The sequence below is a fragment of the Gobio gobio genome (genome assembly GCF_949357685.1).
Source record: "Gobio gobio genome assembly, chromosome: 15".
In the NCBI taxonomy this organism is placed as follows: domain Eukaryota; kingdom Metazoa; phylum Chordata; class Actinopteri; order Cypriniformes; family Gobionidae; genus Gobio; species Gobio gobio.
Genome location: NC_137108.1, coordinates 21,872,413 through 21,944,501, shown reverse-complemented (window position 1 = coordinate 21,944,501; position 72,089 = coordinate 21,872,413). Strand labels below are relative to the sequence as shown.

The window sequence follows — 72,089 nt, the reverse complement described above, 5'->3', positions numbered from 1 at the left end:
GTTTTGTGCAAGAATAATGTATTTGTGGGATATAGTGTTTAATGATAAGCTATGCTAATTTAAAAAGTTTCTGTTATGTTGGGTTTTGGGGGGGTTACCATCACGGTAACGAGTGGAGCATGAGTTTAGTTTGAGAACAGATATGTTAAAAGTTTTATATTGCTGTAATCGTTCTGCAATTGCTATGCTATTGCTATCAAAGCATTGTGTTACCAATTAGCAAGTTAGCATTTGCTAAATTGGCTAGGTAAACTAGCCAAGTTTCCCCTACTAAAAATATTTAAATTGAGATTACATGATAATTTTAAGTTAAATGTATGAATTAGCTTACTCAAATATTTTAAGTAAAGAGCAATTAGAGCAAATGTAGGAGTACAAAATAAAAATATGCAAGTTCTGCTTAAACTAAATTTCTTAACATTCAAAAAATGTGATGTAACCGATTGCCTCAATTTTGCCAACTTATTCGGGTTTATGGTGTATGTATGTAAAAGCACATTCAAAGTTGAACTCGAGTCTTTGAGCTTGTGTTTACAGTCTCTCACATTCGCATGTGAATGAAAGTAAATGGACAGCTTATTCTTGAATGACCGTGGCATAAGTATGGCTGTCTGCCTGATATTATGCACCTGTTAGTAATGGGTGCAGCTGAAATAGCCAAACTTGTTAATTAGAAGGTGGCATTTGGCTGCAAAAGTTTAAGAAATAATTTTAAGTACCCCATTGACCGGACATTTTCATTCCAAATCCTGTCAAACTCCATCAAATCTGTCATTTCTATTCTCTCTCCTCATATGGAGTTCATGGTGTACATTACCATTCCACAGCTGCAGTTTTTGCTTTGGACCCCCATCAGTCTTCACGGTGAAAATATAATTAAACGTCTTCGACATCTCTCATTCCATCATTGTCACTTTATCTAAATGGTAAATGTGCTCAGTTTGTTGAAGCTGGAAATAATCCAATGGTTATTTTGCTGTATATTATGCATTAGGTTTCTTCTGTTGTATTGTATACAGATGTTCCTCCATAAGGAAAAAACACAAAAAGTGGCTTCTGGGAATTAATTGGAATCAAAGTCCATATGTATATTTTCATACTAATGTAAGATGTATCATATTACCTTTTCATTTGGACAATCACAACATGTAAAAGTATTAAGGGATTGGGTCACACATGTAGCAGTTTAAGCATGTTAAAGGTTGAATGGCTAATGTTACATTTCATTAGTGCCACTAGCTGAAATATGTTTGAAACTAATAATCACTTCCCCACTTAATTTTATAGGGCCTGCCAATTTACTCAGCAGTCATAAGAAGGTGAATATTAGGGAAATTCTCTCGAGTGAAAGTCTGAGGCGCACAGCCATGCTCGGCTCGTTGAGCAAGAGTGGCCACTGGTGGCTGAGAGGTGTAAGTGCACCTCAGTCAGCCAGGTCATGAACACTGAGATTATACCACTGTGTCGATGTGGCATCTGACTCACCGTGTAATGGTGTTCTTCACGCTCTCCCTCTTTAAACCTGATGGGCTTCAGTTTTCCATTCTCACATTACGCTTTTATGAAGCGCAAAACAGATTTTTATTGACTACCTGTGCCAGGCGTGGAGATCTGAAGTGGGGTTCACATTTCTTTTGCTCTGACTGATGTAACGGCTCTAGCACTGCCCTCCACTGCATCACACAACTTTTTTTTTTTTAAAAACTAACAATAAAACCATTAATTTCAATATTACAGTTTTTCTCAATCGATGTCACTGTTCTCAAAACAGTTAACATAGTAATCTGAACACTTGTCCTACACAGGACGATTTCATGCATCTTTTTCTCAAAACACTGCACAAAATTCTCAAATTTTTTCACAGTAGTTCATACAGCCAACCAAAACTTTATTATATCAGGAAAAAACAATTGCAGCTCTTTTTATTGTTTGTACAAAAATCTCAATAATTTGTGCACCATTTTTCCAAACACAACAAACAAAACTCTCTGTTGCACTCGGAATGTCTCAATTAACCCCAAAATAAACATCTGCAGAGTTAGCAATACACACAACACAGGAAAAGCACATTTCCTAATTGTTTACACAGCTATCTCAATTACACAAACTATAAAAGGGGGAAAGAAATGGGAATAGGAAGAGGTGTAAGAGTGTTTTGGAGAGGATAGAGGAAGGGTAATATCAAGAGGGAGAGGAACAGTGGAAGAGGGAGAAAGAGATTAGGGGAAAGGAATAGATATTATAGGTAGAGGAGATGGAGCAAGAAGAGTTGAGGATTTAGGAGAAGTAAGAAGAGCTGAGATAGGAAGAGGAGTAGAGGGAAAAGAGAGGATAGAGTGGAAGGCAATGGTATTAGTGGAAACAGCAAGAGAAGAAAATATAAGAAGACATGGACAGAGGGAAAGGGGAGAGCAAGGTGTAAGAGGAGGGAGGAGAGGTAGAAGGATAAGATACAGATGGGCTCAAAATGAAATCAGAGTCACTCTAATTGACCATGTCATAAATTATGGTCTTTTCTAGAGGGAAGCTGGAAAGAGAGTTCAGCCCAATATAAACATTGTGCCACAGTCAATGTCCCTGGACCAAAAGTGCTGCAATCCATTAGCATTGTGGCACACAACACTATCCTGGCGCCGCACAACACAGAAAGGCTTGTAATTTTTTTAACTCCCTCCTTGACATCCACTTTCCGCAGGGTGATCAGGAGCATATTGAGCAAAACTGTGTAGTTGTTTGGGACAATTTCACCATTCAGCATGGTGCAAGAGTGGTTTGAGCATCACCCACATTTCTGGATGGTGTTCCTTCCAGCATATTCTCCTCTTGGAGATGGAAAGTATATGATCGCAACCCTTACAACCAAGTAAGTCTTCTTCAAGTGATAGAAGAGGCCTGTGGAGAAGTTGAGGCACAAGGATGGATCCAGCCTTCACAGCTTTTTTCCCATGATGCATAACTCGTGAAAATATATGCTGTGATGTTGATGAAATTCTTTGACCAGATGTAAATGAAAGGCAAGATCTATAAAGTTCATTGATTTAATGATTGCAGTACATTTAGGGGCAAAAATATCTATATGGTTTGCTGTTATACAGCTAAACTAACTTTGAAGAATACGATTAAAGAACACAAAAAACATTTTCATTTATGTATTTGTTTATCTACAGCTGGATCTGACTTGTTCAGCACATCCCACAGATGCTCGATTGGATTGAGATCTGGCGATTTTGGAAGTCAACACTTAAAACTCGTTGTTGTCTTCCTCAAACCATTCTTGAACCATTTTTACTTTGTGGCAGGGCGCATTATCCTGCTGAAAGAGGCCACAGCCACTAGGGAACACCATTTCCATGAAAGGGTGTACATGGTCTGCAACAATGCTTAGGTAGGTGGTGTATGTCAAAGTAACATCCACATGGATGGCAGGACCCAAGGTTTCCCAGCAGAATATTGCCTAAAGCATCACACTGTCTCCGCCGGCTTGCTTTATTCCCATTGTGCAACCTGGTGTCAAACTCGTTTAAATCCTTAAGCTTGCCCATTTTTCCTAGCCTGACAAGCCAGACTCACATCAAGATGTTGGGTCTGGGAACTCACCATTGACAGGGCTGAATCCGAGGGGTGGGACAAATGGTTGTCTTTCAAATTCCCTCTGCACGCAATTGGATAGCGCTACAACCAACCAGAGAGCAACGTGAAGTGAAGCTAGTTGATGGATTAAACGTCCGCCGTATCCGGTCGGCAAAACTCAGAACACATCTTCCTTTCTTAAGAATGACTTCAGTGCCGTTCTTTGTTCTTTTCTCAAAGAAAAGCTTAACTCAAAGTCTTCCACAGTCGCGGCCAAAGCCGATTGGAAAGACCGCCGTTCGCCAGCTTCTTTGTTTATGAGTAGCACGCGTTAGCACGTGGAACCGCAGCAACTCTGCCATGACGTGCCGTCATTATGTTAAGCCCGCCCACCGACTCTATACACTATGTGATTGGCCTGAGCAGAGTTTGTTTTTTACAGCTCGCAGGTCTACCGATAGTTGCTAGACTACACTCGCGGCAGATTAGATTTGCTGCCGCTAGGGTGCGTCTAGATTTCTTGGCTACATTTTTCCTGCTTCTAACACATCAACTTTGAGGACAAAAATGTTCACTTGCTGCCTAATATATCCCACCCACTAACAGGTGCCGTGATGAAGAGATAATCCGTGTAATTCACTTCACCTGTCAGTGATCATAATGTTATGCCTGATCGGTGTATATACACTTTATTTGGTACACCTTGCTAGTACCGATTTGGACCCCCTTTTGCCTTCAAAACTGCCTTAATCCTCTCTGGCATAAATTCAACAAGGTGCTGGAAACATTCCTCAGAGATTTTGGTCCATATTGACATGATATCATCACACCTTTACTGCAGAATTGTCGGCTGCACATCCATGATGCGAAATCTCCTGTTCCAGCCCATCCCAAAGCTGCTCTATTGGATTGAGATCTGGTGACTGTGGAGGTCATTTGAGTTTAGTGAACTCATTGTCATGTTCAAGAAACCAGTTAGAGATATTTTGAGCTTTGTGACATGGCACGTTATCCAGCTGGCCATCAAGGGATGGACATAGTCAGCAACAAGGAGAAATATGGTCCCTTTTTCCTCATTCCAGTAAGAAGAATGGCAGTAGTGTTTTGTACCATTTGAAGATGGGATAAAGAGGACTGAGCCACACCAAGATACAGTGAGTTACAGTAATCCAGCTTACATGAAACAAAAGCATGAATCACTGTCTCCGAATCCTTTACTGATAAAAATGCTTCCAATATGTACACAAGGACATGAAAATCTCCCCCACACCATTACACCACCAGCAACAGCAGCAGCCTGAACCGCAGATACAAGGCAGGACTGACCCATGCTTTCATGTTGTTTACTCCAAATTCTGACCCTACCATCTGAATGTTGCAGCAGAAATCAAGACTCATCAGACCGCGGGCAACATTTTCCCAATCTTCTATTGTCCCATTTTGCTGAGTCCTTGTGATTTTGTAGCCTCAGTTTCCTGTTCTTAGCTGACAGGAGAGACACCGGTGTGTCTTCTGCTGCTGTAGCCCATCTGCTTAACAATAGAATTTACTCTACACAAACTTTTCAATCTGCTAAATATATAATGAACTGAGTCACCGGCTAGATAAAACATTTATATTTTATACAAAAAATTTCCTTAAGTAGGCCTAGCGACGATTCAATGCATCTTCAACGGCGAGTTTGTTCAGGATGTTCTTATCCAGTATCTCTCTAGACGAGGTCACACCTGGCTGGTGTGGCTGTATTTAACAAGTTTTAATGAGGTCCACACTGATTCCTTTGGTCCGTCCATATGTCACCAGCGGAAAATTCCTCTCTATGAATGCGTTGGTTTCATGGCTTTACATGAAATTTTTTGCTCACCACACTGTAAAAAATGTCAGGCCTCTCCCATTTAAAATGTTCTAGTGACTGGTCACATCGAAATTTTTCAGTTGGCCAAATTTAATTTCTGTGGATTGATACAATTTAATTCACAGAAATTAAATTTGGCCAACTTAAAAATGTAGATGTGACCAGTCACTAGAACATTTGTAAATTGGAGACCTGAAATTTTTCACTGTGGCTAGTGCTTTTCCAAAGTTGCTAGCCACTCAGTATTTTCAGTGGCCACAATTTTGACATTGATACCATGGAAAAAAAATAGGCCATATAGATATTTTTAATATCATCTCATAATTTGGCAGCAGATATATTAGGCTGCTTTTACTTTAAGACCTGATGCACAGATCCATTATACTGTTACACATGCGTTTTCTTTCTCACTTTACGTTAATTTAAAACATAACTGACTATGTTTACATGAATAACGTGTGTATTTGACTATTTAAGGTCTTTAAGCAGTGAAAAATAACTTAATTTAGTACTAAGAGGTGCGCGCACTTTGGGTGTGAGTGCAGGAATGAGTAAAATTATGCGCAATACACGCAATCCCACGGCAAAATTCAAGCCCAACAATATGAAATGAGTGAGTGAGGGGAGATGGGTTTGTGTGTCAACTCGCTGTCTGAGAGATGAGAGACAGAGAAAGCGCAGCTGGTATCGTGTATATTTGTATATCGTGTATATTTTGTTTTAGATATTCCAGTATCGATATGTATTGAAAAATCTGACAACACTACATTGCACTTAGTTTATCATTTCAGATGCTTTTTAAAAAAATTACAATTAAAAAATTATATAGCCTATAAAATTCAACCAAAGTGGCTAGTAGGAGGGATTTCGTTACACACCACTGCTGAAATCCACCCGCATTTGGCGGGTTGGCAGGTGTTAATGTCAACCCCTGGTTGGTTGGTAATTTTCCCATTCTAGCTAGAATATGATGGCTGCTCAAATGGATTTTTAAATGGCAATCGCATTTTTAGTATTACATTTCTTATTGTGGTATTGTAATTTCAGGGAAGAAAAAAAATTATAATTGAAATGCAGGACACAGCTTACTTCTTGCGAGATACGAATCAAAGCTCCCAATTTCGGGACTGTCCCACTAATACCAACTGCCTAACAACTTAGCAATGACATACAGTAGCAAGGCATATGCAAGTGTTTCAAAACTACACAATGCTTGTATGACCTTCAAAACATCAAACCTCCCTTCAAAAAACCTCCCTGAAGTATTCAAACTGTAAAAGGCCTACATAACCTTCAGATTTCAAAACAAACTTTAAAAAAATTTAAACAGCTTTGTCAAGCCAGCATTTCAACTTTCCTTTTCTAGATTCTAGTTCTTCAGAGGATTTGGATTCATACAATCAGATAGCTAAAATAGAGTGATAAAAGATGGCAGTTGGTTCTGCAATCGTTCTGCTCTCTAGGCGTTTAGTCTGAGACCACCCAAAACCTTGTCCTGGAAATATGTCTGATGTGTCTGATGCACAGTGATTCGGAAATTAAGTCTGTAGAGTTTAACCTCCGGTTCAACCCTCTTACCAGTGTTTTCACAATACTCATTAGCCTGTCCAAACTCGAACTGTTTAAGAGTTACAGGCGTGAGAGATGTGTGGTTGTCTCCTTCTGTTTAGCAATCAGATGCATCATGAAGCATGAATCAAGTGGTAAGGTGAATTTTAAGTGTCATTATAAAGATTAATGTGATTGAGGGGGTGTAAGGCGATTACTAACATGCAAAACTCACCCATGCTTGGTCATAAAATATACCATTCCCACTCCCTGTTTCCTTTCAAATGTATTGGATTTCATCACTCCTGTCTCTGATCATCTCTCCCTGATGGAACAGAAAAAAATGAGAGAGTGCTCATCCATCCCGTATCCAGGGAAGGAGAAGATGACAGCCAAGCACCGCAGGAGAGGTCACTTCTCAACCGCTCGAGGAAGAAATAAAAATAAAACAGATGTCATAAGAAAGTTACAGATGGGCAAGCACTTTAGAAACTCTACATGAGAGCCGACTTTCGAAGAAAAGTCTTTGTCAAGGCTCCATTGTTCTGTCAGGCATAATTCAATGTCAGTTTACCATCACTCACTGGATCAGCCATTTGACTATATATGAGTAACAGTTCATAACGATTTTAAAATACATTTTAGGGCTGTTTTTATTTCAGGCATGCATTTATTAAGAAAATCCCCAAAATGTAATTCAAAGTTGAATTAATTATTAATTATTTAAGTGTTGTATTGTGTACATAAATTGTGGATCTAGCACACAAACATTTAGTCACATTTAAACGCACATTTTTAACATATTTAGTAAGCATTTTATGACTTTAACTTTACACATAAAATGTTTTGCTAATCCTTTTTAGGTCCTTATGTCCTATCCTTTTACAGAATATTAAATTAATGGAACTAATAGGTTGTTTTTAATGTATTTAAAAACATTGTTCCGACGATGCTTAATGGCACCACATTTATTGAATGCATTTATCTATTTTGACATTTATAACAGTTTCATTCAGAGCTCTCAAAACTTTTGTAGTATTTAACTCATTTTGAAGGATTCCGTCACTTTACCTAAGCCTAAACCCAGGGACGCCGCTAGCAATTTTGGACCCTATGAAATATGAGGTTTGGCACCCTACCGCACCAAACATACAAGCCAGCCCAGCTATCCAAAATCTTTGTCTGCAATAATACTGACCTATTAATTTTGCTTTTGTTTTTGACCACTAGATATCAGTGTTTAGTCAGAGACCTACCATGGCTTTAGCTAGCAGATTATTTATTATGTAAATGTAATAGAAAAATACAGTTCAAAATAACAAGTAATGACATGCTTTTATAAAGTTTACTGAAGTAAAAGTGCAGTAACAAAGCTACTGTCTACCACTGCATATGACAACTATTACTATTTTAAGTTCTTTCATTCACATTTAAGGTTTACGATTGAGATTACAGAAATTAAATATTAGATGTTTCAATTATATTGTTTAGGTTACATTGATTACAATGTATGGTTATATGGTGATTCCCATACAAACAGTGTGGTTTTGTTGAAGACATGGGAGAGCTGCATCTGACTGGTTTCATTTGTTCTCTAACCAAATGGGTTTTCAGCTCCTTTGATTACCAGGACAAAACAAAACAATAAGTATGTTTCCTGTCTGCCCTTTGTTGAACCACGGATATTCACAACCACACAGATTTACAATCCATTGTCATTAAAAGAAAAGGGCAATGGCAGTGGTTTCTGACACCATAGGGCTCTTGTTCACATTTCTATGCCAAAGGACCTACATCAGCGATTCCCAACTGGTGGCAATTCAGTACTTTTAAATTTGTTAAACCTAGAAAACAGAAATTATGACCCATAAAACCTTTATCCTGTTGTTTTTTGTGAAAGTAATATTTAAAATACAAAACCGATTATTTATTCTGTCTTTTTTTGTTCTCTTCTAAGCATCTTCTTTCTCACCTTTCAGCAGTGCGTGCCAGTCATTTACTAAGGTGTCAGTATTTCCACTTCAAACACAGCACAGAAACCTCACGTCTCCCGATGTTGCCTTTTTTAGTCTCATGAAAAGTAAAATTGTTCTCACATAGGCCATATTGAACAATCTGCTATTGGAAATTCAACTTTGTCCCATCAGACACATATATATGAAATATAATCTTTCCTCAAGTCAGCATCTGTGAACAAGCTCCTATCATCTCTATGTTCTTGCTAGGCGTCTTCTGGGTGAAAACGAAAATAAATTTCAGATTAAAAAAGAAGAAAAAGAAAGCAAAGCATCCAAAACTGTAGTTTTCTCGGCCAACGGACTGATTCAATAAAACAAGCTTAAAGAAGCCTGCAGTGAATACAAGCAATTCAGTGAAAAGATCATAAGTATGTCTGTGGATTCACTCATTAGTTAAGCCTGACAGAATTGTTTCCCCCAACAGTTCCACACACTTATTATAGCTTAAATGATGATGATTCAATACAGTACAGTGATTATTGTTGGCTCTTATGATAAATTGCTTCAAATATTCTTCACTTGAAGGTCGTTTTGGATAAAAGCATATATTCATTAATTAGACGATATTATAACACTGTTATAGCACTGTTATGACAACATTCTTATAAAAGCATGTTCTGTCCACTTTTAGTCACAAAGGACAAGACCAGCTGTCAATATGCGCCTAGAAATTGAGGTGGCTTATGTGCTAACTAAGACCGGAGAAGTTATTATTATCTCGTCATCATTCTCGGTCCATCAAATGCAAAAGCTTCCTGTGACCCATGAACCACCCATCTCAGGGCCCATGTGGAGTGTCTCTGAAAGCTGACAGCTGACCGAAGGTCGAATATACGACAGAAAAGCAAGTTCATTTATTCAGCATGTGTGTGCAAAGCTCTCTCTCTAGAGGAACTCATTGAACAGCTTAACGGAAACTGGAAGCCACTCTTGGCCTGATTGAGAGGATGACCATGACGTCAGGTGCTGCAGCTGTGTGAGTCCTAGAATTAGACCAATGACTGATGAGTCTCACTAAACACTTTACTTTCTTCAAAGACTCTCATCTAAGATTATTTTTGTTTGTGTGAATACACATTTGACTCGTATGTCTAATCTAAAGGGATCATATGTCTAATCTAATCTAAATCTATGTTCCAACAAAAACCAGCATTGCTAGCAGTGTTAATCTCATTACATGGCAAGATATTAAAGAGATGAACATTTTGTCATTACTTACTCACCCTCAAGTTGTTCCATACTTGTATGACTTTCTTTCTTCTGTTGAACAAAAAAAGATATTTTGAAGAATGTTGGTAAACAGTTGACAACACCCATTAACTTCCATAGTATTTTTTTTCCTACTATGGAAATCCATGGCTACCATCAACAGGTTACCAACATTCTTCAAAATATCTTCTTTTGTTCAACAGAAGAAAGAAACCTATACAGGTTTGGAACAACTTGAAGGTAAGAAAGAAATAAAAAATAACAAAAATCATTATCCGTTTAACAATGCACCCAAACACATCCTATCAGAGGTGTAAAGTAGCGAATTACAAATACTCTCTTTACTGTAATTGAGTAGTTTTTCTCAGGAATTGTACTTTATTAAGTAGTTAAAAACAGTGTACTTTTACTTTTACTTGAGTACATTTTAAGTGCTGTATCGGTAGTTTTACTGCACTATTTTCCCTACCTGCCGTCGCTACACATTATGTTTATTTTTTTCTTATCAACGTGATTGGCTAAGGCGAATAATCAGTCCTGTGACTCTATGCGTCACGTGTGTGACTCCCATCAATTCAACCATGATAGCGACCAGCCTATAGAGAGGCACGTGCGCTTTATGAAAGGGGGCTGTTGCTGGTTACTGTATGATGACTGAAAACGTGAAATTGCCTTAAACAATTAATAAAAATTGACTGCAGAATATAACATTTTCTAATACACGCACAAATGGTACGTATTCTGCTAGCGCTGCACGAGCTCGCGTTGCCATCTGCTGGAAACACTTCATTGAGCTTGATTTTTTGCCTGGCTTCAGTGCATTAGGCATTAACCGATCATCACAGCTAGATTTTTGTCCCTTACATCGATTTCGCTCAACATGTATACACATTAACCTGCTTTCTGTCGGCTTATTGAAGTGCATATTTCAATGTAATGTGTTCTCACATGGCGATTTAAAATTTGAGTCCATGTATATAGCAAATAACTTTCATAAAACATCAGATTTATATTTAAATCAGGTTTATTTTTTAATTGCAAGCAAAAATAATCTGTGGGGAAAATTGTGAGTAACTCGAAGTGTATTCTTTTTACAAAGAAAACATCCATTGAAATTAAATCAGTGCTGAATGCGTCTTGAAAAGAGAGAACTGTTTTTTTTACGTAAAATTGTTAATGTACAACGCTTTGCAACCTTTTTTAATTAACCGCAAGAAAACCTCTACAGAAAGGTTGTCAAACCAGATTATTGGTTGCTTTCTCAAATATTACACATATTTGTATTAAATGCTGTATTTTTAGTGCTAGCAGTCAAAAATAAAACTGAAATCCTGTTGGTGATCTCTTGTTTTTTTTGTTCTTTCTGAGAATCATCCATAAAAGAGTAAGCTACATTTTTAATTTGCAGGGTAAGATGGAATAACATTTATAGCATAATACTCACTACTCACTACACTTGAGTACTTTTAAAAGGGCTACTTTTTACTCCTACTTTGAGTAGTATTTAGGACAGGTTATTTTACTCTACTAGCTCTACATTTTTTTTTTTTAAAGTAACAGTACTTTTACTTGAGTATGCTTTTTCAGTACTCTTTCCACCACTGCATCCTATACATGTGAGATTAAACACATTTATAGAGGGTATGCACGTGGCGTCACCATCGGGCGGAGTCGCTGCGGTTACTCCCACTGAGTGGCAAAAAGACAGCAATGGTTTTCAGCGTGAATGCAGCGAAAAACACACAAAACACATCTAAAACGGGCAAGAGCTTTGAGACTGGCGGTAGAAATAGATTGGACAAGAAATGCGAGGTATATTTTTACAGACTGCCGAAAGCTAAAGAAAAGAGAAGCAAATGGATCACTGCAACTCACAGAAACAACTGGACTCCAGGCAGCAAAACGTGGATTTGCAGTTATCATTTTGTCTCGATATGTTGAATTTCGGGGTAAAATCATACACTATAAATTGTATTGTCATATATTGTATTGACAACTCATCAAATAAATATTTACCATCGTATATTCTGCCCAATTGGATATTTTTAAATAAACACAGACAAGTTTTAGGGCTGGAAGATATGATAATACATATATGTTATATATCAATGTTAGTGATCACCACATATTTATATAAAGCGTTCACAGGCAATTTGCTTTATGTATTTTTTTCAGCGTCGAAATCAGGAATATATCCTGGCTGCATGTCAATATCCACGGATCACTGTATCTTTGATAAGTTGAAACGAACACTATCAAGTCCAACCTTTAATTTAAACTTCAAATAGTTTGTTCTACTTGTGTTTTCGCAGTTTCCCCTATTAACTTAAGTCATGCAGCAGCTCTTTTGCCACTGAGTCCGGCTGAGGGGGCATATTCCGGCGGGAAAGTGACATCAATGCGTACCTTCTATACTACGAGGCTGTTGAATGCTTGTGCAATCATTTTCAGGGAAACGCACGCCTAAAGTAGTTCCCTGCAAGTCTTGACCGCGTTACAGTTCATATCACTTTGATAAAGGATTTCAGTTATTTAAGACTTTAAGAGCAAAAGAACCAAAACCCACAAAGACACTGACCAAGCAAATAAATATAGTAAACAAGAGGATAAGAAAAAAAAATTACATTTTATTAGGCTATGTACGGTTTCTACCATCCTGTCTCCCACTTAAACACACACACGTAAGTACGGACACACACTCCCACAGAAACGTGTTGTCAGCGCTGCTGACGATTTTATCACTAAAATAGCTTAACGAGTTAAGCTACATGACATTTCTCACTAGCGAGGTTATAATGGCACTGTTATTGAGTAAATAAACGTACGTTTTGCTATTAGTAGAGATGCTGCTGCTGAACACTGTTGAGAGACGCACAGACTGAGGTACATGCAAATAACTAAAGCATAAAGAATTTACTACAAGGTATATTCATAATAATGTTATTTCAGTTCAAATTTTCATATCAAGGACATATGTTTAAATTATTAATGAAAAAGTTAACATTTTGGAAAATGTATGAAAAATCACAAGATGATATTATGGAACCCATTGACATTCACACACATCTCTTTTGAACAGAAAGAAGGAAAGTCATACAGGTTTGGAATGACATGAGTGTGAGATGATGACAGAATTTTCATCTTTTGATGAACTATTTTTAAAACATGGAGCCAGAACATCAATCTGATAAATGTGTACTATACTATGTAAAGTAAGCTCAAGTAGTTCCAACAAATTTTAAACATCTGTCAATTTAGTTCCTCTGCATTAAATTATCAAGCTTTCAGTGATGGACCCCCATGATCAGATCAACAGCGCTTCTACCATGAAACTAAATTCTTAGTGAGTCACAGAAGCATGGGGCCTTGACTTAATACATGGAGATCTCCTTCATATTACTTCAAACATGTGTGTTGATTTTTCAGTCTTCTCTGCATGTGGTCGCCGTGAGATCGGGCTGGTTTTGCCCATGTATAAGTCCTGCTCTGTGGTTACTGCTCTGAGAAAGCATGGAGAAGGACTAACACTGCTTCCCTATCAAAACCACATGTGCTTGCCATTTCTCCATATGGCTGGTGTTAGAGAGCAGAAGGTATGGTCCAGGTAGTTTACATACAGGATTTAGTTTTTCCCTGCAGAGAATGATCTCCTGGTTCCTTCACAGGAGTCCAGGGGACATAAATCAGTTATAACGCACTGCCCTTTGAAAAACATTATAGTCTTTCCGCTATAGATATCAGTCATTTCAGATACCTTTACAGCTCTCAATAGATTACACATTTCTTCAAAAGATCATTGCTGTCCAAACTATTAAGACAGGCACCTCAACTGACTGTTAATTTGGCACATAATTCAATTCAAATATTGATGTATTCTCTGTTGATTCCATCAGTGGTATTTAAAGGTCCCGTTCTTCGTGTTTTTTTGAAGCTTTGATTGTGTTTACAGTGTGCAATATAACATGTGTTCATGTTTCGCGTGTAAAAAAAAACTGTATTTTTAACACAATTTACTTATCTGTACACTGCTGTTTTCACTGTCCTACAAACGACTGAAGACTTCCTTTATTCTATGAAGTCCCTCCTTCAGAAACACGTAACGAGTTCTGATTGTGTCAGCGGTTCCCGTGTTGCGATTTGACAGCAGCTTAGCGAACGTAGCACGGTCCTGTGTTGTGATTCGACAGCAGCTTAGCGCACGTGGAAAGGTCACGCCTCTTAACGGGAGAAATATACGCGCTTAATAATCTCTACAGCGTCCCTGGGAAAGCCAAACAAAGGTGATTTGACTCCGGGATGAAAATAACAGCGTCTCGACGACATGGCGACAAACACACTGAAACGCAGCACTTCCTTTTCTCCACGCGACGTCCTCTTCTTCTCCACGTGGGACAGCAACAAGACCACGCCCCCTTTTTTCGCGTTTTCTTGTGGGCGGAGGTTAGTCTGTTCTACTGCTCTACTGACGTAATTAAAGCAGGAAATACCAGGATGTAGTCCTAACCAGCCGTTCGCTGTAGGCTTTGAAAGGGAACTTCTGTTAAATAAAATATCTCGCTTGGCATTGAACTTTGAGCTTTATCATTTTACAGGTATTATTTATGCTCTAGCAGCAACATTACACACTAACTAAAGTTTGAACAATGGGATCACGAAGAACAGGACCTTTAAAGTTTTTGATGTCAAGGGCCGCCAAGTATGTTGTTTTTTGATAATGTAATGATAACGCAGCTTTGCCGTCACAGGAATAAATTACATAAATTTTACATAATAAAAAAGAAAACAGTAATTTTAAATAGTAATAATATTTTACAATATTAAAGATTGTACTGTATCTTTGCATTGGTGAGTATAAGAGACTTCAATAAGTCAATTTTAAAAAAGAATCCTAACCACAAACTTTGGAACAGTAGTGTATATATACATTTATATAATATTTTACTGTATACATATTTATGTGTGATAAAAAAAAAACATGAGGGGGTTTTCTATAAAGAACACAAAATTCACTATTTGTCAAAGTAAATCAAATTAATATTATGTAAAATATTATCTTGTAAAATTTTAACTTTTTGAATGTTTTATTGCTAAAAAGACAGTACTCTGATTATAATAAAATAATAGCAATTATTCTCATGATTTCTGACCAAACACTGTTGAAAAAGCATGTTTATCATTAAGTTTTACAATAATACTGTAAATATAATTTAGCTGGGTTCTATTTCCTCCAGTAGATGTATCCAGCCATCTTTTGTGTTTCTCAATATCATAAAGCCTGGCAGGTATTAGATATTGTGTTCCTGTAACCAGGCACATTCGTTGTGTGGTAATCGTGTTGTCACTAATCCAACATGAACCATGATTCAGGACAACGTCTTGGGCTCCATCTCCAGGGGCTTGGCATTACCTCTGGGCCTCTCAGTTCATGTCTAACTTGCTTTTTCTTCCCAACTTTGCCACTTATTTTTGGTACAGAGTGAAATTTAAGAGTCAGGTAACCAAAATGGCATTCAAATGAGTGCCCATAAATCCTTCATTCTGCTTCAGACAACTACTGGGTGTAAGTCTGACCACTTCTTTTTTATATAGCTTTGTGACTGTGATAGAAGCAGAGCAAGAATGATGTGCCTTATTAACAAATCTGTCTTTTTAAATGCATCATATAAATCATTTTATTTGTGATAACAATATGAGCCTTGTTCTTAGGACTAGGATTAATTACAATCATTTAGAGTCACTTGCCCTTGTGGCGTCTATTGTCTTTGAAGAGATGTGGCTATTAACCTAATTAATCAAAGTCCCTGGATAACAATGGACTTTTGCAAGAAAAAGGCAACATATTTTTCACAATGTTGCATGCATTTTTTTCTACAATTCCAAAGGAGCAATTGCCGAGATGTTATACCTGAGATGTAAACCACCTGTTCCCAGGCAGTTGTTGAGGCTGGTTTCACTGACATTCTGAACTCTGTCTCTGTGGATTGTTCTATCCTCCATGGAGGCTGAATTTGTCCAGAGGCTGGTAGTGGTGTATAGTGTTTCCATTTTCAAACTATATGGAAAAGACTGCCTAAAGGGACACACAACAAACCCCCACCCATTATAATTTTTTTTTTCACAAGTAATTTGCGGTTTCTAATCCATAACATCTTAAAAGGATAGCTCAACACAAGAAAAGAAAATCTCACCTTCATAATTTTTCCAACCAATATTCTGCAGGAGATATTCTGAAGAATTTGCTGGTTGCTCTTTTCCGTTCAATAACAATGAATTAGGACTAAAGCAATTAGTGGGAGGACAAAAAAAAGCACAATTAAAGGGGTCATGACATGAAAAATCTAATTTGCCTAGATATTTTGACACACAAGAGGTTTAAAAGGGTAGCTCAACCCCAGCTCAGAGCCTAACTCCTCCCACTGGCAATATTTGAAAAATGCTGGAAAAGTGGGCAGAGCCCAGCGGAGACAGAGGGTATGAACCGAGGGCGGGGCTAAGCGGAGGGCGTGCACCTGAGACCCGCAGTGACGGATTCATTGACAGCGGTCATACTCGCAAAGATGGAGAATGACTGGAGTGACGCCAGTAGCTTTGCAACAGAGCGGTCATTCGAAGTAGAGGACTTTCCTCCCCACCTTCGCCTGAAGTGGAGGAGGGTGAATTATCTGTAGACACAGGGCCAGATGCTTATCAATTCGAGCCATTGGCTCAAACTGCATTAACTCCTGATGCCGACGATGCTGGCGAAGCAGCAGCGCAAGAAAGAATGAGACACCTGACCTAATCAATGAAAAGTCAAATCCTTATACTGAATGCCACTAAAAATAGATTGGATACATGCGATGTATTTTCATTCAAATTAACTGAATCAATAAGCAGTGCAGGACCAATATGTTTACACCTAATATCTTATTATAAACAGATTTCCTCACATAAAATTTAGACTATATATGCCAGCACGTTACGGTATTGTTGTTCGCTACCACGGCAACCACTTGTGTGACAGGGTTTGAAAGCGTGTCTCGTATGAAAGTTATGACGGGCAGCAAAAATATTGCAAGAAAAGCCTGACGTGTACTGACAACTGCATTATTTAACCGTATTTTCTTCATTAGAATGTTGATAGCAAGTGTCAAGTAAGTTTCATTCATAATGTTTCTACTTCATGTAACATGAGAGTTCATTCTGGAGTGAAGCCGTTCTCATCATGTGATCAATGCGGGTAAACATTTCTTAGGGCGTGGTGAGCCCATGCCAGGGGCGTGGGTAGTGAGCCGTTGGAAGAACCAACATACGATCATCACGATGGTAAACAACGTCCAATAGGAAAATTCAACTGCAGTACCCACCGTTCAACCTTAAGAGGGCAGCACTCATACCATATATTGTAGAATTAAAACACTTTATACCCAAATGTCAAAACATTTACTCAAATCAATGAACAGCACTAATAAAGCCCCAGTCTTGCAGATCATTAACTTAAAAAAGTTGGTTTAGGGTTTAGTTACCCTTTAAACATCCTGCAAGTTTCATAGCTTAAAATGTCCTCCCTTATGAACAACGCAATTATTTGATCAAGCTCCAAAAATGGCTCGTTTGGATATTGTGGGTTTTGTGACATCACACAGACAAATACAGTATATATGACTGCCTCCAGAGCAAGGCATCAATAAATAAATAGTTATAGCCTAAAAATCATTACACCATAGGCCCCGCCCACAGGCATTCAGTCACTTAACGGCTGACATTCGCCTACACTGTGTCGTGTTAAAAGCAAATAGAACCCATTATAAATCACTGACACTGGATACAGTATAAAGATGTGCATTCAGTTATTGACATACTCCACACTATGCCTTGACAATATTGACAAATGGAAGACTGGAAGAACATTGACTCGTCCAGTTTAAACAGCTCGTTTCTGGGTCAATGACAAATAAGAAAAATACTAATTTTTTTGTAAGATAAAAAAATTCAAATTTTAAGCAAAAGAGTTTTAAAATGCATTTGTATGTCCAAAAAATGTATGGTGTTGATTCATATTGGTTTTACAGCTTTTAAGACAGCATTAATTCATTATTAAACAAGATTTCTGATTTTACCACCCAGAAAATGTCAGGTGGTGCGACCATATATTCATTTAAAATAATATACATATACAATATACATATGAATTTTAGTCCAATTCATATAAACGGACACTTTTCTATGTGTTCAGAACACAATTTTCCATAAGGAGTTACTTTTTTTAAATTATTTGTATACATTATATAATGGTTTACATTTATATTTCTTACTTCATTTTGCAATTGCAGTGGGAATTGATACTTTTAAATGTAAATTTGCTGGTCGCACCACCTGACATTTTAGGTCTTTGAAACCTAAAAAGTCAGTTGAATTTCAAAAAGATTAAATGAGTATCTTATAAAGGAAATATTGTAGATCAATTTGATATATGACATGTATTTATTAAAATGTTTTTTTTTAGGAAAATAATGAATTCGGACAAAAATACATGTCATGTCATTGGCCCGTCTATGTACAGACCAGTGGATGGTTTATTTTAATGGGGTCCCGAATTGTGTCGGAGGATTACACACCAATCAGATATAACATTATGACCACTGACAGGTGAAGTGAATAACACTGATTAATTTAATCACGGCACCTGTTAGTGGATGGCATATATTAGGCAGCAAGTTTGTCCTCAAAGTTGATGTGTTAAGCAGGAAAAATGGGCAAGCGTAAGGATTTGAGCGAGTTTGACAAGGGCCAAATTGTGATGGCTAGACAACTAGATTAGAGTACCTCCAAAACTGCAGCTCTTGTGGGGTGTTCCCGGTCTGCAGTGGTCAGTATCTATCAAAAGTGGTCCAAGGAAGGAACAGTGGATGTTTGTTGAAATCTAACTGGATCCAACATCAGCAAACGCCAATCGCAACCATAAGTAACCCATTTCATGATGCTTTGTCTGTAAATGACGGTTTTATGGATAACGTTTTCAAAACACATACTCATGTGAAATAGCGAGTGGGCGTTGATACTTCTTCCTATGCAATGATGTTAGCCAACCATTACAGTGGCCGTTTACTGACAAGTCTTTTATTAACATTATATAAACCTGAAAAAACGTATTAAAATACCGGTAATTAAAAAAAAATCCCTGTCATGACCCCTTTATGACTTTTGCTCTATATTTCAAGTCTTCTGAAGCCGCCCATAGGTTTTATATGAAGAACGGACTGAAACTGAAATTAGTATTCACTCCAAAGCAGCTCCAAACAAATGATCGAGTCAGTGAGTTGAGTTTGAGAACCAGATCAATCTGATTCAAAGAATCAGACCGGATTTCTGAAGCAAATCAACCGATTCATGGAAATGATCTGTCAAAAATATCAATGAATCATGCCTTTGATTTGGTCTGTTCCTCACATTTGTCTATCAGATGCATTCAGAAGACCTAGTATACAACACACAAGTCACATGGCACATTTTTTAGCTGTTTTTTGAGTCTTTGAGTGAAAGAGGGCATTACAAAAGTTAAAGTACAATTGAAGAATTCAGATGCAAAAGCCTCTAAGTCCGTCTGACGTTTTTCTTTGAAATAAGCATTTTTTGTCAGGCTTCTATGTATAGGTTTCTACCTAAGTACCGGTACTTCTGAATGGGCTGAGGCTGGGATTTAGTGGGTTTGAAGTGAAAGTATTTTATGAACGTATACTATATGCGGAGAGCATTCACTCAGTATCATCATCTCATTTTAGACCGAAGTGGCTTTTAGAGGCTTAGGCTTTTGCATCTGAACCCTTCAATTTTAAATAAAGAAAACAGAAGTGTGCTAGTCACAGCCTTAAAGAGTCTATGGTATCAAGTTCTACAAACAAAACAACAAATAACTATATAGTAATTATAACCAGAAACTGGCGAAATATTAGACTTAATTGGAATACTAGGATTGTACAGACTAGTCGACTTCAATGCTCTGCCATGATGCTTGACGTCAACTAGTCGCTGATAGAGGCCATGATATTGATTTCAAATTACATGACAAAAATTGTAGTAACATAATCCATTACATTACATATTTACGGTAATATAATCGGACTACTTTTGGATTACTTTTAACCTAACTTGTTTATCACATTGATTTGAGTAGAATAATCTTGTACCATATTGACAAAAATACAAAGAGAAAGAAAATATTCCATTATTTGTTATCAACAACATGAAATGCATTAAATATTACATTATGTCTGGTTTCCCAGACTGGGGTTTGTGATGGAACTGCAAGGGTTAGTGAGTTTAATGAAAAGTTATTAAGTGATCAAATCATAACAATTTTAAATTAGAATAAATAATTTTAAAATAAAACGCTACTTAAAAAGATTTTTATCATTACATTTTTGTTTACCTGCATGTCATGTGACCATTAACCGACTAAATTATATTAGTATTATTATTTTCTTTATTGACCAAACTTACAAACAAAACTTTCAGGGGGTACTTCAAGTAAATGTATTAGGTCAAAGAAATTTCAGCTGATAAAAAAAGTTGGGGAATCCCTGAATTGCATGTAAATATGAAATATTGTGTGTTTGAAATGACAAAAGCCTCCCAAAAGACCAGAAATGGAATAGATTAAACATTAATCTCAAAGGCTGTGTAATCACAGACCAGATAAGCTTTTTGGGGGTTTTTCCTCTTACTTAATTCACTCGGATAAGTACTCTTATTCACCCTTTATTCATTCATCTGGCTGATCTTCTCTGCTGCGTAATTACCAAAAGATGCTTGACGGCCAGTGTAATGTTTGGATAATCCTTCCTCCAGTGAGATGCCTTGTCAGGGCTATCCGTTTAAACTTCCTGAGGAAGTCTCGGGGACGACCGCTCAGACATATGACCATTCAGAAGGTCCATTCACTGTCTGGAAACCTTCATTCTAGATTACAGATCATGCACTTAGAAAGGGTCAAGAAGATACTTCTCAGTTCACTGCGGCTCTTTTAAGTTTAGAGATTCTCTTGTATCGTAACTGTGACTCCAAATGAAATAATACTAGAAAGTAAACAAACACATGATTCCAAATGTAAACTATTTAATTGTGGATGAATGTTGCATGAATGACAACTCGTCAGCCTAGTTAGAATCAAAGAGATTTTCATGGAAGAATTATCGTTTCTAGAACTCCATGACGGAGTGAAATCCTTTCTTTGGAATCAATTCCAGCTGAGCCAGTGAAACATCCAAACACGCCAAGGTCTTTGTGCTAGAGAACAAAACAAATGACTGTCAAACTATTTTGTAATCATACAGTACATAGTTATAAATAGCCCCATACAAACATCAGGGATGCATCTCCATAAATACAGAAATACAATAGCAGCAATTTCATATGCCTTTCAGAACTTCAAGATTTACCTTGAATTCGTTTTGACTGTGGGAATCAGATGCAGGATGTTCTGCTGACATGTTTTAACGGCCTCTTGAGGAACCTTCGAGTTCCTCCTCCTCTAAATGATGTCTTGAATTGCTTCCATGAGTCTGGGACGGAGAGTGCCAACAAAGCTTGCCAGTAACACAGACGCCCTCGTGCCAAAGTGATTCCAAGAAGACTTGAAACCTTCCCTCATTCTCTGGGAACTTACTACTCTCTACTGGACCGCTAGTGCATCACATCTATTATAGCGCTTTAAAGTTCTTTCACCTCCAGCTGCAATGTGCATCAATACTGTTTGTGTCACTGTAGACATCATCTACAAACAATGTGATTTTATAAATAATGAATATATTCCCATGTGAATTTTATAATAAAGCATCTGCTAAGCAAAAAACTGTAAAAATGTAAATGAATTAGGAAGTGAATCCTTGTTGGTCCTAAATAGGACCTTCACATCGCAAGATCACAGAGCCATAAAATGGGCCCTAATTCAACAGCAACTTCCTCCCATCTGACATTTTGCTCAGTAAAGCCACTGTGCTTGTGACCTTCTGGTATTCCCCTGACTTATGACCCCTGGGCATCTAACCAATAAATAAAACCATAATTTATGCATGGCTTTATACGACATTACCCAGCTCCTTTTTTTCTTCTTCCTGAAAACAAATCATTAAAGCAGGCATTGAAATTTATTTTGCCAGAAACCGTCATTCCGGTTTTGCCCACTAGATGGGCAAATGTTCACAAAATAACCTACAATTTATTTTAACTTGACCTACCAATAGCAAAAATCTAAAGAAATGTACAGTAACACTTAACAATAAGGTATTTTCCTTTTAATTTTTTCAGATTAATGTATTAACCAGCAATGAGCAATACATTTGTTACAGTTATTCATCTTTGTTAATGTTAGTTAATAAAAATACAGTCGTTCATTGTTAGCTCACATTGCATCAACTAATGTTAACAAATACAACTTTTGATTTTAATAATTGTATTAGTAAATGTTGAAATGAACATTAACTAAGAATGATAATTGCTGTAGAAGTATTGTTTATTCTTAGTTCATGTTACCTGAAGTAGTTAACTAAAGTTAACTAATTATTATTATTAAAAATAATTATTATACAAATTCTATAATAGAACTTAATTTTTATATATATATTATAATAATAATAATATTATTATATCACCATTATTATTACTATTTATTATTATATCTTTAAAAATTATAAAATGTAATAATTTTATTTAATTATTTAATTTGTATAATAAAATTGTCTGTCTGAACGCTCGATTCTGATTGGCTGGAAGGTCTGCAAAAAAAAAGGTTTAATGCACAGGTAGTTGCAAATCCAAGTTTAATATTAATGCACGGTTTTCATTGAAGCACACACATGCATAGGTCACTGAGATCATGCTGCACACACACACACACACACACACACACACACACAGAAACATTCAGGGGCACAGAAACGTATCAACGCTGACCCACAATATTTATTAATAAATTATCTTTGCTACTAAACCGCTACATTATATTTCTCAGCCATGAGTGACATTGTTGGTTTTGAAGTAATTAAACTTACAGCTTCATTGTTATTAGAGAGAGACGCTGAACAGACGCAGGTAGTTCACACACACACACACACACACACACACACACACACACACACACACACACACACACACACACACACACACACACACACACACACACACACACACACACACACACACACACACACACACACACACACACACACACACACACACACACACACACACACACACACACACACACACACACACACACACACACACACACACACACACACACACACACACACACACACACACACACACACACACACACACACACACGTCTCGCTCTCTCAATAGTGAATTCAGTAAATGCTTTAATTCATTCATTCAAATAAATGTAATCAAGCAGAATGCTAGATCTAATGAGCCGTAACTGATGAAAATATCCATCATTTTTACCCTTCTGGTCCAATATTGCTCTGCAAATATCAACAGCTTTAAGTTGCAAATGCTGTCAAATGAGCATGGTATAAGCGGGATACTCCACGGCTAGCTGTGCATTAAATGATTTGAATGCACTCAGCTTCATGTCAGGTGGTACTTTGCCTCCATGTCATGCATTAAAATTGCTTAATGTACAGCTAGCCATGGATTTAATTTGTACTGGATTTATATATACTATACTTTTTAAAATGTAACACTAATATTTATTATTATATGATTTAAATTAAATTATAAAAATAGAAACAAATATCATTTATATTATTATTAATTTTATTATTATTATTATTATTATTACAAAAAAGTAATCTGAAGGCAAGTCTGGGGTTACAAATAAATAATAATAATATTTTTTCTCTGCATGATGATTATGCACCTGGGCTTTCATTGTACGTTAACTTCAAAGAATACTACCACTTTTACAACTGAACTTGTCTTATCAACTTTATTGAGAGTCACACTCAAATCGGTCCAATTCATTGGCCAAACATCACACATTTGTATTTTCCATATAAATTGGGAATGTATCAAGTAAAGATTATGAAAGTGCAAATACCATTTTCAAGGATTAGCTGTTTAACAATATAAAATCTGTAATGGGTTACAAAATGTGCTTTACTCACCCCACAAAAAATAGCCACCCCCCTCCCCCAAACAATAGCCTTGACACTTCTGTCAAGAAAACATGATCTATTTTTATTAATTACTTAATGCACAGCATACTTTCACATACAGGACAACTTGTCATTCACTTTTTTTTGTGTTCAAAATCTACCATATGCTTCATTTGAACAGACATCAGCTCTACCTCCACCTTTGGCGATTACACATTAGTCCGAAGAAATACTGCGATTTAGTGAGCTTAACTGATTCCGATCACGCATACATACTGTACATACAGAAAATAAAATCATGTGTGCACTCCTCCAAAAGGAATGGAATGATTCCAAAAAAAACACAAAAAAAACACTTTGCAGACAGGTTTGCCTTCATTTTAACTTTGTAAAGTTGTATGCAATGCAATACTGCATTCGGACATAAGGTCAGATTCAACATACATATGACATCAAGCCCACAGTAAAGCATCAGGCCCCTGCTCGATCAAACCCACAGCTAAAACGCCAATATAACGGCAAACCTATGAGCTAAAATGGGTTATTCCAAGGCTGAAATGTGAGCTAATTTTGTGCAATATTTCTGAAGTGCTTAAAACTCAGTGCTGCTGTGATTTAGCTGAAATGATAGTTGGCCAAGTGTTCGCAAGTAAAATAAAAGCAAATAAAAAACATTGTAATATTTGAAGTAACAAGCAGATATTGAAAAGTGGCACTGTGTTACAGTTTGATATACACAAAAAAAAAATATATATATAAATTGGCGCTTTTTTTATTTCTTTATTTTTTCCTTGTCGTCGACTTTATCTTTATATTCATTCATTTTTAAGGACATTCAATTTTAAATAAATAGAAAATTAATTTCCATAATTTATTGTAGAGAAATACCACAGTTAAATTAATCGTAAAAAAAAAAAAATTGTAATTGTGTGTAAGCTCCACCGTGTAGAAATGTACTGTAAATCTGCAGCTAAAACAGCTTCTGGACACCACATTGAGACGTCTCTGCCTCTACCGAAAGATCCATAGACGAGGATATTCTTAGGAGAAAACATGGTTTCGAAAAATGGTGCGTCTTGAAAAAACGAAAGCAAAATACACATATTCAAATTTTTCTATCAGATATGCACCCGGACCACATCTATGGATTTTTATCTGACATTTTAAATCTGAGAATTTGATGTTTACACATTGTTTCCATGTGGATATCACATCTTAACACACAATGTATAGTATCTCATCAAATATAGATGGATATAATCCGCGAATGGGTTTATTCCTTTTTTTTTTTCTTTTCATAATTGCTTTAAAAACACCCTGGAGGAAGGGGCCAGAGGCATGCGAAAGGAACCGAACATATAAAAATGTCTTTTAAAAAAACATCGAGCTCAGTTTCATTGAAAGTACAATGTGTATTGGAACTTCCCACACTCTGGGCTCCGAGCGCAAGAGAGTGGCTATAAATAAAGAGAAGTTTCACAGAAAAGGCACTGTGATAAGTTGCAAAGAGAAAACGTTTTCCAGAGATGATGCGGCGCTCCTGAACAGAGTTTAACCACGCCGGTACTTTCCGTTCTAATTAACCAATGACGGATTACAGTGATTACGTTTGATCGAAAAACAAGTGTTGTCCGCAACTAGAATTACTGTTCTTTTTAGTTTCTGTGATTATCAGCCTAACAGCCTCGCTCTGATACTACAGGTCTATTTTAAAGGAAGGATAGTGTACTCAATAGGGCGACTAGGCCCTCAGCAGCAGGCACGATCAGCACAACGTCCACTCGGCGTGTGCAAGCCAGTATTTTTGGCACCTACAGTATCTTTTACATCCTTTTTAATCAGAAGAACAGGAACTCGCACAGAATACCGTCCTGTTCTATACAGTAGATTTTTCTGGCTACCTCACTACGTCACGTCTTCATATCTCTTTCTGGTTCAGTTGCTGACTCTTTTAAAAGGTGTTTAACACTTCAGGAGTTTTTAGCGAGCAAAGAACACCTCATAAGCACACATGAGCACTGAGCGAGTACTCAAAACGTTTCAATTTCTACATATCTGACAATACAAAGCTTCTCGTCAGGTTTAATCTTGTTCCTCGGGTTTAGAATCCGGCAGCTACTTCATCGAATAAGTGGCTTAACTAGTGGGTGAAGTCAATATTTCATACAAGGTGTACTTGACCCTCCCATTCAGAGGAGCTACTGCTTGGTTGGTCGGGGTCTGAGTCACATTTTGGGGTATCGGAGTGACACGGGTTCGAACCGCTCGGAGTTTCGCCCAACTCGATGGACGCAGGAGGTACCGGACACATATCAATACCTACTAGGTCCAGCTGTGTCGGCCTGACAGGCTCACGCTCTCCCGCGACGATACCGGAGTCAAACTCGTGCTCCGCCTCTCTATCGCCACCTGCTGTCCACTGTGGAATGGCGCACTCGGTCTGCTCTGACATCATCCTCGCCGACTGAGTGCCGAATTCCTGGTGAGTTGCACTGGCTGAAGGAACCAAACTGATATTCTGCGGATTCATGTCGTGAAACCAAGCCATGATGTTACCTAGAAGGTTGGCGTTGTCTGAACCGAAATCAGAGGTTTCCATACGTCCCGCAGGAGCTTGGAAGGGGCCCTCTGCAGACTCACGGGAAGGATTGTTGAGATTGTCGAAACGCAGAGGGACATTCTGGCCACTGATATTACCCAGCTTCTTTAGGCTGTCACCCACCTCTAGCAGCTCGGAGCTGCTCAGGGCAGCACGGGGCACGTCCATCCCGCAGAGCACCGGGTCCAGCCGCGTGGGCAGGGATGTTCCGATGGCCCCCAGAGATGCTTCGTTAGCGAGGATCTCTTGAGCCTCAATGCCAGCAGTCATCCCAGACTCCTGCAGAGACAGCTGGATGGCCAACAGGATATTTGGATCATCCTCATCCAGGGAACTATGAGGCTGTGGGGTAAAAGATCAGACGTTAATGTCAGCTGAGGAGTTTCAGATAAACGCCCGTGACATTCTACCACAGAACCTCTGTTCAAAGGGTCTCAACTCACCATGGGCAGACCCTGTCTATGACCACCACCAATTTCGTGTGTGTCTATAAGACAAGAGAAAAGATCATTTTATTGTTATCCTACAATGTTCATAATGTAATAACAATTTTTACATTATGAGACATGTATTACATTTAGGGCTGTCAAGCGATTACATTTTTTATCTAATTACCGGTAATTACATGGTGTGGGTGATTAATTAATCTAATTAATCGCACATCAAAATTACTCATTGTATAAAATCAAATAGACATTACAAAAAAAGTAGCTTCAGAAAGAAATATTTTTGGGTGAACTATACCTGTAATGTTTGTTTTTATTAATATGGATTATTTTTAATGAAATTATACTCTAAATAAGAAACTAAAACTGCCAGTAGGTGGTGGTAAATGTCTAATTGAGTAAGTCATTCATTTATTCAATTCGTTCAAACGGCTGATTCATTCAGGAGTGAAGTAAATGGTTCTCTTTATGAAAATGGTAAATGTAAATGGTTCTCTTTATGGTCCATTGAATCAGGAGACGCATTTAGCTGTATACGTTAAAATCTTGTACTGTATCAGCGTTTCGTCCACATGGATCCGGCGTTTTGGGAGCATGAAAACCGATATTTTTTTTAAACCGGGTCCCAGAGTGGAAAAATCTGAAAACGACACCCTTGCGTTTTCGTGTGTACAGGAAATCCGTATATTTTGTGAAACGGTGATGTCATCACACCACGTCCTGCATGGGAAAGACTAGAAGGGATACAACTACGGGCACTGAGCATGCGCACATCAATACTGCGTCGTTTAATTACTGTATTTGCATTCTTGTAAGGGTAGGTTTAGGGTTGGGGTAGGTGTAGGCGTTAATAAAACACATCTGGTAAGTAGCACATTTATTTATTGTTATATTTTACTTTACCTCCGACTGTTGCTGTACCCCTTCTAGCGACAATTCTTCTCCGTTTTTAGTGTATTTCTGTGGTAGAATTACAGTGCCACATACTGGCCTGGCATGTATACTACATCGTCATTAGTCGTTTTCATGCTCTCGTGTGTACGCAGATATTTCTTAAAACGAGGGGGGGAAAAAAGATCGGATAGGGAAAGCTCTGGCTTCGTGTGGACGGGGCCTCACTGGTTCACCGGATTCATTCAAAAAAAGCCGGATTCAGAAATTATGCGTCAGATGAGTCGGAGACGAACAGTTCTGCTTTATCTTTATATTTTCTTTGGCAAAACTGAGCAAAACAGACAATATTGTGTCTAAACTAACACAATATTAACTTATCTATTTGATTAAACTGTTCTATAAGATCAGTATCGCATTTGCACTAGTCTCATGCTATTCTGGACATAAAAACAGAACTTGTGTGATATTGCTTAGGCCTATATATCATGATGCAAATGTGAGGGCATATTCACACTGATGAAACGGGGCATGGTTCACATGAAACATTGATAATGTGAAAGCTGTCATGCGGACCCGGGTGAGCTGAGTTCAGGGGTCACTTACCGAATTCGAGACTGCCTGAAGGATGTGGTCTGAGTTCGGTTGCGCAACTTGCACTCGAAATGTTCTGCGATTCATTCAGCAACACAGACTCGGGTGCGCAAGAAAAGTAACGTGTGTATGCATTTGATCAAATTAACGTTATTTAGCTCAATAAAGCACATGTAAGGAATGTTAGTGTTGCTGATTTACCTTGGATACGAGTGAGACTGAGCCTGCAGTGTATTCACGCATAGCACCAGCGGGAACAATTGCGCTCTGACGCGGACCACAACAAACGTGTCTAAAACACGCTTTTTTGCCACATATCTTGAATTTTAGGGAGATTCTAACTGCATTTAATAGGCTTCATCACACAGTGAGTTGTTGCCCTGCATCATAGGCTATTCCTCATCAATCAACTGTATGAAATGTAAGATGACCTAAGTAGGATTGGGGCAAGTGCATTAAATGCATTAATAATTAGAATTTTTTTACCGTAACTAATTAATCTAATAAACGTGTTAAATCGACAGCCCTAATTACATTATAAACTTCGTTATTGTAATAGCTTTTAAAATATAAAAAATATTAGTATTATCTTACAGTAGCCTACATTTTTAAACATCTAAATTCAACTAATCATTTTGGGTGAACTAACCCTTTAAAAAAGAAAGTGTACTTGTTTTTCACAAAGGATTACAAACCCTCTACGGAGGTGGATCACATCCGAATGATCATTAATCAACACAGAATAGAATACAAACTTTGGCTATTGGATTCAGTCAGATTTACTGTTTACGTCATTATATGCAGAACATCAGGCCCGACGGATTCACTCGATGGATTTATACTGCCTAAAAAAGCCTATATTGCAAAAGAAAGTGATAAATAGATTTACAGTGCATTTTTTGCTGAGCTTGGTGTGCAAACAGCAAAAAAAAAATCATGAAACTGTACTTGCAGCTGCTTGAACTATGGAGCACCAAATGCATACATGTGGGACCAAAAATGGGCACCAAAATGAGAACACATTCAATGAAGTACCTAAAGTGCCGTGGCTTGGATCATCAGGGTCGGGTGTGTTGCTGCGGAGGCTGGCCATGTCTCCTCTCCTGCGTTGCCGGTGTCTGCGTCTGTACTGGAATTCAGCATACTCCTACAACACAAAACCCCACACAACCCCATTTCAAAGCTGCTTCAAGAGGTGTACCAGCATTCCCACTGGACCCTGCGAATAAAAGTCAGACCCTCAGAAGAACCCTACACTTTTCTACAAGAATTCGGTTGTGTGGGCATCATCAACGTTCAGGGCTTTTGGCTTTATCATGTCACTAACAGATTGCCTTTTAAAGGAATGGTTCAACCTAAAATTTAAATCCTGTCATTATTACCAACCATGTTGTGAGGAACATTTTTAATAATGTACAAAATGTACATTAATATAGATAATATAACAATGATTTAATGACTACTTTTATGCTAGTTTTATGGTGTTTTGAAGCATTACTAAAGGTTTTTCCTCTTGTATTCTATAAAAATAATGAGACAAACGAGTTTGGAATGACATGAGGGAGAGTATAGGATGCCAGAATTTAAATTTTTTGGAGAACTAATCCTTTTAAGCTCCTCATATCACATACATATCCAAACAGTCTGACACTCATGAAATGTACTATGCCATTTCAGTGTATACATGTTAGTATAATCTATTTAGGATTTAATCACAGATCATAAGTAATCTATAATGCACTTCAAAACTGTATTTTCACCATAGGTCGACAAATCTAAACCAAACTGAAGCTGAATGCAATAAGCATGCAACGGTAGCAAACTTAAAATTAATATACATACATTTAGAAAAAGAAAAAAAACATTCCCGAGAGGTAACGCTCAAGCATCAATAATAAAAAAGTTGAATAAAGTGCATCACTATTATTCCTCTTTCTACAAGCCATAAATCCAGAGCAAAATGAAACTGCGCCAATGCCTGCATACATGATTTCAAAAGAAGAGCAGCAACCAGCAATACAGACTGAAGTGGTGACCTGGTTCACCTTGAAATGTCTGCAAAAACGTATATTTCATGACCTTTCATGGCATAGTCAAAGCAAAAAGCAGGAAACTGCCTTTTGAAGTTACAAGACCAAAGGCATCTTTTAGAAGACCATGTCGGGATATATGAACAGAACAGAAAATAAAAAGATCTGGGTTTCCAGATGATGTTAAAACAGCATCGGAATTCTTATTCTGGAGTGCACAGCAATCGTCTGAAATATATAAACAGCGGCAATAGAGTATGAACAGAAAAAAAGAAATCATGCGACCAACTAAAAGTTGACAATGACATAAGTGATGGGGTGTACATGACAGGTGCCATTCCACGGTTCGTTTAGCCGTTCCAGAGATGGGGTCTAATGAGGATTCTTTAATACCTGCGGATGGCTTCCTGTATACTGACAGTGCTCTCTCGGATCAATTCCCCCGAGAAAGGCATGATTCCTCTGGATCTTTAGATTAGAACAAAATAGCGGTACACTGTTTAACTGCACATTAAAGTTCTTACACATTCACAACTGCTGCAACAGGACTTGTTCTACAGGCACTGGCAAAACATCAGACACCCTACAACAACTAAGTTGGCCACAAATATACATTTAACAAAGACTCTTTCACAAACTATGGCCAAAGTCTCAAAACAAGCTAAACAAAACAGTTACCTCGGGAGAGGCGAAACCCAAGTACTCCCAGTCCCATGTTCCACCAGCAAAACTGTAAACGCAAACAAAAAAAGAATTAAGTTCCATGTGATCCTATACATTTTTAGGCTGCAGGTGTAGCTGTGTTACAAAGGAAAAGCAGCTCTTAGGAAATACAATACTAGTGCTGAAATGCAATAATTAAATCAAAATTGACCCTATTATATATTTAAATATAACATTTCAGACATTTCGTAGAAATGTGCTTGCTTTGTCATTTAAAAAATCTAGTTAAAAAAAAATACAGTATACATTTTTAAGAACTTACTGTGTGTGATTGGTTTCAAACGGTTTTTAAAAAGTTTTATACCATTTTCAAGATTGAACGTTTTTAAAGTTTAAATTTAAAGACTACAAAAGTGGTATGACCATTTATTATACATGAATATAATATATATAAACTTGATAAATATTATATACAATCACCTAAAGGATTATTAGGAACACCTGTTCAATTTCTCATTAATGCAATTATCTATTCAACCAATCACACGGCAGTTGCTTCAATGCATTTAGGGGTGTGATCCTGGTCAAGACAATCTCCTGAACTCCAAACTGAATGTCAGAATGGGAAAGAAAGGTGATTTAAGCAATTTTGAGCGTGGCATGGTTGTTGGTGCCAGACGGGCCGGTCTGAGTATTTCACAATCCGCTCAGTTACTGGGATTTTCACGCACAACCATTTCTAGGGTTTACAAAGAATGGTGTGAAAAGGGAAAAACATCCAGTATGCGGCAGTCCTGTGGGCGAAAATGCCTTGTTGATGCCGGAGGTCAGAGGAGAATGGGCCGACTGATTCAAGCTGATAGAAGAGCAACTTTGACTGAAATAACCACTCGTTACAACCGAGGTATGCAGCAAAGCATTTGTGAAGCCACAACACGCACAACCTTGAGGCGGATGGGCTACAACAGCAGAAGACCCCACCGGGTACCACTCATCTCCACTACAAATAGGAAAAAGGGGCTACAATTTGCACAACCTCACCAAAATTGGACAGTTGAAGACTGGAAAAATGTTGCCTGGTCTGATGAGTCTCGATTTCTGTTGAGACATCCACATAGTAGAGTCAGAATTTGGCGTAAACAGAATGAGAACATGGATCCATCATGCCTTGTTACCATTGAGCAGGCTGGTGGTGGTGGTGTAATGGTGTGGGGGATGTTTTCTTGGCACACTTTAGGCCCCTTAGTGCCAATTGGGCATCGTTTAAATGCCACGGCCTACCTGAGCATTGTGTCTGACCATGTCCATCCCTTTATGACCACCATGTACCCATCCTCTGATGGCTACTTCCAGCAGGATAATGCACCATGTCACAAAGCTCGAATCATTTCAAATTGGTTTCTTGAACATGACAATGAGTTCACTGTACTAAAATGGCCCCCACAGTCACCAGATCTCAACCTAATAGAGCATCTTTAGGATGTAGAAGAACGGGAGCTTCGTGCCCTGGATGTGCATCCCACAAATCTAATATAATATATATATATATATATATATATTATATATATATATATATATATATATATATATATATATATATATATATATATATATATATATATATATATATATATATATATATATATATATATATATATATATATAATTTTAATGTAATATTTTAACAAAACTGCTTCACTACTTTTCAGCCGAAAATGATAATAAAAGACTATAAAAGATTATTATAAATATGGCAAAAGTTTTTCCTTTCAAGAATTTCATCCTTTCAAAAAGATTTTTTGTAATAATATAGAATCGAGACAGTAAATAAATAAATTAATTAATTTCTGGAAGTAAGATGCGAAGCCACACTTGTGTAATGTTAATGAATTATTTAAATTACAAAATGTATATAATGTAATATTTATATATAATATGTACATACTTAATGTAACTTATATGTATATGTATATGTATATATTAATCATTTTTATTCAGAAATTTAAAAAAAATTAAACACATGTCAATCATAGAAGAGGTGTATTTAAGTAATTGTGTGTGTTTCGAGCATTTTTCAAATACATTTATAGACCTGGACAAAAAAAATTAGCAACATGTCATTGACCATGAAGTATTAGCTTTCTTGCCTTTTTTTATCTGACATCACCTAGACCAGTGGTTCTCAAATGGGGGTACGCGTACCCCTGGGGGTACGTGAAGGCATTCCAGGGGGTACGTGAGATTTTTAATTATTGCCTACATATATTTAAAAAGAAGCATCCATGCAAAAATACTTTAAAAATAATTCTTTAATAAATATTTCAGAAAAATATAAGTATAAGTTCATAAAATTAATTTTATATTCAGTAGGCTATTCGATTTCATTATCCTAAAAACCCAGAGTCTCCCCCATACCAGGATGGTTTGACCCAACCTGTCATATGCCGCCTGGCATCACCTGTCAACAGAGGTGGGTAGAGTAGCCAAAATCTGTACTCAAGTAAAAGTACAAGTACTTACTGAAATATTTACTCAAGTAAAAGTAAAAGTAACAATCGTAATATTTACTTGAGTAAGAGTAAAAAAGTATTCGATGAGAAAACTACTCAAGTAGTTAGTTACTAGTTACTTTCGATCTGATTGATAAGCGAAAACCCTGAATTTCAGGCTACTTGGAGAGCTTTCACACACCTCTCTGTAACACTTTACAATAAGGTTGTATTAGTTAACATTAGTTAATGTATTAGTTAACATGAACTAACCATGAACAACACCTCTGTTCAGCATTAGTTAATCTTTGTCAACGTTAGTTCATAAAAATCCAGCTGTTCATGGTTTATTTATGATACAGTATCATGTTAGTTCACAGTGCATTGACTAATGTTAACAATATTTTAATAATGCATTAGTAAATGTTTAAATTAACAAAGATAAATAAGTGCTTTATAAGTGCAGTTCATTATTAGTTCATGTTAACTAATGTAAACTAATGAACCTTATATATATGTGTGTGTGTGTGTGTGTGTGTGTGTGTGTGTGTGTGTGTGTGTGTGTGTGTGTGTGTGTGTGTGTGTGTGTGTGTGTGTGTGTGTGTGTGTGTGTGTGTGTGTGTGTGTGTGTGTGTGTGTGTGTGTGTGTGTGTGTGTGTGTGATTAATGGTTAAACAGTGTAAATTAATGGTGTGCTGGGCTAACTAGAGCTCTTCTTAAAACATACTTTGTTCTTATATTTGTATAAGTATATAGGCTATTCTTTAGGTAGGAATAAAATACAATACTGTTTTTATTTGTATGTATTTTCTACACTTCAGACAGGTGTCTGTCCGGATTTGTGTATAAATGCAAGACGTCACATTAGGCTATTCAATTTGTTTCGTTTTGTGAAGAAAAGGATATGTAAATGTGAAGATGAGAACGTTTGTTCGTGGACGTGTATTGTTTGGAGGATTCAAACGATTCATTGCTTGCACAAGAGCGCATATGAGGAAAACACTCGGACAGTGTGTGAAATAGTATTATAATAAGGGAAAATTTCCCATAGTTACCAAATGACCGTTAATAGTGTTCAAATATAGGCATCATTGTGATACTTACCGCTACATGTTCTTTAGGGTGGAATTCTTGTATGCTGAGAGATGTCAGTTCGTTTTGGTGCACACAACATGCATCGCATTATGAAACTATTCTTTTTGACATCTTGGAGTGAAAACATAGACTGAACTTGAGGCCACGGGCAATCTGCCTCCCGTAGCTCACACACATCTTCCGACTAAACGCGCGCTAATTATAAGCGGGTGATGCGTAGCAACCTCTCGCGAAGCAGCCTCTCCAACGTTTCGCGAGACTTGCGAAAGTTATTCACTTATTTTAATATATATAATATAATTATTACCATTTGACAGTAACGGAGGAACGCCACCGAATGTAACTAAGTAAAAGTACAGTTTTTTCACAAGAAATTTACTTGAGTAAGAGTAAAAGTACCCATCTTTAAATCTACTCTAAAAGTACAAGTTACCCAAAAAATGTACTCAAGTAAATGTAACGAAGTAAATGTAATTCGTTACTACCCACCTCTGCCTGTCAATCACTTGGATCAACAATAGGGTGATAGGGTGAGGGTTTTTAATGTTCTGTCCCCGACTGGAGTTGTCCCCGGAAATGTCCCCGTTTTACAGCTCGTTCCAAACAACCCGCAGATATATTGGAAAAAAAGCGCCCAACCAACATACAGCTGCTACGCTGACTCTACTTGGTAGCGCACGCTCCGCCCGCTTCAACTTCATGAAGAACGTACCGAGTCGAGAGCAGACAGAGCGCCATTATCGTCAAATATCAAAAGAAACCTCGTTGTCGCTTTCAAGGTAGTAACATACTAACTATTCGTTTTTAATTTAAAGTAATATTGTATGTGCTTTATAACAGAGCCTCAACAAGGTGCGGGATTGTTTTGTCCCCAAAAGATCTGCAGTCACAACGCAGTGATTACCACACATCTGAACTATAACTTCAATATAAAAACCTTAACCCTAACCCCAAACAATTACACTTGCAACCAACATGTGCAGAATACATATACTTTCTGCTTAAAATAATCCTAAAAAGCTAAATAACAAGACCAATTAAGGACAGTAAGAATTATTTTCAAGCATAAACGTAACAAAACTTTTGAAGTAAAAAAAGTAATTTATATAGTTGCCTATAAACTTAAATAAAATTATAAAATGTTACAATATTTGTTGAATAGTTTTATTTATCATATTTATGTTTTATTTTTGTTATGTGTTTTTGTTAAGTCATGTTACAATATTGTTTTGAACTGCTTATTTACAATGGTTAGCTTACCAATAACTGTTTTCATTGTTTGTTTGTTTTTTTTGTGTTTTTTTATTGTATTAAATCCAGACCAAAAATCCTAATAATCAAACAAATGAGATTTAAGTGATATTTTGACCACTCAAATATGAAATGTCCCCGGTTTCCATTTCAGAAATATGGTCACTGTTTTCACTACATTAGTTTGAATCACTACATTTTAGTGATGATAAATATTTGCAATAAATTTAGTCATGGATTATTATCATTTAAAATGTTCGAAATAGTAATTTTTTTTCAAATGTTTGAATTTTGTATGCGTTTATCTCTTCCAAAGTTTAATAAATCAGACACTGATGGCACAGTGCTCTGTTTTAAGTCTTTTTTTTCAACCAAAAATGCTTTGCGCTGGTTAGGGGGTACTTGGCTGAAAAAATATTTCACAGGGGGTACATCACTGAAAAAAGGTTGAGAACCACTGACCTAGACCATACACATAGATATGTGCGGCACGAACAGAATGTTAACCAAATCTTAACCAATGGCCAAAAAGTATCGTTATTCTTGGTTGCAAATTCAGTTATGTTGACTTTAAACTATTTTAAGAAGCCTATCATTGGTGAAGAGGCTCTTACCTGCGTCGAGGGGCTTCAGGTGAATCGTTGGGGGCCACACCTCTTGCCACAGATGCCAGAAACTCCTGCCTCTTTTGCTGCACCAGGCAGGCAGCGCGGATTATCTTATGACGAGGTGTGCGGAGGTAAGGCCGGTTGACTTTCTGTGCAAGATCTTCAGTCACCATTTCCAAGTCAGTCTAACAAGAAAAATAAGAGTGCTGCGTTGTAACTAACTTAGAACACACACGTTAAACATGTCCCAAGACTAGCATGTGTTATTAACCTGCATAAGTTCAAATATTTCCTTCTTTGTGCTTTTGGGCTCCAGAAAGAACCCGTAAGGGTAAGAGCACTTGAGAATACGACGAGTTTTAAGTAGTTCGTGCACTGCATCTTCAATGAAAGTAGTGTCTGGAGGACCTCCTTCTCCTGAAACAACATAATGCAATAAAGGAGTTAAAATATAATTTAAAAAGTCTACAACACCAAGCATTAAACTTGAACTGCTGCTAAATGTAGAAGGAATCACTGTCAGAACTAGTTTTCCTCTACACAGTACTTCCAGTCTGTAAATTTTAACACAGGGAAAGGACACAAGGTTGACCATGCATGAACATGGCATGGAAATAATTTATTAACATTACACAAGTGTGGTTTTTTCATCTTACTTCCACTCAGAACTTTGCTCAGTTGTTCCATCTTGTCTTTGGCCGTCTTAAGCAGGCGATCTTCAAGCTGTAGGACAGGGTGATATAGATACACTGTTTTAAACTATAGACCATTCGCCTCAGGATCATCACGTCACATCTAATGTCAGTCTACGGACTGCCAAAATTCTGCTCATTGACCCTGTGATGCATATTCCACACAAAACTGGAAAGAACATTCATGATCTGGCAAGCTCTAATCTGATTGGCTGGTGTTATTTAATATCTGCAAGTAAGGACACAGTATTTTCACGTCACCAAGAAAAAGTCATGATTAACCCTTCTCTGATCTTCGGGGTCTTTTCTGACCCCAAAGGACGTTTGCTCAAATTAAAAAAAAAAAATCCCTTTGTCCAAATGGCATGAGACTTTCTACAATAGTCAACACTCTCTCGATCTACAGATAAAAATAATTGGATTGATATCTGTTTTTATGTTCGTGTGAAAAAAAGTGTCACACTTAGAAAATGGACAAAATTCATCCTCAAAAACAGAAACAACACAGAACACGCATACAGAAATGAAGTGGCACACTTCCAACAATGCATAAAACATCCACAATGCAAAATGATCATGCTCACACACACACACACACAGGAATACATTTGTTATTGCTGTTCAGTTCATTGCATTTTGATGTACATGTTGTGTATTTTTTACTCAATATGTAATATAACTGTAACAGAACAAAAATTAACTGAAATGAACAGTTAGTAACTGAAGTGTAGATTAAATTTGTAGAATTATAAGAAAATCAGATGTTTGAAATAAATGATAAACTCTAAAGACTCCAACTTTTCTCCTGTTCAGGTTTGATTGTAATCATAATGTAACATTGAAAAAAATATTTTTTCAGTACAAAAAAATGCCAAACTTTGACCAAATTAATTAATTTTAATTGTGACTTCATAACATTTAGATATGAATCCAACTGAAAAATAATAGTCAGTCAAATAGCACATAGCAAATAGTGGCGCTCTGCAGCCTTTTACTGGTACTGTTTTTTTTTTTTTAAACAGTATTTTCCAAAAGATGGCCAAAAATCTTACACTAAACCATGTCAAATTATCCATGTTATCCCCACGAATGAAAGTTAGAAATTTGGGTCTTTTATAAAGTGAAATTTACATAAAAAACTAATTTTGTGTGAAAATACATTTAAAAAAATATTTTGTTTATTTATTTATATAAATAAAAAAATTATTATAAATGCTCCAAAAACTGCACAGATGTTGAATAAAAACATTAATAAACAGAGTAAAATTACAATTGTTCTAAAAAAAACAATTGTTTTGTCACAAAATTACATTTTGTTGCCTGTGGTCTGTGGAGACCCCAAATACCCTCAGTGTAATTCCCAAAAGAAGGCCTTTAAAAAAAAAAAAACAAGTTTCATACCAGTCTATTATTATTATGGTATAAACTTTTTCTGATAAACAGCATGAAAAAAACAAAAACTGTGGTAATTCACTTGATATGGCAATCAGACGGTCTCTTCCAGTCAAGCTGGTACTTGGCCAGACTAAACTGCATTGTGAACTAGACTAATAGTTGAAGATTGTGCGTATCTTTGTAGACTTTTACCTGGTAGCTGTGCTCGTGGTTCTTAAAGCGTGTATAATAGTGCATAAAGCGATCCAATTCCTGGAAGTTCTTGTGTTTCTTCTCTGCCTGCAAATAACAATAATAATATTTAAGTGTGTGTAAAAGTGCAGGCAAACTCAGATCTTTTTCTTTATTCAGTTTAATGTTAAATAAATATATAAATGTACATAACTGCCCTTTACATCTGTGGGGTGCTTTAAATGTATAGCACTAATAAAATAAAAAAAAACATGAGCATCATGAGTACACAGTCAATGGTACCTCAACAGTCATCTCTTTAGACTGCTCCTCCACCTGCTGAATGACCTCATAGCGTGTGCAACGGTAGTATCCTCCTGTAGAGGAACTGTGTTTTTTCCATTCTTCCAGACAGATCCAGCAGAAATCATACTTGCACTGTACAGACACACAAACATTCTTTATTAATAACGCCTATGCTAAAACAAACCACGAGTCTACTTTTATTATGTCACTAGCAAATGCATTTATCAGTCTAGCAGGAGGCTCACTGGGAGTTGTGGGATTCTGACAGCGGGGATTATGTGTGTTGCTAGGAAACTATCTCTCTCACTTTTTATTTTTGGAGTGCTAGTATTTGAAAAGTCTCAGTTTAGTAACCTTGTTGCACGATGATCAAGATTGAATTTAGAGTAAAGCATTACATCCTAAGGCACACATACGCATTTATTTTTTCTTGTAATCAAAAAGGTTTATCAAGATTTCCTCATCTACTATTCTTAAAATGATTTAACGTCAGCCCACTGTTGCAGAGGCAGACCTTTTCTAAACAAATCTTAATCTTTACAATAACATTCAATTATGATAAAACATGAAAGACCATAATGATAAGCAGCAAAGCTTACATTCAATGCTTTCAAATCCTTTTAACGACCCTTCCAATAAGGGTTTTCATCCAAATTTCCACTTTTTTGGTCTTGATTTACACTTTTCTTGGCTCACAGCCATGTCAGCACAATTCCCTTCTGGTTTACTTCCTACAGGAAGATAATATTTCATCTCTACTGAGAAACAGAACACCCCAGTCAAGGTGTCCCCCAAGGTTCTGTTCTTGGCCCTCTCCTTTTCATAATCTACAAATTTCCTATTTGTCAAATTACCAGCCATCATGGTCTTAGTTATAACTGCCGCGCTGATGAGATTTATTCTAGTACCTGTTCTGATATACACACCCTCCCACTCATATTGATCAGTGGAACTGGGAATTTTCTTTAAAATAAAAAAGCTGAATTAAAACTAAGTAGGCCATATTTAGGCCATATACCAAACTTCCTTGGTATCATGTTTGACCCTTTGTTCACTTCCAGAGTTCACACCAACTCTCTTGTCAAGCAAGCCTGCATTCTACACCTCTGAAAACTCCATGCCTCCACCCCATACTTAACCTGGTATATAAATAAATCCTATTATTATTACGCAAATAACCTTGGCACATTGCATGTGGTTACAGCCCTCATTCTTCTGAATGGGAGATTTGCAGTTGGCACAAGATTTGGAGTTGGTGAGTAACCACAGGCAGTTGGCAGCATCTTCATACGCCTCACTTACACCTGCCACTGAAATGAAAAAAGACAGAAATAAAGATGCTTGAGGTCCAAAACCATTTTTGGACAGGTAGGAACAGCACTACAGAAAATGCATCCAAGTGGTTACTGCAAAGTATAGAGAAAAACATGCTCACGTTCTTCTGGTTTCATGTCAGAGACTTTCTGAAGCCACAGCTTCCAAGTTTGGCAGTCACATGGTTCATGGGCCTCTCCTTGGCACTCCCTGTGAGGAGAAACATCAGCATGATGTCAGGCCTAAGTATGAGGGGAAATTCCATTTCTAGTGAATATCTTATTTCTGATCTATGCATTTGAGTTGGAATGGCTTTTTAGGGATAAATCGGTGTCAAACATGAGCAAAAGATTAATCTATGCTAACATATTAACATGGTGTAATGTAACAGTTTTTGATCTGTACCCTCCAAGTTCAGGAGTCTGAGATGTTCCACATTCAAGTTTAACATTTAGCACTGCCATCCACGACCCACTCAGAACAGAACTGTGACCCACCAGTTGAGAACCACTGCTATTAAACAACGATGGCAGACTGTAGACCGCAAATGCCTTTAAAATGACCACTTCAGCCTAGAAAATGCACCTCCGTATTAGATTCAAATCCATATTCACACAGACTGATAAAATGTTTGTGTATGTGAAAGGGAGGAGGGCGTTTTGACTCAAATTTAATGCTCAGATCTGGCACAAGCAGTGATGAGATACGAGCCCACTGAGTGGGTGTGTGTGTGTGTCTATGTGTTTGTGTGTTGGGGACATAAGGGCCAGAGCTGTGGGGAAGAGAAACTCAGCCAGCTGCATCGGCAGAGACCACTGTGAGCAAAACATACATACAAACACACATTCTTCAATATGAGCCCTATAAATCATGTTCTAACTGAACTGGAGTTTTTGTTCAGATTCATAAATTCTCTCTTCTGGTACTATGGCTCGAGAGATTTGTATCAGTGACTGGCACTGACCAGCAGAAGAGATGGCCCTTTCCACAGTCCACTGCAGGGGCCTGGAGGCGAGGAAAACTGAGCGGGTCAGAGGTGCTGGCACCTGGTCCCTGCCCAGCCAATCGCACCGCTCTATCACAGCCAGCCCGCGGGCACCACCGGATGGCAGGATTATTCTCAACAAACGCCTGAGGGAGAAGAAAAAGCGTAAAAAGAAGGAGCAAGGAAAAACGGAAGAGAAAGCAAGTAAAGGATGCATTTAAAACATAAAACACTTATCCATCATTTATTTATTAGGTGACTTTCTGCAATTCTCTGATTTCGATTGGTCAAATGCAGCATTGAGCATATATATTTTATATATATATATATATATATATATATATATTCCAAATGAAGAGATACAAGGAGCTAGATGAGATAAAATGCATCTATACAATTTTACATTGTAAATATCCAAGCTAAACAGCTGCAGATTAATAATATAAATTTGTCAGAGCCGATGGCTTCATGGGCAGAACTCCGACATGTAGCGTGGTTGCGCTTTGGGCGCTCATGGTCCTTTCCTGATCCCGCCCCCCTCTCTCTCCCACCACACTTCCTGTCCACTCTCCAACTGTGCAGTCTAAATAAAGGCATAAATCCAAAAATAAATCTTAAAAAAAAAAATTATAATACATAAATATTTGATATACTTTGTTTTGAAGTACTTTACTGACTTAAATATGTCCCTTATTTAAATACTTATAAATGTATATATTTATGTTGTAAAATGCACTACACTACCATTTAAAAAATTGGGGTCAGTAAGATTTTTTTATATTTTTAAGAAGTCTCACCAATGCTGCATTAATTAGAGTAAAAACAGTGACATTTTATTACAATTTAAAATAAAATAAAAATTTCTATTTGAATATAAGCTGAATTTTCAGCTTCTTTACTTCAGTCTTCAGTGTCACATGATCCTTCCGAAATCATTCTAATATGCTGATTTGGTGCTCAGGAACATTTCTTTATTATTATTATTAATGTTAAAACGGTTGCGGTTTCTTTCACAACATATCTTCAATCACTTTTAATCAATTTAATGCGTCCTGGCTGAATTAAAGTTTTACTTTCTTTAAAAGAAAATCTTACTGACCCCAAACTTCAGAATGGTTGTGTATATATTGAATATTGAACCATTTTTCCTAATAGCAATCAAATATAGATATAATAAAAAAGTATCAATTTCAGATTAAATAAAAAAAGAGCTTATTTTAGTCATGTAAAGAATTTGCCTTAAACGTTTGTTAATTAAAAAAAACTAAACTAAAGTATTTTGTCCTCTACGGTTCATCTAATTTGCTGAGTCTTGTTATGATCCCAGGATGAGAGTTAATTTTTACCAATAGCTCCAGAAGTCCGTAGGTATACTCTGACCCTGAAAATGGCTACAACAGAGCGCAGACACCCCTGTGGAAGAGTCAACATCACCATAGCAACATAATGAAAGGCTTGGGACTCCCCAGCGTGAGAAGTGTCATTCTCAGACATTTTCAGATGAGAGCTGCCATTGTTACAGTTACTTCAAACCTCTCAGCTCCCATTTCAATGTTCCACTGTTTTTGACTGACTTCACAATAACACTAAACACACACTAAACACTCCACTGAGAACTGGTCTGTGTGACTGGAAAACCATCTATGAAGACAGAATCACAGAGTTTAAATCAAAACCTAATGCTGACTGACTGCTGTATAGCTCATGTTTAACTCACAATATCACACAGTAATACAATTACAATGGCATCCACATAATTCAGACTAATCAGACTAGTGCATCTGATCATGTAATTATACCTTGATGTCAAACTGCAGATAACGTTTGTCCATCTCTCTGGACACAATGCTCTCAATGACCTCAACAGGAACCAGCTGGAAGCAGTCAAAGGCTGGGCAGAAGATATTATGGGCCTCCCCCTCCTGGATCTTCAGATTCAGAAAACTGCCAAGGGCAACGTACATATGACAGTTACATGATATTACAGCGGTAGTGAGAACTGACAGTGACTGTAATGTGACTAAAACGCTGAAAGGCTCTAATAAAGAAATCTCTCACCTTTCCCAGCATACTCTGCAGAACTCGTGACCACATGGAATATCAACGGGCTCCTCAAACATTGAGGCTGCACACATACAAATGCCGCACTGACAGAGGAGAACAAAACAACCTCAGTTAGAGCATATCTAAATAGACATAAAATAATTATACACAGATGTAGCAGCATAAAATGGATCAGAATAATAAACTTAAAATAAATCACATTTAGCCGATTTATCTCATGACAAACTATTCAGGAAATGCAGCCAAAATCCTCATGCCTATTCAATGATTATCAAGTTCACTTCTGGTGTAGACCGCGGCTTTGTGAAAGTGGTGATAATGCACCGAAAGGAACCCGGTTTTAGACTACAATGCCTTCTTTATTGATACATGAAAGAACTGACTGTTACAACATACTGAGACGGTTCTGATCGCTCATGAACCAAGCTCACTTCACAAAGCATTTTGAAGGTCTTCTGATACACACCAAAACGCCGTCAAAGAACAAGCGGCGACGAAAGCCGACAGTGGTGTCGGCTCACATCAGCTGCGTCTGCATGGGCAAAAAAAATTTGTGCTTGAACACACCTCAAAAACTACAGCCGACAGCGAACGGGCGTTCTGCACCTGCGTGAGATATAATAACTGTCCACAAGAGCAGATGACTCTGTATTCGTCATAAAGGGAATGTGAACTAGGAATGTGAATATACAAACTGTAACCAAAGCAGCGCTCGCATACTATTTAGAATATGAATCATCAATTGGGCAACATACGGCCATGCTGTAATGAAAATATTCACATATTGGAATGTTACGAAAAAATGAGATGAGGATAAATTTATAAGCACCTTCTTTGTGTCTTCTGCATTTGCTTGCTTTGTAAACCAGCGAACGAGAAATAACAAAACAAAAGTGACAAAGCTAACTAGCCAGTCAGAGTATCTCTTTTCCCGATTCAACATGCTCAATCGGTCAGACTAAAGCCTTGTTGTGTCCAGGCCCTTAGATAACGCTGCAAATGCAACTTAAGGTGCTTTCATACTAAACTGATGTCTGCCAATTGGGCTCTCAGAAGCACAGAAAGCAGGAAAAGAAGGTTCAAGACTTTAATTTCAGCAATAAAACGTATTAAAAAAACCACAAATCACTTTAGGTAAACTTCAAACTGGTTTTCATATGTTGAAATTTAATCAATGGAAGTCAGAAGCCAAACCTTGGTTAAGAAAAAAGATTATGTTCATAAAGTACAAATTATAAAAAATTATTGCCTTTGGTTATTCGATTTTGGTGTTTTTGTATTTCCCTGTGTGTTTGAATTATTCAGGTTTTTTTTAGGCGTCTCGTATTTGCAAAAATATTAGCAGTTATTTACACACCTACCCCAACCTGACCCATTAAACATTTTATATCCATGTGTTTGCGTTTTTTTAAATAAGTGCAATAGGAAAAGGGAGAAGAATGAGTTCGGAAAAAGGCAGATTCAAACTTGGGTCAGTCGTGTCAAAAGTTAACAACAGCTTCCTTACTCTCCATGCCACTGATCCGGTTCCCAGTGGGATTTCTTTTGTAATTTTGTCTGGCTTAATCAGACAATGATGGGGGGAGTTAGAGTAAATAGCCTCTGCCAGAAGGCGGGCTATCTGAACATGATCTAAATAGACACTCTGAATATATTATACTATGAGCAGTGTTGGGGAAAGTTCATTTTAAAAGTAATGCATCACAATATTACTTATGGAAAGTAAAGAGTTACGTTTTTTACTTTTTCTCATCTGGGCTGGACTGGTCTTGCTTGTTTGTTTTTTTAATAACAATCTTTTACTAAGTTATATTATTGGCAAATGTAAAAGCTACCAAAAGTGAAATTAAATGCGAATTCACACCTTTAGCTGTGCTGCCATTCTGGCTTGCAGAAGAATAGGACCTCTTCCGGCGAGATTCTGAAGTGTGCATATGATGGACACTTAACTATCCCATGAGGCCCAGAGAGAGGATTTGTGAATGGAAGTGAAGCGGTGCAAATGACGCTGGTAGGTCACATGATAATGACAACATGGCGAATGTACTACGTCCGGATTACATTACATTCATACTACACAAATTCATACTATATAATATGTTTTTTAGCGCTCGCAAAGTTAATCAAAATAAGTATCTATTTGCAAAGTTATTCAAAATAAGTACCTACTCAAGAGAGTGTGCGATTTCAGATGCAGCCAACTACTTCAGAAATGTATCTAAAGTAATTTTTGCTTATTAGTATGATTAGATTGGGTCATTGAAGGTCAGCAACAAAGACAATGGTTAATAAAGTGAGATTAAATACATAAAGTATATTTGTCTCATTTAACATTTACTGTACTTATTGCAGGTCTGAGTAATATTTTGAGTTTGTATTTCACGGTTATTCATTTTGAGGAATACTGAATCTGTTTTTGTGCAAGTGAGATTAGTAAATGCCTGCTCACATTTAGTCTAGAACTACAATAACCTTCATATTTATACAGTGTTCACAACGCCTCTGCACATTGCTCCTGATTTCTCTCAACATGAGGACAGAGGAGCTATCAGTCAATAAATGGGAAAACAAAGTAACTTGCGTTACTTATTTGAAAAACTAACTCAGATATTTTGTTGTACATTTAAAAGTAATTTACAGTTTAAAAGTATTAACAAAAAGGTAATCTGATTATATAACTTGTGTTACTTGTAATTACCCCCAACAATGACTATGAGTATTGGTTCAAAACATTTTAACAACACAATTCTTATACATATGTTGTTGTTTTTTTCTTATCTTAAAAAAAAATGCATTAACACGTTCACGACAATAAAATCTTTCCAATTTCATTTTTTTACATTTTCATATTTTAACAGGCCTTGTTTTTATTTAATAAAAAGGTTATCGTGAATGCAGAATATGGAGAAAGAATCTTGGAGCAACCTGAAGTTAAATGTCTTTGTCAGGGGAACAATGGTAGCATTGATCCAGTTTATGGGATTTGAACCTACAAACTTTCAGTAGACCCAATCTAACCCCACTGCTACACCACCCGAATGTATCACTTAAGCATTTAAATTATATTACATGATTGCACAAATTGTAGAAAGATGAAAAACAAATTACTGCATATCTCCAAAGAAGAGGCTGTAGAATTACTACCAATAACTAATAGAGGACCAAATCTGATCCCTCACCAGGGAGCGATCGTCATCAGCAGGGGTCAGGCTGATCTCGTCCGGAGAGGTGATGGATGAGCGGGTGGTGCGAGGCGTACGGGGTGAGGGCAGGGTGTCCCAGGTGTTGTAGCCTCTAGGCGGAGGAGTGGGCATCTGAACACCTGAGCGCTGGCAGCAGTCTTCAGCATTAGACATCCAAGCTTCCAGGAGTTTCTCCCTGTCCCAGTCTAAATTTCAAACAGATACTCAGGTCAGTGTGCTTGGCAAAAAACAGCTACAGGAGGAGTCACGCCAATTCTAAAAAATACATTCTTTCACCTTTCAAATGTTTTAAATTAGCTGGAATAACAAATGATTCAACAGTTTCAACAAGGCTGTTCCTCTGAGTGGGGAAAAAAATACCCAGAAGTTGTTTTCCCAAAAGATATGAGAGCACTTGATTGTCATCATATTAAACCTGCCAGTCATGGTTGGTATACTCCCACATGTGAGGAACAAAAAGGAGGTGAAGCTATTAGCAAGTTAATTTTATTAAAGAAAACTACAACAACAAAAATGTTCATTAACACATGAGCATGCACCCTCTCGGGGCTGCAAAAAAGCGTTGATGATCTGAAAACACAGACAAACATACAGAATATGTTAGAGATCTCCACTGAGATATTCTGCTTTAAATAAAAGTGTAATACAGCCAGTCTGGGTTCCTTCACGTGGCTGCTGCTGTTACCAAATCTGCGATCAATCCTTCTTAATGATGATCTGTAATAAATCTAAGCATGGATCTCGACCATATTGTTTGCAATTGTGGTTGTGAAATAAATGCACTTATGAAACTTCTGTGTGACAACATGTATTCATTTTTGCTGTTGTTATACCAGAAAAACATTAACTTAATTCAGAATTAGGAAATTCAGGAAATAGTTTTAGCTTTTTGAGAGAAGTTTTACCAGTTTTCATAATGTAGAAAGGGTGTTAATTTATATGATAATACTATAAACCAGGAAACGTATACAAGTAAACAAATCGTATGCATTGATGTTGTCGATTTGTGCTTATAAGTAAAAGTGCAATAATTCTAATGAAATGTAAAAATACATTTCTCAAATGACATGATCAGTAATAAATTTGGAGCAAACTAGTTGTTTTCATCCGTTTAACTCTGACTAAAGTTTCCATTGACTAAAACTTGACTAAATTGCCCAGACTTTTAGGCCCGGTTTCACAGACAGGGCTTAGATTAAAGGGGTCCTTGATTATGGTTTCACTTTTTTGAGCATAAACAACACCTGCAAAGTTATGACATTCAAAGCTCAATGCAAAGGAATATATTTTCTTTTACAGAAATCGTTTTTTAAGGACTACAACAAATGGCTGGTAGGGACTACAACAAGCTTCTTCACAGGTTAGTGACATCACTAACCCTAAAATTTACATAAACCCTGCCCCCGGGAACACGCAATAAAGGGGGTGAGCCCGTGTTGGGCTGCTTTAGAGAAAAGTTAGAGTTGTTGTAGTCAAGCACATTTGAGTAGTCTGCTCAAGCTGTCGCATCAGTCTTTTCACATTTATTGCAATATAGTACATAACATAAATGCAATAGGATGTCATAAAAGCAAGATGACAACATAAGTTATAACCGTAATTAAACTAAACTATATCTGTTCTATCTCCAGGCAATTTTAGATTATCATGACAGAATATGCTAATCAATGACTTGAAGTTAGTGAACTCCACATCAGCTACATAAATTCATCAACTAACCATGTAGAAACGTCCTGTTGCATTCTACATGTTGTCACTTCTTCGTGAGTCTCTCCATCATTGTCCGACTCTGGTTTTAACATAAAAGGCTGAACAGTTTCTGACCTTTTCAATGTGTCTGCGTGAGGTAATCAGAGCTGCTAACACAAGCTCTTGAAGCTCCGCCCTCGTCTAGAAAGGGGTCCGGGAGAAGCAGCTCATTTGCATTTAAAGGGACACAAAACCGGCACGTTTTTGCTCACCCTCAAAAAGTGACAATTTTAACATGCTATAAAAATGTATCTGTGGGTATTTTGAGCACTCTGGGCGCATCAGAGACTTACTTTACATCTTGTAAAAAGGGGCATAATAGGACCTCTTTAAACCAGGATTAGGCCTTAGTTCAATTAGGACAAAGCAGCTTTTTTTTAAGCGTGCTTTCAGTTAAAACAGCTCAAACATGCATTTTAGTCTGGGACTAGTCTTAAACCTTGTCTGTGAAACCAGGGGATAGTCATCTAAAATTTGATGAAACAAAAAACAACTAAAAAGGCCATTTGACACAGGACTGTGTAAGCCTAATTTAAAAAAAATAGCTGAGAAAATTATCATTGCAATTAGCAATTACAAGCAACTATTAAAATGCATGCCAAGACATTCAATCGATAATAAGTGCAAAAAGACATTAAAACCTTTTTGAACTAGCTCCAAGTTCCAGTTTTCTGCAAACAGAACAAAGGTTCCTCTTCCTCTTGTTCAGGGCTACACAATGGGACGTGGTGACATATAAAAAGGACATGGTATATACACGGCATTATTTGGTATCTTTGGATGAACTTATCAGTCAGCATCAATGAAGAGCGCAAGGGTAAGAAAAGATAAAAAATGTCACTTCTCACAGGAAATCCTGGAGACAGTCCAGACAGCAAAAGACAGATAACGCAGTCCATAATCCAAGGCGAAACAAATAAACAAATAAAATGTATTGCACATCTAGCTCAATTGTTTGTACTCTGCTGTGTTTAGTATCATGGTTTCAGAGTCAAAAGTATGAATTTGGGTTTAAGATTAAAAGAAGGTGAGACTGCATATTTGAGCCTCAGCTGGTGGTCTCAAGAGAGGCTGTGGCAATAATAGCAGCGCACATGAATCAGAGCTCTGCCCTTTTTTCCCATGGGTTCAAGTCATCTGGAACAAGGCCTGCTAGACAGCCTGCTCACATAATTAGAGATTATTAAAGAAAGCACTGATCCAATTACGAGTCTTGTGCCAGAGAGTTTAGCAGCTCTAAACATGAGTGCTCTTGTAAAATTAAGGAGAAGGAATCTTGGTCTGAGATAACAAATGCTTTTTAGCTTTGCCGTACAGCAAAATACCTAACAGTTTATTCAATTTCTCCAGGGACAATACCATACCCATTTCAAATGCACACAAAGCTATATTTTTCACCCATTTCAAATGCACACAAAGCTATATTTTTCACGAGTTAGGAACTGGAAGGATTGCATCAGAATGAACCTAATAGGTAGACCTGTGCTGAAAATGCCTGCACATTTATTTACATAGAATTCGAAAGGCCAGCCCACACAAAGTTCTACAAATGTCTCTCCTCTTGCATGTTTGTTTGTTAAATAATACAGGGAGTGCAGAATTATTAGGCACGTTGATTTTCTGATCATATTTTTTTTCCAGGCACATTTGACCAATTCCAAACCACAGTAATCCTAATAACTACTATTGATTTAGTATTTAATAATGTATAAGTGATTTATAATTGTTCATGAAGGCTGGAAATGAAAATCACCTTATATTCAGGTGTGCAGAATTATTAGGCAGGTTTTCTTTTACAGATAAATTGAGCCAAAAAAGAGATTTAACTCAGACTGAAAAGTGAAAAAGTATTAAATGCCCATGAGAAGGATGCAATACTAATGCAATACTAGACATTGCAGTTAAGGCATGACCACTGGACAGTGAAATGCTCGTTGGGTCAGCAGGATCTGACAAAAACAGGTGGTGAAGAAAAGACACCTGTTAACTGCAAAAGAATTAAGAATTAAGGTGAAGAATTAAGGGTGAAACCATCAGGAACCCTTTAGTCTCCAGCGCCACCATTTTCCAGAGCTGCAACCTACCTGGTGTTCACCCTTAATTCTTCACCTTAATTCTTAATTCTTTTGCAGTTAACAGGTGTCTTTTCTCCGCCACATGTTTTTGTCTGACCCTGCTGACCCAACGAGCATTTCACTGTCCAATGGTCACGCCTTAACTGCAATGTCTAGTATTGCATTAGTATTGCATCCTTCTCATGGGCATTTAATACTTTTTGACTTTTCAGTCTGAGTTAAATCTCTTTTTTGGCTCAATTTATCTGTAAAAGAAAACATGCCTAATAATTCTGCACACCTGAATATAAGGTGTTTTTCATTTCCAGCCTTCATGAACAATTATATATCACTTATACATTATTAAATACTAAATCAATAGTAGTTATTAGGATTACTGTGGTTTGGAATTGGTCAAATGTGCCTGGAAAAAAAATATGATCAGAAAATCAACGTGCCTTATAATTCTGCACTCCCTGTAGTCAGAAGCATCATATACATAAAAGTCAAAAGCACTGTATCCATTCAAACCAAACCAAACTACATGGCCCATCAGTTTTGAGTCAAGCAGAATGAAAAGATGAAAAATGCTTAAGGCAGGGTAGGTGATTTGTTCCAGAAACATTTTTTATGCTGGTTGAAAGTCACTACACATCCTGATAGCAATCACTAAGCTAAGTGGTCTAAATGTATTTTAGGGCTGCGCAATATATCGAAATTATCAAAATATCGCAAATGTACATATCGCAATATGCATATCGCAAGGGCACGCAATATTTGAATGATTTTAATAGGCTACTTCAACATTGTGAAAAGTGTACGTTTTAGGTTGATGCATATAGCAGAGAATAGACTGAGCACATGACTTTTTAACGTTAAGCAAGTCACATAAGTAACAGAGTTATTAAATGCAATAACTTGCGAAAAACAACTCCTTGCAGTCTTGTGCTGTCTGCTGTCTGACACACACACCGAAACAAGCCGTTCTTTTTTTCATGTCGTTACACACTCGAACTGTCAAATACACACACAGTTATGTCAAAATGGCTGTCTTGACGAGTATTCATGTAAAAACAGTCGGTTATGCTTTAAGTAAAAGATATCAGTTGGGGAAAGAAATAGATTTTACACATTTGAAGCAATATCGTATCGCGTATCGAATATCGCATTATTTAACAAGGATATTGCATATCGCATTTTTCTTCAATATCGCACAGCCCTAATGTATTTATATAATATATATATATATATATATATATATATATATATATATAGTCTGTGGAAGGTGTAGGAACATAAAATGTTCGTCCAATCATTGCCCTCGTTCCAACGTATTAGTTCAACGTATGTATTTCCATACCTCCGCGCACCCTGCTCGCACAAACATCACACGTCATCAGCATTTCATGCTATGCAGAGTTAGACAAATGGCAGCCATCTTTTACAGTTCCTCCTGCACCAAAACAATGAGCTCATTCATATGTTTTTACATTTTGCTTTGAAACCAAATCTTCCGCCATCGTCTTGTCAGTCAGCTCACCTCACCCTTGCTGCTGATCTGTGCTGCGACTCTCGTTCGGCTCACGCTGACCCTAACGGCTGGTTTCCACCAAGCGGTACGGTTCAGCACAGTAAGGAACGCAATTTTTGCCGTTTCCATTGTCAGAAGTTGTGAATGGCACCCTAATTCCGAATCATACCACTTTTTTGGAACCCTTCCATTGGGGTACCTAGCACAGTAGTACGGTACTAAAGGGTGGAGTTAGGCTCACTGCAGAACGTTAATTGGTTGATAGAGAATCGTCACTTTCGCATGCTTTTACAGCTGTGTTTTTTCTTGCAGCCTACAGACTTGGCTCAAACAAAGCGGGTTTTCTTCTTGTGACAAACAGCCATATGCCAACAAGTTCTGCTGTATGTCATCCATTGTTGTTTACGGTGTTGCTTTCTTCTTCACACGAGAATGGCACCGATTGCTCCACCACGATGAACTTTCAATTCTCTTTACATGGCATGTAAACCTCTCTCTTTCTATTATGTTGAGTGGACGTGTGTGAAAAAAAGCGACAGAGGGCGTAAAGCTCAGTCGGCAACAAAATGATATCTGCGCTAAACTTATTTTTTGCCTCTTAACTCAATCACATGCAAATTAAATCATACAATTTACGATATTGTTCCGAATATAAGGAGGCGGCAGTGGCTTAAGGGGCGGCAGTGCCTCAGTGGTTCATGTAGGTTGTCTACAAACCGGAAGGTTGGTGGTTCAATCCCCAGTTCTACCTGACCAAGTGTCAAGGTGTCCATGAGCAAGACACGTAACCCCAGCGGCTCCCGACGAGCTGGATGGCGCCTTGCATGGCTGACACCGTCGTCGGTGTATGAATGAGTAGGGTTAGGGTTAGTGGTTAGTAAGTGAATGGGAGAATGTGAGGCAATGTGTAAAGCGCTTTGGATGGCCACGGGTCTGTTGAAAGCGCTATATAAATGTAGTACATTTACCATTTACCATAAGACGACCCTGATTATTAGACGACATCCCTTTTTTCAAGAAGTACCTTTTGGAAAAAAGGCGACGACCAGCGGACCGGTAGACTGATAGACGCCTGCTTTCAAACGCATTCGTATGGAAGTTGAGCGCGAGCGCACCTATGTGCACGCACGTCAAACAGAAGCATGGCGACGGCAAGCGCATAGTTTACGTTGGCATTTTGACTTTCCGAAGACTAATTATCACCACAGGGAGAGGCTCCAGTCACCTCCGTCTGCATGTTAAAAGATAATAGGCAAACCACACTGACTGGTGGATTTGCAACCCCACTCGCAGCGTCAAGTGCGATTGCCACGTAGATCACAAGGTGCATCAGTGTTTTCACAGCGAAAGATACAAGGCTGTTTTCTGCCGTAGTAAATGGATTCCAGGCTCTGCTTCATCAAGAAAAAGACCAGCGCAAGGATGTATTCCACAGGCTGAAGGAGAACGCTGTGCTGTTGCAGAACCAGGTGTTGTATTTATTTTACTATCTCTTTCTCTAAATGTGTTGACATGGATTTTTTTTTTCAATAATTTGTTGATGATTATGGCATATTTATCTAAATGTGTTGATTTTCTTACTCTTGCAAGTGTAATGATACAATTTTGCCTTTATAACAATGTTAAACCCCTTGTCACTGTTGTACTTAAATTTTACCTGTTCTTTTTATTTCTGCTATTCCTGCTATTCCTTTTTATATTCTGCTATAGGATGAGAGTGAAGAAGCTGAGACAAACTCCTCCCAGGAAAACACCATTGGAAGATCTCCTTGAAGGGACTTTTTGAGGATTTGTTTTAAAATTTCAATTGAGCCATTATTTGAGATAAAATACATATTTCAATTTTACAAAGAAATATGCAGAATTTTGTCTGAGAAATAAAAGGATACATTCATTTTGTCTTAAATCTCTTTTTTTTTTATTGTGAGAAAATCATATCGTGAAATTAGTATCGTGAATCATATCGCATCGTGAGTTGAGTGAATCGTTATATTGCTAATTTATAAAGAATTTTTTTTATAAAGTAAATGCTTTTATTTGAACAATTTTCATATTGCATTCTTTTCTATTTTAATTTTTGTATTGAAAGCATGGTAAATCCTGGTAAAATGTACAAACTAAAAAAATTTAAAAATGTATATAACAATTAGGCTATCCATCTCCTAGAGAAAACCATGTAGCCTACCAAAATGTCATTAACAGTAGAATTTAAATCTTATTGTAGTTGAAATATGGGTACCGTCTTACATTTTAAAATCAAGTACGTTGGAAGTTTGGTCCCTTCAGCAAGGAACTCAAACCTGACAGTCACATGGGTCTTTTTGCACTCACGATCTTGTAACATTACACTCTGACACATCCAGTTTTCAGCTACCAATAAGCATGTAGTTCTTTCAACACATAACATAATTCAATTTGGGCCTGCCAATGGAGACAAAATATCTTGTGACCAAACAATCGTACCGTGAGCCCGAAGAAGAGCCTCTGCGGTGAAGAGAGGAGCTTGCAGCATGTCTGCCGTCTCCACTATCAGCATGTCCTTCAGTCTCCTGAGGTCTTGCACTCTCAAACCTTCATAAAACTGAAACACAGACAGAGTTATGTGTTAAACATTGAGTCATAGCAAAATCACTAATCAGTCATCTGCATACAACTCCTTATATTTTTATTGGTCTAAAAAATGCAGGTTCAAATCTGTCACATCTGGACATGAGGGCTTGAGGCCGATGTGCTTGAAAATTCCAGAGTTTATTTGGAGAGCTCACCTCCCTGCGGTCTAAGGCTGCGTACTCTGCCTCGATATCCTCGGCATGGGGGTCAGTGGAGAAGACCATCTGAGACTCCAGACTGAGCGCAAGCTCCTTATGATGCTGCCTTTCAGCACAGTCACATGGGGTCTCCTTGTTCTCATTCTCTGCAAACAGGTCTGCACCACGCTTCACCAGAAACTGCAGAGGAGTTCAAGAGGGAAATACTGTTAATATACAGCGGAAAGATCAATAGACTTAAGAGGTCGTAATGTGAGGAATCAAATTTCCCTGGATCTTTTGAGATAAGAGTTCACAGAACTATGAAGACATACTGTACCTTTCATGCACAAATAAACACATTTCCTTTACATGAAAAGCAGATATGGAGGAAAAATTGGTAACACTTTATGTTAGTGTCCTTACCCGTTACATGTAGTTACTATAGTAATATAAATTATAAATAATAACACTAAACCAAACCCTCATCCTAACCCTTACCCTATAGTAAGTACATGTAGTTAATTATTATATACCCGGTTAATTATTATTACCCAGTACTTAAATGTATCATTAAACTGTAACACGGGCACCTTAAAATAAAGCGTAACCGAAAAATTGTGTGCGTTTCCCTTCAGGTAAAGGATTAAGGATCTGTTCCAGGAAGTTTCAAAACATAAAACGGATAGATTTTACAATAAAGTTCGAAAACATTTAACAATAAGGTCTCATTTAAAATTAGCTAATATATTAACAAACATGAACTAACAATGAGAAATATATTTTCACAGCATTTATTAACCTTTGTTAATGTTAGTTAATACAAATGTTCATGTCCATGTTAGTTCACAGCACACTGGTCCAACCAACCAACCAGAGGACATTGCACTTTTCGGAAGGAGGGGCTTCATAGAGACAGGAACTAAACAGACAGACTGGGAATAGAGGTGCTGCAATAACGTAAAATATGTGGGGGTTTTTTAACAATCAAGCATGAAAACCTATTCTAGTAGACCCCTCTAGTAGAGGTCTATATGGAGGCTACCGACCCGGGATCCGTATGGGTTTGGGTCTAGATTTTAAATGGTCAGCCGGTTCCAGCTCTGGTCCCAATGTATTACTTCGGGTCCCGGATCTGTTTAAAATTGTGTGTAATACCCGAGTCGATCAGACACACGGCCATGATCAGAGTCATTCAGCGTTGTCCGTGTTTTGTAACATGCAACTTGTCACCATGACAGCAAGTGGACTTTTGAAGCTGGAATAATGAGTGGATTAAGCATGCTCGGCAAGAGAGGAATAACATGGGTGGAACTTTCTTGGCAAGGAGGATTGTATGCATTACAGACAGGTACAAAGGAGAAGACTGCTAACAAAAAGAAGCAAGACAAAGAATTGGGTAGGTAAGACAAATTTTCACGACTTATTTATTGACATGTTAATAACAATTTGCTGTGGAATATGATCGGGTCCAGTCGGGTCTGTGTCTGCATGGACCCAGCTTTCAAATAATAGATGGGTCCACGACGGTTCCGGGTAGTACATTTATGGTATTTCTCGGTTCTGCTTGGGTCCAAGTAGGCCTGTCATGATAACTCTTTTTTTTTTTCCGCAATATATCGTCCCAGAAATAATTGCGATAAACGATATTATTGTCATTGTTTTATGCCACTGAATATATAATCCTACACTCTAAAAAAAAAAGGTTCTATATGGCACCAAAAATGGTTCTTGGCTCGTAATCATAGGGGAACCTTTTTAGTGCTATATAGCACCAATTTGGGTGCTTCAGTGATTCTTCAGAGGTTCTTCACCGGTTCTTTGACTAAGGTGCTATATAGCACCTCTGAAGAACCACAGAAGAACCACTGAAACACCAAAATTGGTGCTATATAGCACTAAAAAAGGTTCCCCTATGATTACGAGCCAAGAACCATTTTTGGTGCCATATAGCACCTTTTTTTTTTAGAGTGTAATATTACAGCATAACAATGCAAGTAGACCTACACACTTTCAAATGACAACCTTTTAATTCTTTAGATCATGGAAATTAAGGGTAAAAAATATATTATCCTAAATAAAAAATAAAAAAATGGACAAAATAGTAAATACAAATGTTTCCTTGTGAAACGGCTTTAACACTCGTCATTCTGCGTTGACATTTATATGTGCACTGGAACAGGGGATTGCGGCTTTGAAATCGAGTCCATTTGGGCTTATTCTTCCAAACTGTCAGCAGTTGTCAGGAAAACACTATAACGCCTCAAATGCCGCCTTTTTTTTGACCTGTCGATAACCGCTCTGTGAATGAAGAAACTGCCCGAGAACCACTTTCACCTCCGTCAAGGAAAACATACAAGATGACAGCACATTCGAGTAAAATGTTGGTGACATTCATTATCATGTAAACATAATGGGCGATATATTGCATCACAAAAAAATTATTGAGGTCACTAGGTCCAGGTCCAACTTTTCAAATAATAGACAGGTCCGGGTCTGTTCCGTGCATCACATTTAAGGTTCTCTTCGGGTTCGGGTACACATTTTTGGACCCGTGAAGACCTCTATCCTCTAGTCTAGTAGTTCTGGTAGAATTTTTTATCTAAATTCCAATATATAGCCTACTAATACATTTTAATATTTCAAGTTGTATAAATTAGTTAACAGATAATCTCTTATTAACAAAAATTAACCATGAAAAATAGTATAATTATTATTTAACATTAGCTTTAAAGTGTAAAAAAAAAAAAAAGTGTTGATACCTAATGCATTAAATAATATTAACCTTATTAAAACTTATTGTAAATTGTTACCCAATAAACATGCACACTTTTTAGGAATTCATTTTCTGTGAATGGATGTCTTAGGCTTCTGCACACAGATGATTTAATCATCTCTATTGCCAAAACAAACATTTCATTCAAGATTTCCAAATGTTCCAGGTAAGGGGTCTATATATGTGATATGACGATATTAGATTGTGAACGATCTCCACGATCTGCTTATACAGAGAGATGTTAGGGGCCATTTACACAACACCATTTTCAACAAAAAAAAAACATAAAACTTTTAATGCGTTTTGGCCATACATTTACACAACAATGGCGTTTTGAGGGCCTGAAAACATAAACGTTTGAAAACTGGTTTTAAAGTGCAAGTTTTTGAAAACGATACCGTTATCATCTCTTTGTAAACAACAAAAACGCAAATTTGTGAAAACGGCGATGTCATGCGCATATGTATTACGTGTTTAGTCTACAGGTGTGTGTTGTTTCTTTACAAAGTGACATCGCCAACTGCTGGCCAGGCAGCATAGCACAGTGTTTGTGAACAGGGATCACTATATAGGGAATAGTGAATGAGTGAATGATTTGGGTCAGAAAAACAGTGTCAGTGCACATGCACATTTTGACAGATACAAGCACCAAGGCTACAATGTGTTTTCCATACCTCCACACATGTCTTCATCCCTGAGGCAGCAGCATAGTGTAACGGTGTGTTCTTTTTGTTATCGGTGGCACTGACGTCAGCACTCTCATATTCACCACGGTCTAGTTTGGCACCAGTCCACTTTAGGATCATCTGGAGGCACTCAGCCCGCCTGCGTTCATCTTCATAGGGCCGGGCCAGACGCGGCTGCAGCGCCCCTTCAGATAGCAGGATATGTGGACCCATGCACAACACATGCAGTCCGGTCTCATTGTGCACGTTACGTTTGTTGGGGTTCCCATCCTTGCTGAAGAGGAAGGACCTGTGAAAAGATGGCATGGTGAGCTAAAAATAAATGGTAAAACGCACTTAAATGTTGGGAAATGGTAAAAAAAAAAAAAAATTTAGTCATTGGTTCACAATTGGTTTTGCATCAAAAAAAGATTTTAGGGATGTATTGATATTGAAATTCTGACGATACAATAAGCTGATGATTATTTTGACACCACACCACACATAGAACTTTCCAAAGTCTCTTTTTTTAACAATTATACATTGAGCAACACTGGCCTGCTGATTCAGACCCAAAATCTTCAGCACATTTTTAGTTGAAACAGCTGGTTTGCCTTAAAATAACTTTCGAAGCTTGGCCCATAAATTCTCACTTTTTAGGCAGAAGTGTTTCAAACTAGACAGGAAAAACAGCAGAATGTGATTGTACATCATTTGAGTACTTCTAACAGTATCAAAGCATTTAAGAACCAAGGAAATCATCTATAAAATCATGCCTGGAGACTGACAGACGGCCTACGAGTGCATCAGATTCAATTGCTATGCGGGTCAATGACATATTAGACTGTCCACAATAAAAAAAAAGGTTTAAAACGTGCCCATTTCTCCATGTTGGTTTGTTTCATATGGTTTTGAAAACCTTTTTCAAGAAAAGTTACTCTAAAAATGTCAAGAGGTGTAACCATCAAGTTAAAAAGTTTTTTTTATTATTATTGACATACACTTTTCTAGAAAAATAACTATTTTAACAAAATTATTCAAATTATTCATTCATAAATATCATTACATATTTGGGTAGTTGCACCACATGACATGTTGCACCAGTTTGTCGTAAAAAGGTCAAATTAATCTTAATTATTTTAAGACACATTTTGACCTTGACACACAGTCATAAGAGTTTTCATAAACATATTTATGGTATTATTTCTTGTGAAATGTTTTTCATGTTGGTTGTACCACATGACTTGTAATTGGCAGACAAACATTTTTCAAATTTTAATAGGCAGTGAAGCAGTTTTGTTTATATACTTGTGTAATATTTTTCTTAAGAAATAAGTATAAAAGACTGCAAAAAATACTTAAAGGGATAGTTCACCCAAAAATGAAAATTTGACATTTATCTGCTTACCCCCAGGCCATCCAAGGTGTAGGTGTCTTTGTTTCTTCAGTAGAACACAAATGGAGATTTTTAACACACAGGAAGTGATGTCTCTACACTAGATCGTGTACATTGACCTTCTTTCCCGGAAGTGCTGCGCTTTCGGGGCTGTTGGACATGGTGTTGTATTTGAGGTAAAAAAATTTATAAATACTGTTCGGTTTATCACACAAACCGATCGTTTCGTGTCTTAAGACATCAATGTGTTGTCACGAGCCGCGGGGTTTAATTTGAAGTTGTCTGTGCATGTTTTTTTTACCCTAATAGAATTAGACCCCATTGACATGCATTCTATGAGTGACACACAGCAACGGTTGAAGTTAAAAATCTCCATTTGTGTTCTACTGAAGAAACAAAGACACCTACACCTTGGATGGCCTGGGGGTAAGCAGATAAATGTCAAATTTTCATTTTTGAGTGAACTATCCCTTTAAGGTTATCGGTTATATCACCCTGACATTTTTATTTTATGCCCCCCAAAAATATCCAAATTAATTTTAATTCAGAAATTGGAAATATGCTCATCATAGAATATGTGTATTCAAGTCATTGTATGAAATGTATTTAAAAAAAATTATGAAAATTGTACAAAATAATACATTAATATACAGTATGTCAAATCAGTGCCATTGACCCATTAATGACTACTAGAGATAAATAAAAACAAAGCAGAATACCAAAATGCTAAATATTACTGGAGAAACCATGTCTTACCTGAGTATGCGTGTCATGGCATGTCTGGCAGCATAATGGAGCGGGGTGTTGTGTTGGTACGGTTCCCCATATGAGGTGTTGGGGTCTAGTGACTCTTTGAACTGAGGGTTGCCCTCGTACAGCTGATAGGCCAGAACCTCATCGCCATTGATCAGTGCCTTACGGAACTTGGTGGCTGTGTTCCCCATCTCTCGCTTCCCAGCTCTCCAGAACGATCAGACCTCTTCAGCCTGTTGGCCCACAGATAGCTGACATGGTGCACTTCCTGGGAACAAGAATAAAGCAAACAACGTGTTCACTGTACGGAGAACTTCATTAGATAGGCATTAGCTACATCATGTAGGCCAGGGGTGTCCAAACTTACTCCTGGAGGGCCACTGTTCTTCATAGTTTAGTTCCAACTTGCCTCAACACACCTGCCTGTAAGTTTTTAGTACTCTTAAGGGATAGTTCACCCAAAAAGGAAAATTCTGTCATCATTTACTCACCCTCAAGTTGTTCCAAACCTGTATGAGTTTCTTTGTTCTGCTGAACACAAAAGAAGATATTTTGAAGAATGTTTGTAACCAAGCAGATAGAGCAACCATTGACTACCATGTAGGGGAAAAAATACTATGGTAGTCAATGGTTGCTCTATCTGCTTGGTTACAAACATTCTACAAAATATCTTCTTTTGTGTTCAGCAGAACAAAGAAACTCATAGAGGTTTGGAACAATGTGAGTAAATGATGACAGAATTTTCATTTTAGGGTGAACTATCCCTTTAGTAAGACACTGGTTAGCTGGTCCAGGTGTGTTTAATTGGGGTTGGAGCTAAACTGTAGGACAGACTGAGAGTCTGCAACCGTATTTAGACGCATGTATGAATATCTATATCTGCAATAGACTTCAGCAGATGATTTTGCTAAAGTAACAAAATACAACAAGACGAAGACGTCAGCTAACATGATACTAAAAAGTTACCATAGTTTAAAAAACTTGCTTTTCACTACAGTGGGTTTTGTCTATGTGGTGTTTTTACTATGCTTTAAGACAAACCATGAGCAAATTCAAGTCAATACTATTGCTGAGCATTTTCTCCTTAAAAGTCCAGTGAACCAAAGATAGTGTCAAAAACATGGTGAATTCACTGGTGAAATCCTTGTGAAATCCCCCGAATGGGAACATGGTTTGTGTAACATTAGCATTGTTAGCTGTTTGATAACGTAGTAAAGCCAAAGGCTAATCATATTAATTACTGTTATGTGTCCGATGTTGTAAAGAGTGATACCATTGTGCAGTGTTGACCACAGTAACTTCAGTAAAGTTGAGCGAGTGGATGTCTTAGCTCCACTCTGTGAGTGAGTGGAGGCGGGCTAATTTGCATATTCATGTATCCGTGTATACTAAATGAAGCAAGGGTGTAGAGTTACATTCAAGCTATCTTAATGCATGAAGAATTGTTTTTTACAAGAAAAAAACTTTTAAATATGTCATTTTGGTGATCAAAGATGGGTTTTGAGGAATACAGTTATTGACTATAGGCCAGGGGGAACTGTAAAACCCTGTAATATTGAGTTAATACATAAACAGAAACCAACACATTCTCACCAGTAAAAGTTAATCCCATTTCTTCGGGAGTTTAAATCTCTTGGATTTATTTCAGTTTACTATGGGCTTGTTCTTGTTTGGTGTCGTTTCCAACAAGATCTGGCAACACAAATGAGTCAAGACTCTTTCCCTGTGGTTTTCTTGCACCAGGCATAGAGAAGAGAGAAAGATCTCTGACGTGTTTAAATACATCACTACCAAATAGTTGTTCAGTTCGGCTCTGTACACAGAATTTTTGTAAATGCAGTTGTCACTACCTGAATAACTCGAGTTAATTCAGTTGTAGAATGCAGTTGAATTATGTACAGAACAGGATTAAGCACTAAAAGGCAAACTGACAACAACCAAATTTAACATCAGTCTGTACATGGTTATGGTAGATCTGAAAAATCTAACTCCACCACAGGGCATGTTATTACGTAAAACTAGCCAAATAGAATATAAATCCTATTTGAAGATCTATTAAATGTATAACCTTTACAACCACGTGTAGTCCAAATCTGCAGGAATAACCCTGAAGAGTTTATTAGGAGCGAACTGACTCCCCACCATAACCAAACAGCACTTACAAAACAAAGTCACATGTTTAACCACAGGAGAGGCCTGACAGAAGCAGATGCTAAACATGTCCCACTTCACATGTGTGCCCTTTAGAAGACCTGCAAAAGCATAGACGCCTCTGAGAGCTGACCTAAAACCAGCGCATTTACACAAATCCTTTACAACCGTCCAGAGAGAGAAATTAAAACAGGTCTTGGATCAGAAGCAGACGGATAATTGTCTCAACAACACTGACTCATTCTCCACAGGAGCTTGTGAGGAAAGAAACAGACTTCCTCCAGGAACACTAGGGGCTTCCGGCTCCCTCTGCCAACTGCTGTCGGCCTACTGCGCGCAGGTTCTGTCGAGGGGCAGGATTCAGCAGGGCAAAAGTTATGCCCCCACAAATGCCATCTGTCAACATGGACACCTGAGGGGTCAGTTGTATTCATATTGCCACGGACATTATGGGTGAAGTATCTCAAAAGCAGAAAAAATAAATAGGGCCATTTGCAAAAACAGACTCAGTTTTACCACAGACAGGCAACCTCATGGGTAAAACACAACTCGACTGGCCTAGTTTATGGCTAACCTCTTTGGGTGGAACTACATTTTAAAGAGGGGTCTCACAATATTAAAGGGATAGTGCATGCAGAAATTTCAATTCTGTCATTGTCATTTTTTTTTCTGTGAAATACAAAATAATATATTTTGACATTGACTTCCATTGTATCGGGAAGAAAACACCAAGACATTTCTCAAAATATCTTATTTTATGTTGCACAGAAAAAAGAAAGTCATAAGAGTGGGACAACATGAGAGTGAGTAACTCATAGTGTACAATCTTCTCCATGGAAAATTTTATTATTTTTATATCAAAGTGCCCCATATCTGCAGGGAATTGTAATGTGCTAGTCATGTCTACCCTTGAAAAAGATACTACCATGCTAATCGTAGTTTCCACCATAAGACAGTTGTTACTCTCATAATACTATGACCATTTCAAAATCCTGCTGTTTAGTACCAACAGTGCTTGTTTGTTTCTTGTTTTGTTTCTTTTAATGCAAGTTTTACTCCATCTCATACTTAGCGCATCCATATACTTTCAATAACTTTTGTGCTAGCTTGTTTAGATGTGCTTTTATATGTCTGTTTTGTAAAACATTACATGAAGTAAACTTTGAATTATTATTAGCATCTCTGCCAATTGCATAAGGCTAGTCATGTGATGCCAGCATGGCAGCATCCACAAGTGGGCGACCCACTCAGTGCAGAATAAAACGGCTTTTTCTAGAAGCCTGATTTAACTGGAGCCTTCATTTGTTGTGGATGTACATCGTTTTTATGGACATTTTTCAAAAGTGCTAGCTTTATGTGTACATTTTTAAGTAGCACAAATTACAGACTGCACCTTTAAAAGACCGAGAGTCTGTAGCAGATCCCATATTAAATCTTTTATGGCTCATCAGTAGCAACAACTGTAGCAACTATAGCATTTTGGAGCGGAAACTATGGGTGCCATGGTAACTTTTGTAAGGGTATTAAGATTAGTTAACGTTTAATTTCTCCAGTTGGAGAGTGAAATGCTCGGCATGCAGGAAGTCAGCTGTTGTGTGTGTGTGTGTGTGTGTGTGTGTGTGTGTGTGTGTGTGTGTGTGTGTGTGTGTGTGCTGCTCCAGATTCTTTGCGCTGTTTATAGCCAAACGTCGATTTCCTAGAAGGGGCTGGGCGACGTGTTTACAGCCTCTGCCATTTACATACACATTAGATAGATACACACTCGAATCACGAGAAAATCACCACTGGACTGTGCTGTCATGAATTGCAAATCATTATTTACACTAACAAAAATAGTCACCGGGGCGAGTTTTCAGCGACTGTTTCAATAGCTGGATGGTTTTATTTTCCCTGCATTCCTTATTGCGCACAAAAGCGCATCTGTTACTTCTAGTTATGAAATCAATACATGAGCTGCTCGCTTATGTTCAGATCAGTCATGATAACTGTGTTAGCTTGGCAACTTGGCATTATAAACCAAGATGTTACATCAAAGAGAGAGACACAGATTATTGTTTATAAGCATAACTTCAAGAAATAAACGCAATTTAACCGCTGTCAACTAGTCGATTTGTTGTTTTGACACATAAAGCTATTAATAATACTGTATGTCGTTACAAACAAGTCATTTTACCGATGGAGCACAATAAAAATCGAAATAACCTACTTACCCAATTAGCACGACGATAGCGGCCGTTTTTTCTAATTCTGACTGCGAATTATATAGCGGTTATCTGATGAAACTCTGTTGACCAAATAAAAAATCTGCCTCTCGCCTTTGTTGTGAACGGGTCCTCGGCCGCCGTGAAGCCTCCGTCAATCGCACCGATGCCTTCACTGAAATTTTGTATTTCAAATTAAAAGTCTCACCAGTTGCGCTCCAATACAAAAGTACCGAGGGAATGTTGATCTTTTTTTTTCTTCTTCTTCTTCTTTTTTAAAGAAAATAATCTTTAAATAAACAAATTTGCGTTTGCTTTGTATATTTTGAAAATGAATAAATAGTAAATTAGATTAATAAACGGACTTCCAGTTGAGTAACTTACAGCAACATTGCAGCAGCACCGATCGAAGTTAATTAATCACATTTTACGTTGGAACAACAGTAATCCCTTATAATGACATTTTAATTAAATTCAGTTTATATATACGCCTATAGCAACAAATTGCAGTTCGTTACTGATTACATGTAGCTTATTTTAGGTAATGTATTCTGACTTTTTTTTAATTACTTTTATGCTACTTTTTATCACATTTGTTTGAGATTGTTGATGTGAAACACACAGAAAAAAGTTATCAACATCATGGAATGTATTACACATTAGGCTACATCACTAGGTTTTCCCAAACTGGGGTTTGTAAACTGTTGATTAAATGTGTTTTTAAAAAAATTAAATTGTTGACAAATTTTGTTTGAGTTGAGAAAACCCAGCATACCTTCAAATGTTTGTTTGTTTGTTTGTTTTATCTGACATGTTATCCTGTGTGAAACAAGAAGAATTAGAATCAATATTTTATAGTATAGTAGTATAATATAATATAATAGAACTTTTCTGCCATTCTGTGAATATATCATGTAATCTATTAAATATTAAAAGTAGACTAATTGTAATCTTATTATGGGCATTTAAGCAGAATATAGTCTAATTACAAGTAGTAGGCCTTTTTCATTTTTGGAATCTGATTACGTACTTACATGTTCAGTTACTGCCAGTCGAGCAGCACTCTATTCCATTTATCATATTGTCTCTGAATTTCTTTTGTTTGCAAAAATTCATTGTCCCCTTAGCAGTGAATGGGTAACTATGGAAACAAGAATTTTATAGTGTCTCCTTGCATATAGGTAATTATTAAAAATGCTTAAAAGATGCAAAAGTCATCTTTCATCTTTAATCATTTTTTATTAACTATTTTTGATAAATGTCAATGTATTTTAGATAGAAAATGTTTTTTAGACATGATATTGGATATGATATTGAACACCAGGTGGCAGTGTTGTAAGAAAATGTTACTTGACGTTGCAAACACGCTTCAAGTTGCAAAAATGCATCAAATACCGTAAATATGGTTTTGTTTTGATTTTGAGAAGTAGTCTAACGGCTGGAATTATTAATAAACTGTTGAAAATATAATATAAATCCATATATTCGTTTATGAATTGAACTACTGTTTAAACTCTGAAATACACAAAGACTAGACTGCATTTCCATATCGCATTTTACAGACATATGTTAGCTCCATAGAGTGCCGCAGTAATGACGTCACTTTGTAGCATATAAACTCTAAGAGTTTACAGTGATCTCTATTAAACTCCTTTTTTGTGTCCACTTGTCTTTATTTTTTTCCACTGACAGGTAGCTAGTTCACCAAAAAATGAAAATTCTATCATAATTTACTCACCCTCAAGTTGTTCCAAAGTATGAATTTCTTTCTTCTGCTATAAAATAAGATATTTTGAAGAATATGGGTAACCAAACAGTTGATGGGCCTCATTGACTTCCATTTTAATTTTTTCCATCAATAGGGCCCATCAACTGTTTGGTTACCCATTTTCTTCAAAATATCTTCTTTTCTGTTCAGCAGAAGAAAGACATTCATACAGATTGGGAACAACTTAAGGGTGAGTATATGACAGAATTTTCATTTTTGGGTGAACAATACCTTTAATTACTTGATAGGCTAATTAAAATCTAACTGCAGTGTAATATCATCAAATTCCACCCTTTTAAGCTGTAAGGACATTCTTAAAATGGTGTCCCTCATAAGTAAAGTCTCGAAAACAATGGACCATTGTGAGAAAATTCAAGGCTTCACTCTCTCAGACTTAAACCTGTCTCATGACCCTATAATGCCTACATAATTTGAAATAACACTGCCTGAAGCCATAAAGAAATACAGCATTTTTTAGTTTTATGAGAAGGTTTATTATTCGTATTATTGTTGTTGTTGAATAATAATAATAAAAAACAATATACACCGATCAGGCATAACATTATGACAGGTGAAGTGATTATCTCTTCATTACGGCACCTGTTAGTGGGTGGGATATATTAGGCAGCAAGTGAACATTTTGTCCTCAAAGTTGATGTGTTAGAAGCAGGAAAAATGGGCAAACGTAAGGATTTGAGCGAGTTTGACAAGGGCCAAATTGTGATGGCTAGACGACTGGGTCAGAGCATCTCCAAAACTGCAGCTCTTGTGGGGTGTTCTCGGTCTACAGTGGTCAGTACCTATCAAAAGTGGTCCAAAGAAGGAACAGTGGTGAACCGGCGACAGGGTCATGGGCGCACAAGGCTCATTGATCCATGTGGGGAGCGAAGGCTGGCCCGTGCGGTCTGAACAAACAGACAAGCTACTGTAGCTCAAATAGCTCAAGAAGTTAAAGCTGGTTCTGATAGAAAGGTGTCAGAATACACAGTGCATCGCAGTTTGTTGCGTATGGGGCTGCATAGCCGCAGACCAGTCAGGGTGCCCATTCTGACCCCTGTCCACTGCCGAAAGCACCAGGGCACGTGAGCATCAGAACTGGACCACGGAGCAATGGAAGAAGGTGGTCTGGTCTGATGAATCATGTTTTCTTTTACATCACATGGATGGCAGGGTGCGTGTGCGTCACTTACCTGGGGAACACATGGCACACATGGCACCAGGATGCACTATGGGAAGAAGGCAAGCCGGCGGAGGCAGTGATGCTTTGGGCAATGTTCTGCTGGGAAACCTTGGGTTCTGCCATCCATGTGGATGTTACTTTGTTTTTATTATTGTAACGTAGTATGTCTGATGATGAAGAGGAGAAGCAGAGAAGATCAAATATAAGTCCTTTTATTTAAATAAAACAAAGTAAACTCAGGTAATCCAATTGGCAGAAACAGCAACAAAACAGTGTGTAGAACTCAGTAACAGTGAACAACTGAAAGGAGCACAAAGATCACACAGTGATAATGAAAACATAACGAACAGGTGCGATGATTAAATGAGTTTCCATGACAACTGATGACTGGTGGGAAACTAGGAACAAAGGAAAGACAGGAAACAGGTAACTGAAGAATGCAAACTATAAAGTCCATGAAAATGAAACTAAACACACAGATCATGACAGAATGCCCCCTCCCAGGAAGGCGTGGCCTTGAGCCATGACAAATAGATTGAGGGAAAAATAGATAGGAGGAACCAGGGTGGAGCAGATGATGGGAGAAACCATGGAGGCACCATGAAGGAGTTGACAGTGGGAGGAGCCATGGAGGAGATGGCGGTGGAAGGCCCATGGAGGAGTGGATGGCGGTAGGGTCCAAGGAGGTTTGGACGGCAGATGACCCAGGAGACGACCATGATGGAGGCAATCCACGGCGGTAGTGATGAGGGAAGGGCCAAGGTGGTAATTTAAACCAATCGACTGAGGTGATGCAGGGAGATAGTGATGTCCAGGTGACATCCAATGGACAGAGAGAACGCGGCATCGCTGGACCTGGAGACCAAGGAGCGGCCAAGGTGGAGCCAGTGGACCGGAGGACTGAGGGGACGACGGTGTGAATGAGGACCCTGGTGGAGTCTGCGCGATGGAGGAGCTCGACTGAGCCATAGAGGTGGAGGGATTGAGCACAGCCAACAACCCGGAAGTCTGTGGCGATGGTGGAGTGATGACTGACCAGGGCAGAGCTGGTGGGTTGAGGGAGCCTGGTGGAGCTGAAGGAAGACAGTACCAGGTAGACCCGAGGGGGGCGAAGAGCCAGGGCGAAGCCGACTGGTTGACAGTCCGAGGTGGAGCTGATGGCTTGGAGGGACGAGACGGAGCCAGGGAATCCCCATGCCACGGCTGAGCTGGTGACTGAGAGCCCCAAGGCGGATCCGGGTTGCATGGCTGAGCCAAAAGGCTGAAGGAATCCAGGGGAGGCAAGGCAAAGGGAGTGGCTGGCTTTGATGGAGCGAACAGGAGAGGAAGGTGGAAGGATGGTGGTGACGAAGACAATACTAACCAGTGACAGAAGATTTGTGGATGGGCAGGGTAGGAAGCATTACCTCTGTAATCCAGTCTATTAGCCATTCTTCCTCTTCCAGCTCCACTAAAACTCCCACAGGCACAGATATAATGGCTGGCTCACACCCCTCTGACACCAGGACCTCAGGCATCTCTTCTGGGACAGACTTTGAAGAGCTGGCACTGACTCTGTTGGGGGCTTAGGCTCAGGCACATGGGCGTAGATTAAGCGAGGGACGGGGGGAGTCTCACCGGTCCTAGTCGACCCGCTCCGTGGGGGATTAGGACCGGCGTCTAGTCGCACCGCTTCTTACTGGCCTACGTCTGTTACACGGGCAAGTTTGTTTACGTAGAAGCCAATGTGAATAAATCTAGATTTAAATTCAAAGACACAAAATAAAATATACATGACCTGTCATTTTATTCATATCCAAAAACGAGGCGATCTGAACACCATGGAGTGCTAACACTCTCGAGCAACACTACTCTAATTCATACTCGAAGCCGGAGGGCGCTCTCTCACAGAAAGTCCAAAACGGATTCGCTGAAGTAATCACGTTCCAAAGGAATTCACAGCGCTGAACCAGCAGCTGAATAAAGAGAATTATGACTGATGAAACGCGACGACAAACACATGATTTCGACAATAGATGGTTCATGTGTGTTTTTCAATCCATCTCAAGGTATTTATTGACAATAAAGTATATGAATAATGCTGTGCTAACTGACATCCTTTTTAATGTTTAGTATCTTCTGCTCACCAAGGCTGCATATATAAAACAGCTGTTTTCTATGTGAATATATAGTAAAGTGTAATTTATTCCTGTGATCAAAGCTGAATTTTCAGCATCATTACACCACTCTTCAGTGTCACATGATCCTTCAGATATTATTCTAATATGAGGATTTGCTGCTCAAGAAACATTTATGATTATTATCAATGTTGAAAACAGTTGTGCTGCTTAAAAATGTTGTGGAAACCATGATGCATTTTATTTTTCAGGATTCTTTGATGAAAGTTAAATGAACAGCATTTATTTGCATTAAATAAAGCACTTATTAAATAGAAATCTTTAGTTATATTATAAATGTCTTGTGATCAATTTAATGCATGTTTGATGAATAAAAGTATTAATTTCTCTCTTTTTTTAATCTTACCACAAAAGTTTGAATAGTATCATGGTTTCCACAAAAATGAAGCAGCAGCACAACTGTTTTCAGCATTGAAAATAATCATAAATGTTTCTTGAGCAGCAAATCAGTATATTAGAATGATTTCTGAAGGATCATGTGACACTGAAGACAGTAAGGATGCTGAAAATTCCGCTTTGATCACAGGAATAAATTACTTAATTTTTTTTTTTTTACTATATATTCACATAGATAACAGCTGCTTTAAATTGGGATCATATTTCACTGTATTACTTTTTTACTGCATTTTTTATTAAATAAATGCAGCCTTGGTGAGCAGAAGACTTCCTTCAAAACATTGAACAATTGTAATTTTTAAACTTTTCTAAACTGCCTGGGGGTAAAACCAGTACTGATTACCAGGGCCCCAAGGGGAGAGAGGGCCCTCGAAAAGTCTGGGAAATATTTTATTTTACCTGGATATTTTCATTTCCTAATTAAATTTCATAATGAATGTCAGATGAAATGTAAAGTTAGTGTAGTGGCTGAATAACTTGGATGATTGACTGACTACATTTTGTATACAAAAAAGTAAAGACTATCTAATGTCTCACGGTCCCACCCCTTGCTAGTCCATCTGCACTGATTTTGTTTATGCTAGTTAGTTGAGCATCTGGTGGAGCGCAAACTTCTACTGTAGAAATGTCTTTCTCAAAGAAAGCCAAAAAAGAAAGGAAAGAAAACAAAATGAGGGGAAACAATTGGTAACTGACTTCTTTTCAAAGAAAGGTGATAAATAATTAGAAATCCCCCCCAATAATTAGAAATGGCCCCATCGTCAATGTCAAAATGACTGAGATGGCCAATCAAATCAAAGGTTTACGTTCTCTTTTGGCTCGTTCACAGTCTTCACACAGACGAGCGCGTAATGACGTTGCAGGGGCTCTATTCTTTCCAGTGAAATCACAACACAAAATGTACTAAGGAACTTAAGTAATAGCAGTGCATTTATGTATTTATTCACTAACGGGAAGAATCTCGAGACTAACGATATATGACGCAAATTAATGCAAATATTATTTGCAAATAGTCCCAAAATGATTATTTCCCAACTAGAATTAGACCTAGATTTTCGTTCACTGTTCTGTTTCTTTATGTTTTACAAAAAACAATGCTCAACCCCAATTTTAAATTAATAGGCTATAATATCTCAAATTAGCAATTATAGGCTCATCAGTGTCATAGGTGGCTTGGTAGCTCATCGTTAGCTACATATCATGTCAACATTATATTTATGTCAGATATGGCATTAATAGGCTACCTTCAGTGGCATTTACTGGGGGGAAAACTCCAATGTCATGAATAAGCTATCTGTTCCTTTAGGAACATGGTGGCCCATCAGGACTGCCTATGCATAGAGCCCGCGATCTTGTGCTATGCCCCTGCGAACAGGTGTGATGATTAAATGAGTGTCCATGACAACTGATGACTGGCGGGAAACTAGGAAGAAAGGAAACACAAGAAACA

General features: G+C 37.7%; 1 protein-coding gene across 1 annotated transcript; it reads right to left on the bottom strand.

Moving 5' to 3' along the window:
- Positions 1 to 24,106: 24,106 nt before the first annotated feature.
- Positions 24,107 to 65,310, bottom strand: ankib1b (ankyrin repeat and IBR domain containing 1b). Its single transcript, XM_079837271.1, has 20 exons — positions 65,128 to 65,310; positions 60,770 to 61,034; positions 58,627 to 58,927; positions 55,195 to 55,377; positions 54,893 to 55,010; positions 47,072 to 47,280; positions 43,887 to 43,975; positions 43,628 to 43,772; positions 41,808 to 41,974; positions 40,965 to 41,053; positions 40,709 to 40,839; positions 39,527 to 39,661; positions 39,245 to 39,331; positions 37,622 to 37,688; positions 37,237 to 37,382; positions 36,972 to 37,150; positions 31,538 to 31,589; positions 29,865 to 29,976; positions 27,342 to 27,385; positions 24,107 to 27,240 (listed from the first exon to the last, which is right to left on the bottom strand). The coding sequence occupies exons 2-20, from the start codon at positions 60,955 to 60,957 to the stop codon at positions 26,461 to 26,463; spliced, it is 3,222 nt and encodes a 1,073-aa protein (XP_079693397.1). The 5' UTR covers positions 60,958 to 61,034; positions 65,128 to 65,310; the 3' UTR covers positions 24,107 to 26,460.
- Positions 65,311 to 72,089: the final 6,779 nt, after the last annotated feature.

Excerpts from the sequence above, each read along its gene's own strand:
- ankib1b (XM_079837271.1), bottom strand. The coding sequence starts at position 60,957 with ATGGGGAACACAGCCACCAAGTTCCGTAAGGCACTGATCAATGGCGAT. Across the intron at positions 58,928-60,769 it reads GCCATGACACGCATACTCAG|GTCCTTCCTCTTCAGCAAGG; the intron begins GTAAGACATGGT and ends ATCTTTTCACAG. Across the intron at positions 39,662-40,708 it reads ACCACATGCAATGTGCCAAG|TGCAAGTATGATTTCTGCTG; the intron begins GTTATTTGCGTA and ends GTGTCTGTACAG.